The 72089-nt window shown below is 38.2% G+C and overlaps 1 long non-coding RNA gene across 1 annotated transcript; it reads right to left on the bottom strand.

The window, feature by feature from the left end:
* Nucleotides 1-24054: 24054 nt before the first annotated feature.
* Nucleotides 24055-31736, bottom strand: LOC135309414 (uncharacterized). Its single transcript, XR_010369684.1, has 3 exons — nucleotides 29945-31736; nucleotides 24801-24907; nucleotides 24055-24696 (listed from the first exon to the last, which is right to left on the bottom strand). It is a non-coding gene; the product is annotated as an uncharacterized LOC135309414 (long non-coding RNA).
* Between the last annotated feature and the right edge of the window lie 40353 nt (nucleotides 31737-72089).

Here is a 72089-nt window from a genome sequence, read left to right as displayed (position 1 = left end):
GCTGATCTGGCTGGCAAGGTGGGTGTCCCATTCTCTAGGAGAATGTAGGGCACTGTCCCACCGTCCCCAGCCTATAGCACTGCAGAGTGTTGTTGTGACAAAATAGGAAAAGTAAAAAAATCCCAGAAAAGTGGCCCATGGAGCTCCTCACTTGGCTGTGTCTGCGGTCTTGCAAGCTTGACTGCCCTATATTCTCCTAGAAAGAGACCTTGAGCTTGTTTGGAATTTGTGGCAGGGGGAGCGCAGCTGCCGTGTACCCCTGAGCGATGAACAGTGCCGTCCTCTGTGACCAAGTGAGCAGCTTCAGGAGGGACACCCATGGAGCCTTGGGACACCCACCTTGCCAGCCAGATCAGCAGAATCAACTCTTGAGAGCACTGGGGTGACAGATGTCATGGCCAGATCGCCCTCATGTCTAACTTGTAATGGTGCCCCCAAGTCCCTTTCTGCCTGGCATTGTCCCACTGTCCCCAGCCTATAGCACTGCAGAGTGTTGTTGTGACAAAATAAGAAAAGTAAAAAAATCCCAGAAAAGTGGCCCATGGAGCTCCTCACTTGGCTGTGTCTGCGGTCTTGCAAGCTTGACTGCCCTACATTCTCCTAGAAAAAGACCTTGAGCTTGTTTGGAATTTGTGTCAGGGGGAGCGCAGCTGCCGTGTACCCCTGAGCGATGAACAGTGCTGTCCTCTGTGACCAAGTGAGCAGCTTCAGGAGGGACACACATGGAGCCTTGGGACACCCACCTTGCAGGCCTTTTCTTATTTTGTCACAACAACACTCTGCAGTGCTATAGGCTGGGGACAGTGGGACAGGGCCAGGCAGAAAGGGACTTGGGGGCACCATTACAAGTTAGACATGAGGGCGATCTGGCCATGACATCTGTCACCCCAGTGCTCTCAAGTGTTGATTCTGCTGATCTGGCTGGCAAGGTGGGTGTCCCATTCTCTAGGAGAATGTAGGGCACTGTCCCACCGTCCCCAGCCTATAGCACTGCAGAGTGTTGTTGTGACAAAATAAGAAAAGTAAAAAAATCCCAGAAAAGTGGCCCATGGAGCTCCTCACTTGGCTGTGTCTGCGGTCTTGCAAGCTTTACTGCCCTACATTCTCCTAGAAAGGGACCATGAGCTTGTTTGGAATTTGTGTCAGGGGTAGCGCAGCTGCCGTGTACCCTTGAGTGATGAACAGTGCTGTCCTCTGTGACCAAGTGAGCAGCTTCAGGAGGGACACACATGGAGCCTTGGGACACCCACCTTGCCAGCCAGATCAGCAGAATCAACTCTTGAGAGCACTGGGGTGACAGATGTCATGGCCAGATCGCCCTCATGTCTAACTTGTAATGGTGCCCCCAAGTCCCTTTCTGCCTGGCCCTGTCCCACCGTCCCCAGCCTATAGCACTGCAGAGTGTTGTTGTGACAAAATAAGAAAAGTAAAAAAATCCCAGAAAAGTGGCCCATGGAGCTCCTCACTTGGCTGTGTCTGCGGTCTTGCAAGCTTGACTGCCCTACATTCTCCTAGAAAAAGACCTTGAGCTTGTTTGGAATTTGTGTCAGGGGGAGCGCAGCTGCCGTGTAGCCTTGGGACACCCACCTTGCAGGCCTTTTCTTATTTTGTCACAACAACACTCTGCAGTGCTATAGGCTGGGGACAGTGGGACAGGGCCAGGCAGAAAGGGACTTGGGGGCACCATTACAAGTTAGACATGAGGGCGATCTGGCCATGACATCTGTCACCCCAGTGCTCTCAAGAGTTGATTCTGCTGATCTGGCTGGCAAGGTGGGTGTCCCATTCTCTAGGAGAATGTAGGGCACTGTCCCACCGTCCCCAGCCTATAGCACTGCAGAGTGTTGTTGTGACAAAATAAGAAAAGTAAAAAAATCCCAGAAAAGTGGCCCATGGAGCTCCTCACTTGGCTGTGTCTGCGGTCTTGCAAGCTTGACTGCCCTACATTCTCCTAGAAAAAGACCTTGAGCTTGTTTGGACTTTGTGGCAGGGGGAGCGCAGCTGCCGTGTACCCCTGAGCGATGAACAGTGCTGTCCTCTGTGACCAAGTGAGCAGCTTCAGGAGGGACACACATGGAGCCTTGGGACACCCACCTTGCCAGCCAGATCAGCAGAATCAACTCTTGAGAGCACTGGGGTGACAGATGTCATGGCCAGATCGCCCTCATGTCTAACTTTTAATGGTGCCCTTTGTTTCCATAACATAGAAAACAAGGAGATGTTTTTTATGGCTGTCCTTGTTTCAGCACATAAAATTAATCCTTTACAAATCTTGTATTGCACAAACATTTATTCTTGGCTACTGGAAAAAGCCCTTAAATTTTATGTGGAAGGGATTTTTTCAGTTATTTGGATTCTTACAATTTATTGGGATTTTTACATTTCATGCCCTGTGTATTGGTGTCATTCAAGAGGATGCAGAATAAGGTTTGAAATTGTCCATAATTCTGATGCTTTTGTACATGTACAGTATGTTTCTGCTGATTGTCAGTGATGTGCTGTGGAAAATTTTATACTCTTGCTGTGCTTGTAGTAGAGAACTTGATTTCTCCTGAAGAAAAAATGTTGACACCTTCATATCTTAGACCTATAAAGAGTGGGATGAGGTGTTAAAACCATCAAACCTATCACATGTATATTTAAAAATCATGATCTTTGATTTCACTCACATTTTCCTGTTGGAATAAATTAGCTACACCTAATGACAAATGGGTTTTCTGGAGGTGCTGAAAAGTGGTGACAGGAAGATTCTCTGAGTTAAACCTTAGGCATAAAGGGAGGGAGGAAGCAGCCAGAGCCTGACAATGTGGTAGGAAAAGGAGTGGGTAGACCTGACACCAAACCAAATAAGAGTTTAGCAGTGTCATACAACTAAATAGGAGCAGAGAGTGAAAGATGGACAGTAATTGGGGGACCAGAAAAGTGATGGTTTCCCACAGTGAGGTACCAGGTACTTGTGGCCTTAGAGGATGAAGCTGTGTAGGACTTGTGGGGAAGTTGTAGGTGTGGGACTGATGATGCAGGATTTTGTAGAATGATGTTTGCTTTCAAAGGAATAGTCTGAATAAGTTTGGGAAAAGGCGGGCAGACAAAGCCCTACTTGTACTTTAATCCAATATTTCTCTGACATCAAACATACGTCAAGATAAAAATAATTTTAGGCAGAAATGGAAATTAAAAGTTTTCAGACATCAGTACAGTGGAAGAGCTACAAATAGTCCCCATATGTAGGAGGGTGTGAACATTGTGTTTAGGTAAAAGTTCCTTTTTTGACTTAAAGATCGCTAATGTCAGTGACTTGTCAAGTAGATAGATCTTGTTCTAGTTTGAGGGAACTCTTTTTTGCCCTTTGCATTTTAAATTTTCTTTGGGCAAAAAGTGATTTGTGGTAAAGTCAGTGGAGAACAAGTTAGCTTAGTCTCAATTTTTTTGTCCCAGAGAACACTTTTTTTTTTTAACACTGGTGTGCTATTTTCATACCTTGATACACTAAATGAGAACAGGCAAGTGTTAGTGCATGTAGTATTCTTTGTATTAGAGATTAATTTGAAATGTTTGTCACTTTGGAGAGGATAAAGTGAAGGAAACTGGCTGCAGACTCTATTAAAAATAGAGAATTGCACATCTGGTAAATCAGGATAAAAACCTGGCATTTTGTAACACTGAACAAAATCCTGTCTCTTATGCAGTTGGCAGTTCTTCACTGGGTTGGCTTAAATAGAGCTCTCTTTAATGTTATGCTTTGAGTTTTGTTAGTTGAGTTAACTTCCCTGTGTCTGCTTTTCCTTTTCCATTTCATGCTGAGTTGGATTGACATAGTTCTGTGTTTTCCTGCAGTTGTTTGTGAGTGTAATGTTTAGACACTCATCTTAAACAAAAAACCAAAAACAAGCAAAAACCCCTCCTGTAGTGGTGGATGCTTATGGAGGAGTTCTATGACAAACTTGTGTTTTAACATGGAAATGTCAAATTTAAGCAAAATAGTTTCCACTTTATGTGAGGCTACCTAGAGAGGTTTTATTTGCCACTTTTATGGGGTGAAGATTTTCTCTTTTCTCTACCTTTGTGTTGATACCCTCTGAAACTCAGATGTGATCCTGCAGATAGGCTGTAACAGGATACTTTAATGCCCTCTGGACTGGACAGTCCTGATGTGATACTGATCACTGCAGCTTTGAATAATCATTACAGGAGTGGCCTAAACATGAAGCTAAATTTGATGCTAGATGATAACGCCTGCTGTCAGGTTAGAGCAATCTCCTTTGGTTATACCAGGAAATTAGAAAAGACAGTGAGTTCTACTATTGTGCTTTCAAAAAAAACAATGCTTGGTTGTTTGTTTTCTTTTTTGTTTGTTTTCCTTAGGTTGTTCTTATGCTTTTGGGAACTCTGGGATGAAGCAAGATACTATCATAGAAGTGACAAACTTTTCATACTAGAAGTAGTTTTAGAACTAAAACAATTTACAGGGGAACTCTTCTTACAGTCTTTGCAGTGTTCTTTTAATCTTGTTAGCTTTCCCTGTTAGTATGCAGAGGTTTGTATATAATGAGTTTTTCTTAATGTAGGGTCTCTATACCACTGCATTTGGGAGGTGAGAGGGGAGGTGTTTTATTTCTATGTCTCAAAGTAATTCAAATCTTCCAACAGTAGGCTGTGTCAGCAAAAGCACTATATTTCTCACCTCTGCCAAGCTGCAGCTAAAAATGGTTGGAGGCCTGTTTATTTGGGAGCAGAGGACACTGCAGCAATACTGCAGAACAGCTGAGAAAACTTGTGATCATTTGGAAGTTTTGTGAGTTTGTCTTGTGACAATTTGCAGTCCCGGTATTTTCCTTAAAGAGAACAATCTGAGGTTGTATGGACTGCTCTTGTGTTTTCAGGGTTGCCCTAATAGTCTTCAAATCATTGTGCTTTCCTGTTATTTCAAAAGTCCAAACTGTGGATGAATCCTTTGAAGGAGTATCCTTAAAAAAATTATATTTTCCAGGCCTGTAGAGACTTAGCTACCAGATGTAACTGATGCCCTGTAGGAAATAGTACTTTATGGACTTCAACTTGTAACTGGATTTAATATCAGAGCTGTCAATAGATTGAAAATAATTTTCCGGTTCTGTTTATACATTCTGTTTCAGAGGTTTTCTCTCATTGTTCTGCCTAGCTTTGTTCTGAAGAAATGAATTGTTAATAGGAGCTGAGAAGTTGCATTTTTGAATCCTATTTCAAGAAGGCATCTCCAGGGATAAAGTTGAAGTGCATTACATTGGTTTGTTTTCATATCTGGATTAGTAATTGGACAAATAGGAAGACAATTTGAAACATAAAAATAGTGGTTTTTTTCTTTTTGCATTGCTCCAAATTTAATTATTTCAAGGAACAAGATTTTGTTATAAGTTCAGTTATTCCTGACTCCTATCTATTTTTTCTAATAAGTGTTTTAAACTTTTTTTTTAGGGCAGCTGTTTCTTAATGTTTAATTGTAGTGTGTCCCTTACTTGGGAATATTTTGCTCAGGGGTGATTTGCAGACTAAAGTAGCTTGCTCATGAAATTTAATTTTTTATCAGGTCTGTACAGCCATGTGCTTCTGTGTGGGGGTGAGAAGAGGGCAGAGGAAGGGCAGGAGACAAGGGTTATGTGAGTCTCCATATGCATGCAGGAGGTGACTTGAACTGCAGAGAGATTAAACAAACCAAGTAGGGGATCTGCCTGAAAGAGGAAATTAAATATATTTGTGACAAATGTTAATATCTATCTCTAATTTTTGTTTATTTAAGAACTAGATTCTTAGGGACTTGTGAAATCTATTGGCAAACATCATGATTACATTTTGAGAGACACAAAATGTGTAAAAGGAAGGAGGAAAAAAGGGGAGGGGCAAGAGAATTAGTCTGGCATGAAAAGGACGGATGACTTTGAAGATCTTATTTTTTAAAAGTATTGACAGATTCAATAGCAAATGGATGAGAGATGTTTTTCCAATGTAATTGGTGCCAGTTGTAGGCTGTCTTTTAACTTGATAAAATAATAGTTTAGGTGTTAATAAACATGTCTGTGTGGAGCTCTATGGGAAATGGCGCAATAAGGTGTTAAAATGGTGCATGATAAACTGGGCAGGGAATGACTTAAGGGGAGAGCAAGAAGCTGTGCTTGGAAGGAAAATATTGGTTTGTTAAGATCCTCAGGGGTTGTCTTGAGACTGTTCTCCAGGATGGATGAAATGCTACGACACAGGATTAAGAGATTTTGGTAGGGTGGAGGAGTAGATAATTATTGGAAGAGCTGGATGGCCTCAACAGCCTGGAATGTAAGGGAGGGCACAATTCAGTAGCATGGAGTGGAGCTCATGTGCTAATGAGAGTTGTTGTGAAGGAGAAGCTCTTAAGAAACACCCCAAACCAACAAGCAGATGTGAAGGTTTTGGGTCACAACAGGCTGGCCACAAGAAAGGAATGTGTTGAGGCTGTGGAAAAGGTTTGGTTTCAGTGGAAAGGAAAACCAAGCTGTTTTAGGATGGAGAGCTGACAACACTGCAGGCCATAAATTACGTGTTGAATTGGCAGGAAAATACCAGGTTTGACTTATTCCTATTGATTTTCTTACTAACTGAAACTATATTATTTACCACCAATTTTATAGCTTCTAGAAGGTTCTGGAAAAGACGTCCAATACTACTGTGTTTAAAAACTTGTTAGTTTTTGTTCAAGAAAATAATATTTGTAGTAGTTCTGAAAAGAAGTAGCTTTCTTTTATTCTGGTCATAAGTTTTAGTGTCACAAACATGACAAGTACAAGAAAATGGATCGAAGTTGAGAAGCAGCATAGAGTCTTATTCTGAAGCAAGGATGTCATGATGAAGGAAGTTGAGCTCATCAGCAATGTGTCACTTAGAACATCATGGAGGCATAAATCCACTCGGTGGAGGCATTTACTCTGAATTATTTCATTTCTAGGAAATTCCATTTAAATATGTTATGTGGAAGCCTTTCTTAAATGAGTGTTAGAAAACACTCTACATAGTTTTAGACTCTAGTGTAGGAGTCTTTCCAAGAAAAGTGAATTATTAATGTAATTGAGGAAACTGGCAGCCATTTAATAAAGATGCTCTGAGGCTTTCCTGAAATGTGTCAGAAGTTAGGCTGTTTACCTGCTTTTTCTTTTTTGTATTTGTCTGGAGTTTCCCTTTGGGATGGGGAAAACCTTGGTCTGGCACCTGGATCACCTGTTTGCACAAATGTTGTAAAAGAGACAAGAATTTTTAATTCTGGTCCTGGTATGTATAAAATGGGCTAAGAGGCTGTACTTTTCTTATATAGGTGCTTTCCTTTTTCCTGTGCACTTTTCATTTTGGAATCTGGATAGTTCAAACTTATTTTCTTCTGTTTCATTGCATTTACTTCATTAGCGATCTTCATCTAAAGAAAAAACGCAGAAAAAAGTGTTGTAAAATCAAGATGATGTGTAAAGAAAAATTATTCTCCTCCGAGTATATTTGTCATTTCTCTGGATAGAAGACTGAAAGGATAAGAAAGAGTTAAAATTGGTTGTCCCGAAGATGTGTTGTGTTTATCTCCATAGCAGGCAGGTTTTCTAGAGAATCCTAGTTAATCTAGTAGTGGATCATTGGTGAAAAATCTCCAAACCAAATAATAAAATAGGTAAAAAGCTTTAAAATCCTTATCATAGTGTGTGTGCACAGTGGAGGGTTGGTGTCTTTCTTAAAAATAGAGTTTAGGAATCAGAAGAATATGTTGGACTCAATGTTTCATGTAGAAGCAATAACACAATGGTTTGAAGAGTGGGGATACTTTAAAGGGATCTCTTAATCTTTCATGTGAAGTATAATCCTGAAGGAATTTATTTTCTTTTATGCTTTGATGTAAATTTGACTTATGTGTTTCTCTCAGATAAACATGGGTGATCTCTGTGGCAACTGGATATCAGTTCTTGGATTCTGCAGGCAGTGTCATTCTCATTCCTTGGGGGAGAGAAGGGAAAGGGACAAGGCATAGGGCTTACATGGGCCTTCTTAGAATACTAAAAAAATCAAACCCAAATCTTCTACATTTCCAGTTGTGTTTTTCTCTGACTTCTATCACTTTGTGTGATTCAGTGCTACGTTATTAGCCTAAATCCCTCTGCATGAAGTATGCAACGCTGCCCTAATAACAGAAAAATGCCTGGGGAGTTGTTCCCTTGGGGAGACCTTGTCCTGGAGGTGAGCTCCCAGCCCCTGACAGGGATCTGATGATCCAAGTGCTGCCTCCCCGAGGTGCTGGGCTGTCTCAGGTTCTCCTCCCCAGCTCCATGGTGATAGCTCTGTTTGCATCCCGTGCCTTTTCCTGCATCCTCGCTGTGACAGGCATCAGGGGAATCACAAAGGCAGCAGATGGTCTGTGCACAGCTCCCTCAAGCATAAAACAACATTTCTGTACGTGTTGTCAGGACCTTAAATTGCACACTGTTCTGTTTGATTATTTTCAAACCCTGCATTGGCCATAGGGGCTCAGATGAGAAATATTTGCATATCACAAAGTGGGAGCAAGGGCTGAATTAAAGTGGCAAGCAACTGGATTGAAGCTAAATTCTAAGTGGAAGTTGTATGCGCTCATTTTTAACAAAGGTTTATTTTGTTATTTTTAATGAAAGCAATGACCTCTACTAGAATTGAACAAGACACAGGTTGTGTACAGTCAGTTTATGGGGTTTTTGCTTTTTTCCTCTCACTCCCAAATATACTGGAATTGTTAATTTCTGAACAAAACCTAGACTGAGAAAAACCTGTACTATTCTAACATGCACACCTAAAATGTATTTTCAAATGTAGGCTAAAGAATATAAATTCCAAATGAGTTTATTATTCTTAATGTTATTCAGCTGCAGTTCAAGTAAATATAATGTATTAGCTGCTCATTGAATGTGGTACCACTTTTAAAAATTCAATTTGCTGTGCAGGATTTTTCCCAAGATACATTAGATAATGTCAAGTTTAAATCTGTGTGTGAGTCTGTAGAGATCACCATGCAGATGGAGCTGTGGAAAGCCAAAGGAAAGATTTTCATAAGCACACTGGGCTTAAACAAATCTGTTTAATTTGTTTTCCTCCCAGCCCCTGTTTTCAACAACTTGAATTCCTCAGATATTCAAGGTTGTTTTGGAAGTGTTTAACATAGAGAAAGTGGAAATGCAGCCTGAAGAAAAGGATTGTTATTTTCAGGGAAGAATATTTTGCAGTGTTGGGAACAAACAAAGGTACAAGTTCATTATCACATGAATTTAATCTCAGAAAACTAAATGGTTTTCTTCTGTGTCCACAGCAGGACAAAGAGATTGCTTCCCCCAGTTTGTCCTCCCCTTGCTGCATGAGGAAACTGCAGTAACAAAATACAGAATCTTGTGTACCTTCGTATGTTTTAGTACACAATGGCAGTTTAAACACTTTGTATGATTTTGTCAGCAGATGGGATAGTGGAAAAATCATATCCAGATGATTCCTGGGTGTTTTCATTAGGTCAGGGCTCTAATATCAGGCACTGGTGAATGGTAATTGGTCTTAGAGGAAATTTCTTGTGTCTATTATTTCCCCTAGATTAATGTACTGAGGACATTGAGAAAATGCTTGTGCTGAGGCTGGCCAGGGTCTCATGGTCAGTCATTAGCTAATTTCTAAGAGCTTTCTGAGCTCCTGTTGCTATCTGTACTTTGTCCTGTTGCCACAATGAAAGGAATTAATTGATAACTAGTCAGGATAATAAACTGCAAAGACTATCAATGCTTTGGTAGATATACAGCATGCATTTTTAGCTGTCCAGGCACTGATGAAAACCAAGACCTGAGCTGATATTTTGCTAGTGTAAACCAATTCCTGTGTTTGTTAAAGATATTTTCTTCAGGCATTAAAAAAAAGCTCAGATTTCTCTCTTCAAAGGGCTTTAGTACGCTTACATGGTAGTAAATGCATCAAAAATATTGGCATTGTTTTATTTATTTTAATAGCTCTTAAAATCACCCCAAATCTTGCTAGTTCATTAGATCCTTCCTTAATTATTTGGCATTTCAGTGTGTAGGCAGTGGAGTATGTGAGCAGTTGTATCCATCTTCATGCAGTCAGATTTGCAGACACATGGATGAACTTGTTTATTGGGAGAGTCACACCCCACTTGTGTTTACAACCTGAGACTGGTACAGAGAGTAAAAACAAACTGAAATACTTGTAGGAACAACAAAAATGAAGCAAACATTGAGAAATATTTGAAATTAAAATTGTGTGTTTATGGCCAGTGCAGTGCTAACAGTGCCAGGACATGTGGGATGCTAATGTTTGGGTTTGGCTTTTTAATGTCATCTTAAAATTAGTGACACAGCTCAGATTTTTCAGGATGTGTCTCTTAGGTCCTGGAGGTAGTTAACTGAGTCATACTAAACACTCTTGGAGTTGAAAATGCTGTTTTATGTGAGTATTTGTAGATTCTGAAACTCAGCTGTGCATGCTTTCTGTTCGCTGTTGAAATACTGTAACTACAGTATTCAATTTCAAATTGAGTTGAAATGGGTTAGTTCAAAGGAACTGATACAATTTTGTCTGTTTACTCAGCTGTAACTCACAGCAAGTAGAAGGCTGGACTCGGGGATGTTCCACTAATATGCATGAAAATTTGTGTTTGATAATTGAAGTTAGGAATTATGAGAGAACCTCATAAAAGGAGATGAAACTCAATTTGTAAATGACTCATTATGTTTTCTTTTTCATCCTTTTATGAACTGTCTTGCAGGTCAAACTTCTAAATCCTTGTATGTGAGTTGATTAGCATTAGGAATGAATGGAAAAGTCCATACTGTTGTTAGAAATTTGGTTGCTGTGCAGGGCAAATCCACCTTTTCACCCTTTGGTTGTCTTCTCTTCTTACCATTTCTGTAATCATCAAAGATTGAGGAAATTGCAGTATATCCCTAAGAGCATTTTGTGGTTGTCATGCAACCACACTTAGCATTTTGTATGGTGTGTGTGTGTGTACATAAATATGTATTAAATGGCACCAAATGAGCTTAGTAGAGATTATAGCTTGTGTGCTTTTCTCTGGAGAGGGAGGAAGAGCAGGTGTGGCCTGGTGTTAGGATTGTGGATCATGGAAATCAGTCCATGACCTCAGTTATAAAACACCTGTCTGGTTGCGTTTAGTCTGTTCTGCTCTACTCTGAAATCTCTGCTGTACAAGCAAATACAGAATCATGGTTTATAAATTCACTTAAAATATGGCAACTCTCATATTGATGTAAGGCTGCTCCTCCAAGGAAAGGTTTATTAAACAAACAAATCTTACGTGAGAAGACTGCAGAGAAGAGATGCATTTTGCCATCCTTGTATGACAGAACCTGTGGGGATGATAGAAACTCTGAATCTTTCCTTCCAACCCCTGTGCTGGAGGAATGGTAAGGCTGGAATCCTGCAATTTTCTGAAGTAGTGTCTTGGAAGAGAGAGGAATGAGTGCCAGACTGAGCCTTCCTTTAGGAGAGGAACCCCAGGCCTTGAGGTGGATATCTGCAATGAGTTTTAGTAGTGATACTAAGCAAAATGTGTATTTTAAAACAAATATAACTGTGTTCCAATGGATTCCCTGTATAATGCTTCCCAGATGTTAATGGTATAGTTCAAAATCTGGACATGTGCAGCTGTGGTTGCTTTTCTTGACAGTCTGAGTTCCAGTTCTGTATTGCTGGCTTTTACTGGCTTTTATAGCAACTGGAGAGAGCCAAGTGGCAGAGCAGTTAACTGTGGATGGATGCTGAAAATGTCTGAGAATAGATTACTTGTGTTTGAGTTCTGTGGGTTTTTTTGTTTTGTTTTGTAGAAACTATCTCCTTTGAAAAATGCAGCTGGAGGAAGGGAATTGCTCCAGAGTGAGCTGGCTTGGGCTTTGCCTGTGGGTCACTGCTTATACCTGCTCAGAGCACAGAGGATGGTTTAGGGTTCAGGCTGGCAGCACACAAGTCTTGCAGGGAGAGCTGGAGTAAGATTTCTGGTATTTTCTGATCTTCTGCCTGATAGCTGGTGTGTTGAGTTTTCAGGCCTGTCCTGCTCGGAAGATTAACTTGGAGTATAAAATATTGCTAAGCACAGGGCACTCCACACCACAGCCATCACACTTGTCTGCTTCTCTGCTTTATTGCAGTGAGCAAATACAGCTGTTATTTACAGATGGCTTTGCCACCACCCTTCCTCTTGGGCCATGAGGTGTTCATTCATTGGTGTTGGTAGAGGTTTGGTTGTGGGTGAGGTTTTTTTCAGAACAACTGCTATCCCCAATTACAGATGAAAAACAAAATAATAAATTCTCCCATAATTTTTTTTTTTTGTGGCTAATAAGATCATATGTGTCTCTAACATAACTATAAAATGCATTGATTACTTTTAGTGCTGCTCACTCAATGACTTTTGTGTGAAAGCTGGCTGCTGGCTCATGGGGCAGAGTCTTATTCAAAGTGTGTTGGGAGTTATGGGAAAGTTCGAGGGGGTTAGATGTGGGGTTTTTTGTTGGTTTTCCAGAAATAGTGATTTTAGTCTTCAGGATCTGGGAAACTTAAGTTGTCAGATGCTTTTAACTGTGTTAATCCTCTCTGGCTGGAACAATTAGGCTCTGAGAATCCCAAATGGTGAATGGTATTGGTTACTGTACTTCTAAAGTTCTCATAACACTGCTTCAGGTCCACAGTCAGGAAATGCAAAGTTAAAAGTGTTCATTCTTCTCTGTCCATTGCTGGTGGTTTTGCAGATGTGACAGTGCTTTGAAAAGGCCAGAAAGGTGGACATGCACACCCTCCTCACTGTCTTTGGTTGTGTTTTGTTATAAAATTAGATATTGAAGTCAGTGTTTGTACAAATATTTGTTTAGCCAGGAGCAGAACCCTTAAATATACCAATTCTATTCTTTGTATAAATGTTTTTCTGAAGATGTTTGCTGGATAAATATTGCTTGTGCTTTATTTTAGTTAAGATGAAATTATGGAATCAAATATAGAAGAAGGGAAGATCATTTGCTCAAGGTAGCCCCATTTTCTTCTTACAGTGATACTTGGGTATTAATTGCAATGGTATTTGGAAATTGTAGTTATCAAGTACTTTCTGGATAAAACGTGGTGCTAAGGAAGCAGCATGGCACTGTCTGTAGCAGTGTCTCAAACTCATGAAAAATCTACACTTGAGGAAAACTGGTCAAGTGAATAAAAAAAGTTATCTTGGCTTTAAAGAAGAGGGCTTGTGGTCAGAGAGTAACAAAATAACCTTCACTTTTTCCTTTTGAAAAGTGCCTTTTTCATAACTAGTGCAAGTGCTTTACCTTTGAGATATGACCTTTGCGGTGAGCAGTTTTCTGAAATATCTTTCATGTGATGTGCCCAGTGGCACTGGCAATGAAAATACAGTGTATTTTTAAATACTCTTAAGCTAGGAATTGCTAAACTGCTTCTTTGAAAGCATCTTACCTTCAGTTCACCAAAAATTACCAATTTGAACAGTCAGTTGTACTATATTTCTCTTTCTGCTTAGTATTTTTATTTCTCAAAACTGAAATTCCATTTGAAGGGATTTGTGGTTGTTTGAACATTGTAATCTCTGTGTAGAAAGGAAGAAATGTCTGCACTGTTGATTACTTGTCTGATACACAGCAGAAGATCGACCTCCCCAGCTCAGTATGTGCCTTTCACATTTTTGGCTTATTTTTGTTCCTATTGTGCAGTCACTGCATTAAGTTGTGCCAGGCTGCAGTGGTCAAGCTCCTTTTTGTTTAGGGTTCACCTGGTTACCTGACATAAAGAAGTTTTATTCTAGGATGTTGGCTGTCTTTTTTTTAGGGGTGTGGAACACCAAGCTCTGCATGAGCTGCAGAAGCAGAGCCTTGAATCCCAATCATGGAGACATTCAGGTGCATTCAATTTCAGCTCCTTTGCTTCAGAAGCATTGATTCTGTGGGAAGTTCTGTCCAGTATTCTGATACTTAGAGTATCTATGTGGAAAACTCTAAGGAGCCCTGGTTTTGGGTTATTCAGTTTTCCTTTAGGTATTGCCAGAGTGGTGCTTGAAGAATGGGCAGTGTCAAAAATGACCCTCTGTAAAAGTACAGAAGAGATCCATAACACAAGTAACCCTTTGAGACAATGTGATAAAGGAAAATACTGAATTCATGTGCTCAAAGATCATTTGATTTTAGAGCTTAGTAGAGCTCTCACATCTGCAGTGCTGATTTATAGACATCATCTATGGCAAAAGGCAAAGTCATCACGGACATTAAGTGCAGCATATGGTTCTGTATAATAAAATTCATCTTGTGCTCTACCCTTTAGCCTCTACCATATGGTTTTGACTTCATTTGTAGCCATTTGTTATGCCAGATAAGTTTAAGAAAAAGTTATTCAGTGATTTATTATTCAAAGTGCAAAAAAACCTCTGTTTTCCTACACTGTCATTGATGAACTTTCATCAGTTCTTTCTGATTCAGTCTACAGAACAAATTTGTTTGGGTTTACCTACTAGCTATTAAACAGTTCTGTTAAAGGTGATAATAGTGCAAATAAGCACATAGTTTAGCTATTAAGACGGAATCTCCTATAGAAAACTTGGTATGTGATTCTCGTTGTGACAGGATGAAAGGGTAACGTAGAGTTTGTTTGGTAGTAAAAGTATTTAATATTTTTTAGAATAACTGTATGGGAGTTGAGTGTGTGTGTGTAAATACTTATACACTTCTACACTAAGAAATGAAGGGTCACATCAGTCTCTCCAGGGCTTTGAACATAATTCAGGTAATAGTTCCATGTTTTACCCCATCTTAATTTGAATGCATAGGTCAAAGGGAATCTTTCAGTTCTGTAATGTAAACAGTGACATTTAAGTATTTTTATTAACTATCAAACACGAAAATATAATACTCAAGAAGTAAGAGTTGCCTAGTCATGCGGGCTGAAATATGGGAGTCCATTGGTCTAGCAACGTTTTTGTGCTTATGAAATATAGGAATTGTGTTTTATTTTTCTCCTATTGGCAAGAGGTTCTGTTAGTGATTCCTTCATGGAGTTTTAGGGGAGTACATACAGTCCTGACTGCTCTGCTTTCTGACAAATTAATTTGGTGTTCTTTATCTTTAGTGGAAGATTAAAGTGGAAGATATCCTGGTATGCTGGATTTTCCTTGGAGACAACTTGTGACTAAGTAATTTGGAACAAATGCTTTCCATGTGGAATAGTCAGTAAATAGCTCCTCCTGTAACTGTGAGTGATAGTGAAGGAGTGCTTGTCACCTGATGCTTTGTTGCTTTAAGTATTGTGCATTTAGGGTATTTTCATGTTATGTGTGTGGGTGTTTACAGAAATGCTTTTAGACAAACAAGTTTGTGTTTTTATGAGCCTAAAAGACAAGTCCTTATCTGGTGTAAATGTGATCTTTGTTAGTGGCTCTGTTAGGTAACACAGCTAGCTGCAGTGCAATACAGGACAAACACGCTTTGGTTAGATTCTACTTATTTATTTTAGAGTCTTCCTGACTGACAAGACAGGGTTTAGTCACTGTGGCTTTTTATTTAGCATTTAATTACATATTGACTGTCACTTTTCACTTAAAACAGCAGTGTTAACTGGCCCTGTGTAACTGTATGAGCGTGACAAATGTGAAAGTTTGAACCCAGTGCTTTGAACAGATAGCCAGAGCTCTGAGGACCAGAGGTTGTGCTAATGTGGGCAGTGACTTCCCACATGTGTGAAGCCACGTTTTATCTTTATAAATTGTATTAGGATTTATAAGCTGTGATTGAGCAGTGTTTTGCTGGATTTGATACATTTGGAAGGCACTTTTTCTTCTGGGCACATCCAGGTGTGTTATTTTTGGAATTTTAAGACATCTGTCCTGGTGGGAAGTCAGTAATAAGCATAATAAAAATCCCCAAATCCTGTTCTTCAAATTAATTTACAAGCCCATTGGAGCTCCTTGAGTTTGATGGAAAAGTGACATTAGTCAACAAAATGACATTCCAGTCTCACAGCTCATGTATTTTTTGGCACACTGCCATGTGCATCCTGCCTGCTGCACAGCAATATTGGGAACATCTGGAAATAAATTTGTGGGTAAAAGTGAGAATTAATTATGTGCCTCACTCATCTCCACATGCAGTAAATGATGATATGGAAATTCACTCTGTTAAATGCTAGGCAGGTATTGGATTAGGTGAAGACAAAATTCAGGGAAATTAAATGTTTAGGTACACCAAGGAGCTTGAGCTCCAAGACTTGCCAGTCCTGAGGAAGTGTAAACATCAGCAGTGGGGCTGCTCCTGTACATAAATGCTTACCAGGGGCAGAAATACTGAAAACTGTACTTGGATCCTTGAAAGGGAATATCAAGCTGATGTGAATTCTCTTTTCTGTTTGTAGCTAAATATGCCTGAGTAGCCCAAGGGGTGATGAAAATTGGATGATTGAAGGATGGGCTTGCATGGGGGGCTGTTGAAATAATGTTCACATGCTGTGGTAAACTGTGCCTTGTGTTTAGCTATATTTGCTTCCTCCACTACCTTGAACTACCAAATATTCCCTGTGGTCTAATGAAATGCTTCTGTCCTAACTTCCCTGTGTTTGCTGTTGGATGATATTTTCATTCTCATCATTTCAACAACAAAAGACGTGGAGGCAAAGAAAGGCCTTGAAAACGAACAGTATGAGCTTTCTTTATATGAAGTTCATGTTGTGCAGTTAATATTGCTCATTCTGGATGCTCCAGCTGTGCTTGTAATATTGTATGATAGTGAAGTATTACACATGAGACTATTGCAATGAGCTCTCCTGGGACCAAGTCAGAGTGTGGTGTTTCTGATGACATTTTTTTCAGGGTTTCTTTGGTATATAGAATTTCAGGGAAGTTTTTGTTGACTTTTTTTGACCCCTGACTGAAGAGGGAATATCTGGCTTTACTTCCAGGACAAGCAATAAACTCAAAATGCATACGTGTTCTTTGTTAGCAATACCACTGAAATTTCCCCAAGTGCCTTGATTGAACATCAGATGTAGCAAACCACAGAAACAGAATGATTAATTACTTTGATTGCTTTTGACTAAAAAGGGGAGATAGCAAAGGTTATATTTTATTCATTAATCATTGAGAATTATATTGGCATGGGTAGAACAATTTTTTATCTTTTGTCTCTGTTCCTTTATTTGGCAACAGCTGCAGTCATTGGAAGTAAATTGTCCATTAAAGCACTCTTTTGGCTTTTGACAAATTGTATCAAACTGCCTCCTTCAGGGAAACACAGCCCTGAGTAGCTGTGCAAGTTTATTCTTCCTGTCAGAGGCATAAATTGCCTGAATTTCAGGACTTGCATGCACAGAGGGCAGCAGAAATAAGCAAAGGGAAGCTGTATTTCTGGTCAAGTACAAGTGGAGACGTAAAAAACTTGTCTTTCTTTTGTTTGATGGCACAGAATTGCATTTTCACTCACATTTGCTTCAAACACTTGTCAATTTGTAATAATTTGAATAACTGTTAGAACTATGGACATGTTCTTGGATGAGTATCAATCCTATGCTTGTGTGTCTCACCCCTGGAATAGTCCCTCTTACCCTGAAAATGAGGGGCTCAAAAAGGGGCAGCACTGGGAGGGAATTTGAGATGAGGTGGCTGAGAAAGTTAGAGGCAGAACAGAGGCAGTCAGTTCTTTAAGCTTACAGTTATCAAAAGTCACTTTAAAGTCTGGGTTTTGGGCACCTACCATGTAGTACATGGAAAATATTCACATTTTTTAAGCAATTAATTTACTGTAAAAGTAATATATCTATAAGCTCAGACTGTAACCTTAATTAGCACAGGCAATTTAGTCATAATGCTCTATTCTTATGAAAATTTCATTGCCTGATCTGCTTAGTCTGTTTTGTCTCATTTATATGCTCATTTAATATATCAGAAATCTGTGTTTTCCATAAATATGCTTTTAAGAGAAGCCATATCAGTTCTGCTCCTGTTCTTCCTACAGTTTATGCTTGGACAGGGACATTGACCAGGGCATCTCAGCTTTGCAGAATGATTGAGGAGAAATTTTGTGGCTGTTGGTAGGTAGTCAATGTACAAGAGGTCATCTGTGATTAGGGCTGGGAGGAAAAAATGCAGAGGGGTGGAATGACAGCTTGAAAATGTGGCACAGGTAGAGTTTGAGCTGAGAACAGACTGCCAAATGGATGAGTCAGAATGAGTAAAATTGTAGGTCTTGGAGGACAACAGATTCATGTCTGTACCTTGTGCGCTTGCCAGTCAATGGGTATTCCTTCAAGAAAAATATCTTTCTTTGATATTTAAACTTTTCTCTGCTTGGAGAAAAAGGTTGCTCCACCTTTCACCTTTTTGCAGATGGTATCTTCTGTGCAGGTGGCTTACCAAAGCAATAAGAAGAAGCTGAGGAACCCTTTCAGGAGGTAGAGATGCAAAAAGAGTTTGACAAATTTATGTGCCTCAGGCTTTCTTAGCAAAGAAAAACCCCCTGAGGGGGCCCTCGGGGAAAGTAACAGGAAAAAACCCCTAACACAATAATATAAAAAAAACCCCACCCAGGTGTAATTCATTCTCATAACCAACATTTCCAAAATACTTAGCCTTGAAAAAGTGTTTAGACAGTGGAATGCTTTCTTCTTTATGTTTGCTAAATTGAATGCAGAAGAGAAAAAGCCTTACTGGCCCTTAATATCCTTAAGAAATATTTGATCTTGTTGTTCAGTTTGAAGATCTGCTGTGTGAGACAAGATGTGACAGTCTGGTTTTTATCAAACTTCTGTGAAAAACAGAAAATCCATGGGTTTTTTCAGTCAACTGTAAAGAAAAAGTGTACAATTGTCCACAGTGTCTGTCCAAAAGCTGAAGGCAGCTGCATCATTGGGGTGCTTGTGGTTGGAAGGCACTTCTGGAGGTGGTTTGGTCCGGCTGTTCTGCTTGGAGCAAGTTAACTGCAGCAGGTTCCTCAGTGCTATGTCCACTTGGGTTTTGAATATATCCAAGTTTTGGGACTTAAGAATCATCCTGATGCTTAAGGAAGTTCTTTCTCTGGTACAATCTGTCTGACCACTTCTCCAGCCTGGAAAGGAGTCTTTGAAAGGCAGCCTTGCTAGTTTGGTGTCTCCAAAGTGGTGAAGGTCTATGTGATCCCATCATCAAGGTCTTTAATGAATGACAGCAATATTTGCCCCAGTGCTGGTCCCTTGGCTGTGCCACTGCTGGTCTGTGGTGCTGACAGCAGCCCTGTGAACCCAGCAGTTCAGCCAGTTTTCAATCAGACTTACCCAGCCTGAACTTCAGCAATTTGTTTGTCATCTTTGCCCATTTTACCTTGGCAGTAGAGATTTTTGTTGTGTAACTTCACTGTCAGCATCAAATTATAGAGGTTGAAATGCATCCTCTACTTTTAGCAAGTTAGGGGTAGGTGCCATTGTATAACAGGATTTCTTCTACCCCTCTGGAAAGGAATTTTAATTAATGCTTTAGGTGATATTTAAGGAGTGTGAACTTTGGCAACTTTTTGAACGTTTTCAAGTGGTTTAAACACATCCATACTGACTTGTGTTTTCAAAACTCGCACTTGAAATGTACTAAAATATAACAATCTGAGAAGCACAAGTTGAGGATCAATAGTGATGAAGTAATTTTAATAGGCAGGAGTATTTATTTAGCAGCAAACCTAGGGGCTTAGCAGTTACACTAATGTGTAGTGAAAAACCTCCCTTCTTTAAATATCAGATGATGCTCAGAAGTTGACTGTCCCAAAATAGTTTCTTGAATGCAGAAGCACAGAGCTGTTGAATACTCTCTTGTTCATATAGAAGATAGTCCTTAAATTTTTAGTCACAAATTATGTGTTTAAGTACTTTTCCTCATACTTTTCAATGAATATTATGTTAAATAAAACTGCAACTGAAGAGCAAAAGGCTTGTCGTGGAAAATTAGGAGGCTGAGAAATAGATGAAGAACTTTTCAAGTCTTTATTTTTTTGTTTCTTTAAGTCACTTTTTAAGTTTTGTCGATAGCTCCATAAGCATTTTACACAATGAAAGGCACAATTTTCCCATTTATTGTAGCAGCAGTACTTTTTAGGCCAAGGAACAATTTAAATAAAGATCAAGTTCTCAACTAGAGGGCTTGATTTGGGCAGCTAAAAGCTGTTGGAAATAATAGTTGGTTGTTTGTTTTGTGGGATAGAAAATAGGTTAAGGAATGCTGGATGATGCAGTGCATTGAATTTCCATGAAAGAGAAAAGATCTGAAACAGAGACAGTTATGCTCAGGAAGGAAGGGGATAAATCAAAGTAGTTTAATTGCTACTTCAGTGTTGGTTTTTCCCTGTCTGTCAGCAGAAGCATGGGTGGATTTTCCAGCTGACTTGCTTTGATTGACTGCAAGCCAGTCACACTGTGGCTTAGTGACTCTGCTGATTGAAGATGGGTCTGTAGCTCTTGAGGAGTGAGGAGGGTTGCACTTAAGTCACTGTTGTCACTTCCCTATAACTCATTTTTACATGTTCTTGCTGGTAGTAAAAAGCAAAAATGGTGAACAGAAGGCTGGTGAAGTATTTTCAAGACATTCAAGTGCTCAGTCAAACACAGAATAGCATTGATTTGGTGTCTGTCCTTTTACTTTGAGCTGGTGTTTTTGGGTTTTGTTTTAATTCTCCTCTGCTCAAGTGAAAAAATTCGGTCTCTGCTAGTAAACACTTCCACATCTCCATTAGACATCATGTTATGTGATTTCCAAGCTGCAGTGCTGTATTTCAGTCTCCACACTTAAAAGTTAAGATTGTTATTATAGAAATATTTTATTCCTGACAAGTTCTGGAGTTGAGAGGTTTTTTGCAAAAAAACTCTTCTTGGTAAGCATTGATAATGACGGTATGTAAAACTAGCCAGATACTGTTTCATGTGGGCCCAGGAGTATTTTTGTAACCCTTACCTGTTGTGATTGGCATAAAAGCACCTTCACCCTTCTCAGGTTAGGGTTCATACACTGGATGCACACAGCCCTGCTGTGGGAGTTGCTGTGCATGATAAATCTATACATTATACCTGGGTGGGGAGAAATTCTTTCTTCCAAGTCCACTCTGGCAAAGATTTATTACTGGAGAGTCTGCAGTGTTTAAGGACACAAGGAAAAACTTAAGATTTCTAGAAGAAATAGCTTATCAGCAATCTAAATTTTTGAACAAGTTGAGGTAAATATGAAGATCAGCTTTTGTAGCCTTTCAAATTATAAGGATTAGTTGGATAACATCTTTTCTCTGTTCTTTAATATATTCTTGCACTGAGTAGAATTCAAATCATATTCTTAATTAGACAAAGGCAGGCATGGCCAAGACAGTAACTGGCTGCTGGCATAGTGCAGAGAATACATACAGTAGAAGTATTGTCTCTCTAACTACAGGGTTGCTTTATTAATCCTTTCTCAAATATCTCCTTTAATTAAAATTGTTATAGCAGAGTGTTTACTTAGATTTGCTATCTAATTGTGCTGTAATTGCTCATTTATGTGAAAATTTTGAAAATGTATGTTTAAATCTGACCAAACAAAACACTTGCAATTATTCTTCTGTAACCCATCAGCTAATGATGATCTTAACTTCCAAAGATGGGATCATAAGCCTAATTTGTTGCACTTTGTTTGCTTAGATCTTTGTCTCTTTTTGTATATAACACTAGGGCACAGGAAAAGGTCAGATTAAAGACATGGAAATAACTGCATGAAGCTCTGCTTTGCTGAATGTGGTGATGTGCTGCTTATTCATAGAATGGAAGGTCAAGGCAGATGTGGATATCCCATGTGTCTGGGTTATTTGTACAAATAACTAGAATGGAATTTGTTCAAGTGCCACCATGAAGGTTTGGAGAAATTCTGTACTTGAAGTAAGCCATTTATTTGGTCTCCTAATACCTGGTTAAAAAAACACATTGAAATATTTAATATAAAATCTTAAAGTTCTCTATGCAATAACTTGAAAACCATCTGTATATCTAGGACAAGAAGCTTCAATGCTTCTTTTTCATGATCATAGTTACAAACCAGGCAGAGAATGCACAGTCACCACCCTTTTTGGTGTAAGAATGCAAACCTTAGGCTTATTAATGTATTCTGTGACAGCTTCAAGAAAATTACCTTTAGAAAGGCAGTTACTACCAAGTTAAATGTAAATATTCAGGAACCAGTATGCTCCTTTATTGATACTCCTTTTATTAGGCACCATGGTCAAAATTTATTCACTTATTTTCTTCCTCAGTTTGGGAGATGATTCAATTGCCTGAACTTCTGGGGGGCTGAAATATATGTTGCAATGAAAGGTACTCTCTAAAAGTTGCAAAATTTATAAGAAGCTGTATATTTTGGACATGGGGGTATGAAAACTTTTAGACATCTGCCTTCCCCTTTATTTGCTATTGTTAAGGCTTTTGTGGGGTGTTAGTCTCTGGGTAAGGAGGCTGCAGCTGACCTGGAATAGCACAAAAGGGGCAAAAAAGCTTCTCAATCAACTGTAGCAGGAGAGCAGTGTTGCAGCTGAGAATGTCTGTTGGGTATCCACAGAAATAACAAGGCATGCCTGTATATTATTAGAAAAACAGGTTACTGTAAAGATTGTTTAGTAGACTGATAAATCATACTAGTTTTAAATCTGAGCTTTTACGAGATTAAATCATTAATTTCTATCCTCTATGAGTATCCTGGGGTCATAGAGTCAGCACAGATGGCTTTCGTCCTCATTAGTCCTTAGCCTGTGAGGTTGAAGCAATGAAGTTTGGTAGCAATTTTCCAACAGAAATTTGAGATGAAAAAATTGTTTTCAGCTTTGTGTGTGAAGAGTTGGTCCTGTGCTCTTGCAGGACCAACTGATGCTCACTGTGAAAGTAAACATGGTGCAGTGGAAGACCACTTTTCCAGAGTGCTTCTTGCAGTTGGAAATACTTCTGAAAGATGCTTTCTAAGCTAAGTGCTCAGTTGTATCATCCTGAAATATGGAGTGATGCTGCCATGCAGGTCAGAGCCCTTCCAGCCTGTGCTGTGTCTGTGCTGCAGGTGCCTGGGCTTGGGCTACTTGGAAAGGAGTAGTATTTAGCAGGAAATGTGTTGTGAATTTCTGAATATGAAAATCTGTTTCATATGACTTGATTTTACTATTTACAGGTGCAAGTACTGAATCTGAAACAAACACAATATCCAAATGAACCCCAAAAATCAACCAAACAAAATTCCTTAAACAACCAACCAACAAAAAATCCCCCCAACCAACCAAAAAATCAACTAAAAAAAAAAGAAACCCAAACCATCCAGCCAAAAACTCAACCAACCAACCAGAATCCTCAAAGCAACCAAACAACCCCAATCCTCAAACCAACCAAAAATAGTTCCCCAAGTCACCCAGCCATAAAACCAAGAATCGAAAAACCTACCCAATAAAATCCCCAAATCAAGACATAGAAAAAAAACCAAAAAAACCCCCAAACAAACCAAACCCAACCCAAATACCCAAAACAACCAAATGAAAAACCAACCAAAGAAAATTCCTAACTGGCTGAACAAAATCCCACCCAAACAAAAAAAGCCCCAAAAAATCCCTGCCAAAAAAGCCAACAAGATGAATAATTCCAGTTAAGAAATTACCTTAAGGGAAGAAGATGTTTCTGTTAGCTCACCTTCCTTAATGTAATATTCCTCAAATAGATAATTTGTAATGAATTTGATGGTGGTGCTTCACCCTCTCTTATTTGACTCAGTTGACAATATTCAAGCATTTAAGTTTTTATTTGCTAGAACTAAACCAGAAATAAGGCACATCACTCCTTGATAAGAAATTCATGTTAAGAGTCAGCACTTGGATGACACACAAGTGGTGAAGCTGAATGTTTTCAGGTGTTTGTGCTTTCAACCTGGATATGTGGAGATGGAATTCAGTGTTTTTTTCTAGTTTGCAAAGGCTGGTACCATGCAAAGGCTTTCAAGAAAGGAGAAGTTATACTTATAAAATATCTAATCAATTATAGCCTCAAAAGCCTTGTGGCACTTTACACATAGGAAGAAATTTTACTTTCATAAAACTGGTAGTGCTAATGAACAGTAACTATAAATACAGCAAAGATCAGTCCCTTTTGTAGAACTGGATAAACACTGGAGTTGGGCAGTCTCAGACTCGGTTGAAAGATGAGTGGCTCTCATAAATCTTGCTGTCATGTCATTTAAATAAGGCATTTTGTAGCTTGCAGGGAAGATGGATTTGAGGACATCATAAGGAGCTGATAGGAAATTCATGAATATTGTTTATTGCAAATATAATCTGTATGCATGTATCACCCGTTGTACTTAATGCTGGTGCATGATGCCCTGTGGTTATTCCCTAGTGGATTCCTCTGCCGAGACTAAGGTTTAAAGGGAATATTCCAGCAATTCTGTGGTCCCCTGCCAGCTTATTAATTTAAGGAGTGAGCTTCCTGAACTTGCTGCAGGAGAGGAGTTGTCTTATTCCTTCCAAAACTAACCAAATATCCACCTGCCTATTGGCCTGTTTGTATCTCTGGCAGTTCAGTTTTTTAAAATGCAAGCATTTGTTCAGCTCTCATTTAAGATGATCTTCAAGAGTGAGGTGATCACGTTTCGTTAACTTCATATTGTGGATGGAGACTTTGCAACACAGTTGTCTCAGTCTGAGAACAGATAAAAGCTTCTCAATAATGAGGAGTAATAACAAGACTCAATATGCTGCAGTGCCTCATATCAACAGCAGCTGATAAATTATTAAACAATTTACCTTCTGTAATGTCTCTGGAGGGCCATGTTGTACTGTGACTGACAACTGGGAAGCCCTCTTGGTAAAGCTTTCAAAGAATGTGCTGGATAGTGTAGGACTTCTGTCTCCTGTGGAGAGAAACCCAGTAAGAGAAATGATTTATTTATTCCAGTGGAAGTATCATCTTCCCTCTGACCTCAGTGCATTTTGCATTGAACAGAAAGATTTTTCTGGGGGATCTGGAGCTGATTGCTTTATGTGAGGTTTGGAATAAACCTTTGCCAGTACTATGTAGCTTGTTGCAGCTGCATCTGTGACCTTGGAAATGCTGGGGAAGAAGGGAAAGGGAGAGAAGTGGTTTTGAGTACATAAAATGCATATTTTATTGTTTTTTCTAAGAGAGAGGCATGAACTTGTTAGTGAATCATTATTAAAGCACTTGCACAGTGTGGTTCCCTGATATGCCATGTTGTTTGTAGCAGAATAACAATAGTCCTAAATATACTCAATGACAAAATTACATTTATTATCAAGAAAACACTGTAAATTATATTCTGCAGCCCAGGAGTATAAAATACTTTATACAGAGTATAAAAAACAAGCATGAACAAGAGTGTTATTAAAAAAGGCTGCTGAATAGAGAGATGAGAATAATTCCATAGTTTAGTATTAAACATACAGGTATTTAAATAAATACATAGCTGTTTTACTTAGAGGGGGGAAAAACAAATGGGAGGAACTTTAAAACTGAGGTAGAGGCAGCATCTAAGACACAAAGATCCTTCAAAATTTGGAACAGAATTTGGTAAATAGCACAAGTTATGCACACTGAACAGTAAGAGGAAAATTAAGTGGACACGTCTAGCCATGACTTTCAAATTCATTCATGGTTAATTTGGACTAATTTTATGTACTTTGTAATAGTAGATGTTGAATGACAGACTGCAGAAATAGCCTGGGGGGGATGAGGATGGACAGCCTCCCCATATTGATATTGTGTGGAATGAAACACCTGGACTTTCTGTTTAGATCAGTCACAAACAATTCTGTTTCGTGTCAATGTTGATGGAGGAGGTGAAGAATTTGATTCTGGTCCTCTGGAGTGACACTAAATGAATTTTTGATTTACTTTTCCTAGCATAAATGTAAATGTAAGGCTTTTAAATATTTATGAGCTACTTATGAAGTTTGTGTTATGGAAGATGCTCTAGAAACTCTATTATTGTTTTATCAAATAATTAAACTATTTTCAGGTGATGTTGAGGATTAACTGGGTGATTAACTTATCCCTGTTTCACAGACATAGCACCTAATATTTACTTCATTTTTTTTCTTAAATTGTGAAACAAAATACAAGGGGAGGGAGAAGAAAAATAATCTCTGCTTGATCCTTTGCAGTCAGTAATTACTTGTTCCTTTTTCAGCTCTGTTTTCTTCCCCCCACCCCGTTATTTGGTTCATTGTTTCAGTGTATCCTATTTCCTTATATTTCCTCCTCAATGCAAACTGACAGGCTGAAATAATAACTAGGCAAGTCGATTAAATTGAAAAAATATTCTCATTACAAGATCTGTGTTAACTCCTAACCCAGTTCACATCACGGAAGCATCACCAATAACAGGAATTAATTCAGTTTGCCTCTAGAACAAACTATCATATAAAATGCCTGGGGCTTTTCTCAGCCCAAAAATAAAAGCAGAAAGAATGCAAAGGCAGAAAATATTTGTCTGGAGTGTTTAGAATGATGGAAACAGTCCAAACAGGCCAAAGAGCTGTTAGGGTGTGGTTGCTTTCCAATTTACTAGTCACCTTTTCGTCACACTTACAATGTGTAATTTTGGTTCTAGTCCACTAATGCAGTGTATGTTTCGTGTTTTGAGTGCTGGGATATGTCTATGGACTAACATTAAGTCTTCTGAGGCTTGCCTGCCTTTGCTCTTTCTGGGGTTCACCTGGGGAATAGTTTATATTGCCTTTCTAGTCAAATCGTCTGTTTCTGCAATATTTTATTTTGCTGATGGTTTGTTAATAATACTTGACCATAAGTATTTGACCAAGGTGGCACTATCAGGGCTGGCAAAAGTAGATTGGATTCAGGGCACAAATAACCTGAGTTTCATTTGGATACTCTCAGTGTAAATGTAGTTCTCGTGTCCCCAGCTTCCTCTTTTCATGTTGTGTTCAAAGCACTTTGTGGACCAAAGGGATACAAACACAAATGGGTGTTGTACCAGCACCTTCCCCATCAGTGCTCTTGTGCTTCAACTCCTGTGCGAGTGTAAATATGTATTTTAATGTGTAATAACTAGATAAATACATTTTGGTGAGGCAAGGGAAGAGGAATTTGTAGCAAAAGCTGGTGTCCTCCTCGTGTCTGTTCTTGGTTTGAGGAGGAAATTGGGGAATAATGTGTTTCAATAGAGCTTGGACATAAAATATTTGGTAATTCACGTGTAAAGGGCCTCAGGTGTTGTCATGCTGTTCACTTTTCCCTGTGGCTTTTTCAAAGTTTGACTTAGCTAAACTGAATTCAGGATTGGGAAAAAACCACCCCCATCCCCAAAAAAATCCACACTTTCCCAGCTGAGATCTAGGCTGTAAAGGTTCTTTGTAAGTACAATAGAATTGCATTTATTGTCATACATGACAGAATTTATAATCGTGTCTCATCCTGTGAGGATAGAGGAGTTTTCACCTTTCAGGGATGCATTGGTCTATGTGCAGGTGGGGAAAGGAATACCTGGAAATATCAGAAGAAATATATGATAACTTGACCCTCTAAGCTTAGAGAATTTTAGGACTCATTTATTTGCTTGCAGATGAAAAGGAAAAAAAAACAAAAAACAAGGCTTTTATATCCAGTTCAGTGGAAACATTGAGTTTTGTGCAGTTTGGGACTCAGAGAAGTGCTTGCTTCACTTAATATTTTTGTTACATTTGGTATTCATGTTAGCAGCTACACTTGTGATGTTAGGAATAAGACATAATTTTTATTATGCACTGGAAATGTTCTTTGAAATATAAATATCTGTAGTGAAAATTGTTGCTGAAATCAAGACTGAATAAGCAACTTATTGCATCTGTCTGGAATTAATTCTTGCCTGTTGTAATTATGCAGATTAATAGATATGTTTGAGAGTATTATGAGAACATAATGAACCTAAGATCCCAGTAGTAATAAAACAGTAGTTCTGTTTAAAGAATAATTTTATAGTTTATAGAGATAGCCTGTTAATTTGAAAGATTGCATTTAGCTGTGTTCATTTCCCTGCTGGCTGAATCCAAACTGTGAGCATTAATTAGTCATCAATGTTTTGAAAGGGAAGAGTAATACTTAGTTTATTACTAAATGCTTTTGAATATAGAATTAAATCTTCAAGCAGAGTGCCAAATTTTCAATCTAATGTGAAGTTAGAGCTTGTAAAATCATACTTTGAAATAAGCTTGAGGAGCTTTTTAAACTGTCAGAGGCTTCACCTGAGCACAGTGAGGTTTTCCTGACTGTACCTGACTACAGATCCAAGGACTGATCTAGGATTTAGAGTTCTTATCAGTTTTTCCACGTCCATCCTAATATGTCTGAGAACCTTTCTCTTACTGCACTGGTTTGGAAAACTGGAGAACATAGGCATTAGTAGGGTATTGAAGGTAAATGACGTGAAATTTTAATAGCTGCACTAAAAATCCCTTCCTTTTGGGTAACAAATGTGTTTGACTGGCTCTGCACAGCGATAAAACATTTTAATTTTTATGCTCATAGATATTTTGTCATGTCCCTAAGTACCCTGCCCACAAGCATCTAGACTAATATTCAATTACTGCTGTACTTATCTGGTGCTAGAATATTTAGTGTTCTGTAGCCTACAGAAAAATGTCATAGAGAACTGGAAAAATACAGAATTAACTTAAAAATAGCATGATGACTCATTAAATAGATTAAAGCTGTTTATATTCACAATTATGGTGTTTCAAAATAAAGTAAGAAGGGTTGAGATAAAAACTAAAGAGTGTAAAAGGGCCAAATTAGGATGAAAAAACTTTTTATTGTATCAAAAAAGTAGAGTTTTGTAGCTGAAAACTGGAAGCAGTTTAAAAACTTGTGATTTCAGCATAATAAGCAATAGTCTACAATAATCTTGTTCTGTGTTTACTTGAGTGCTGGGACTGGGTGGTCATGGAATTAATGGTAGTGTGAGTAATTATATACTTAGTACATGTAATTTTAACTCAGTTTTTTTAATCAGTTTGTCACTTAAAGTATGTGAAATGACTGCCATGTGATAGAACTTTATTTTCTAGAGTATAGTAACATTTCCAGTGTATAAAGCAGGAAAAGATTCAACAGAACCTCATTTCTCTTCTCTTTTCCATACAAAACCAGTGTATAAGGATTTTCAGGCTGTGTTGGTCCTGCTCAGTGCAGCTTTGAGTCACTTGGATGTGGTGAGCAATTGGACAGATGCTCTTTGCTGCTGTGCCCATCTCTGCTTTGGTGCATTAGACTGAGGATGACAGAATTAATTGAGTGCCAGAAGTTTATTTTGCGTTTCTGATAACAAGGTTTTTTGAAATTTAGGGAAATCACCTGGGCTTGAATGGTATCAGTGATTTTAGATTTAAGTGTAGGTGACTTGTAGCTACTGGAACCAAGTGCTGTTTCCTGTCTGCAGCAATTTTCCTTTAATTACACTTTCATACACTGTCTATATAGAACCCATCTTCTTTCTAATCCATATTTGGTTTAGGGCTTATATGATGTGAAAGAGTGTTTGACATAAAATAGTGATGTGAAAATACCAACACACAATTAATGCACCCCTTCCTGTGCCAAAAAAAAAAATTTAGCAAGTTAAATTCAAAAGCGTATTAGAGTCTTAGTTAATAATATGTTAGTAACTATTGTATTTATATATATTTCATAAAAGATAGTGCTGGATATGTCATGTGTGGGCTTTCCCATGGGACTTTTCCAAATGTTTAGGTCTTGCAATGACTTTTCAAAACTTTATTCCTATTGCAATATCATTAATTACACACTATTGGTGCTGAAAAACAGTGAGGATCCAAATACAGAGGGGAAAATATGAAAGCTGCAGCTACGAAAGGATTTCTGCATCCAACAGTTAATGTGATTGTAGTGTGTAGTAGACTTGTGCTCCACTTACCACATAGAGCTGTCTGCCTTTGAAAGGGAAATGTTCTGTCAGGTTTTCCCTTTATATTGAGTTAAGCTTCTCTGTGATCTTCTGCACAAAACAATTTTCTTATGAAGCTTACTGAAAAGTCCAGTCAATCAGACCTGTAACTTGATATCTTTTTTATCTCGTTCCTTTAATTCCCCCTGTGAGCCATTACAGGACTCTTAATGCCTATGAAACAATTTCTTATTTAATGGTGGCTATCATCCTGAAACTGGCACTGGAACCCTTTTAACTTGATCTGACTTTGATGTTTTCACTGTTCAAGCATTTTGCTTCAGCTCTGCAGTGCCTGTTGCTTGGAGCCTGGGATGTGGCCTGTGATGGTGGGGCCAGTGGGAGTGACATCCAGATGCTTCTATAAAGAAGAGACAGTATTCTGCATGTGTTGGAGTAACTGAGACTTTTCTAGTTTGTAATGAGCTGTTAATCAGTTTTCTGCAATGACAAAAATCAAGGTCCTTGTCTTGATAACCCTCATGCTCCAAGCCATGTCAGTCAGGCATTAATGCAAATACAGCAGTATGAGACCCTGCACCAGTTTGGTTAATCTATGTCTTCAGCTAAAATCTGCCAGAAACGTCATCTGCATAATATAACTGGAGTCAAATATTGGAAATAGCAGTAGTGGCACCTGGGCTCTGAATCCAGCTCTGATGTTGTGCAAAGCACTGTGTGAGGAGCTACTCTGAATGCAGCTGTGTCCCTTGGTGTGCTGCAGACTGCAATTCCATCAGCTCTTCTGAAAAGTCTTTTCCCCCTCTGTAACAGGAGACATCTCTGGCCAGGGTTTATAGCAGTCTGATTTCTGGTAGCCAACAGGAGTGTTGGGATTCTCCTGATGTGGGTGTCTACTTCTGTCTTTAGCTAGATTATAAATTACATTGGCTCCCAATTTTATTCAGGCTGAATGATGCCTAAATTAATAAACCAGCTTGGGAGTCTGGGGGCAGTGGCATGTAACATGTTAATAAAGTTGCCAATTATTTTTCTCCTAAAGTCCATCAAAAACACGGCAGAAGCACACCCTGTTTCTGTCAGATGTGTTGGCTCTCAGTTGTCTGGGATGATGGACTGGAGGATGATACCCATGGAACAGAGGAAAAGCGTGGGCAATGAAGGTGCTAGGAGAATGGCTCTGGAGATTTAGGAATGACTTGTGGCTGCATTTGTCCATCTTGTAGATCCATCTTGTAGATCCATCTTGCTGTGATCCCAGGGGTCTGCTGGCCTAATTTGGAAGGGTTTGTTCTTTTTTGAGAAAGAACCAACTGATATAACGACCAAAGAGTCACAGTTAAATAAACACGTTAGCTGTTGGGAAATTCTTGCTTTCTGTGTCATTTAGACTTAAATACATTTTTGAAGGACTTTAAATACATTTCTTTTAGTTAGTGAAATGCTGAAAAACTATTTTCGTAGTGATGTGTTGGAACTAAAAAAGGATTGACTTGTTTGTACAGTCCAAATGAATTCAGTGCTGAAGGCCCTTGTAAACAGAAGGCTGAAAAAGGCCCTCAGTGATAAGAACATGTGACAGAACACAAGTCAAGATGCTCACCAGGTCTGCAACCAGGCAGTAGGATGGCTTTTCAAGTTAGCTGTGTGAAACCAGTTCTAGCTCTGCAAAAATCCTGGGTTTTTTACTCTCAATTAGTACTTTTTCAACAGCAAATTCAGTTCCCTGATTGATATGGTTTGTGTCTTGCCACTCATGCTCCTCTAGCTGACAAATCCAGTGCCATAATATTGCTGCCATCCCTGCAGTGTGTGCTCCAGCCCCATCTCTGGGTGTGTGATGTACCCAGCTGGCAGTGCTGCCTGCCAGCTGTAGTCAACAGGAGCATGGCTTAGTTACTTTTGATTCAATTGCAAGGAATTCCTCTGCTACAGTCAGGTGTCAGAGGCAATAACTGTCCTGTACTGCTGATGCACTGCCTTCTCCAGGTTATTTAGTGATCTGTCAAAAAAAATTATCATAGTCTGATTTGAAAAGCAACACGCCGAGCAGATCGTTCAAGGTATGAGGCTATTTCACATTTGGGGGAATAAATGTGCTTTCAATGTTGCAGTTTTGAGGAAACTAAATATAAACATGTTTTCTCCTAGCTAGAAGGAATGTCACTCTCTATTTTCATATAGTTGATAATAGGTTGGAAAATAATTTAGTTTCCTAGCGTTCAAGGAATGCCAGAAATTTGGCAGGATTTTCTTTTCATGCTCATTTCTAGTAACTTGAATGCATTCTAAAATTACATGTTGATGGTATATTCAGGCCAACATTGGTGTTACTGGACTGTGTTGGTGGGTCTGTATATAGGTTTTCCACATGTTTACATACACCTTTTTAAGGAAAGGAGTTGTATTTTCTGTGACTGAGCATAAATTCATAAATTTGGAGATTTTGTAGGGCTTAAATGACAGCCTGGGGGGAAAAGCTCTCTGAACCTTGTGGATTAGACTTATTGTCCATTAATTCCTCTGGTGTCCATGTCTTAAAGCCATTTCCTCTGCTTGCTGCAGGTTTGTCACAGCTGCTCATGGTCATGAAGGCCTTCATGAGATGGATAATTCTGTACTGCTCGTACCCTGCTTCCCTCTGCTCAGAGAGCTTCAGTATCTATTGGTTCAACTATTAGGCAGAAATTTATTAGAAAGCAGTGTTTTCATTTTCTGATGGGGTTAAATGGAATTATGACCTGATGGTACACTTAGATTCTTAATGAAAACTAATACCTGTTATCAATATATTAAATATTAGTATTGTTTCTTGCCTATTGGGTATTGGTTTTTCAGGTTTTCTGTTGTTTAAATGACTTCTGCCTTTCAACGTTATCAAGATTAAGGTATTTTCAAAATTAATCTCCCCCATTCTTGTTTCTGTATCTTTGAGGTATACACACATATACATATATTATTAAAACCTTACACAGTTCCTTAAAAATGCTTGAATTTCCCATTTCCCCTTAGCCACTGTTATGATTTCCCAAATACTTTATTGAAATCTGCTTTACGTTAATATTTCCAATTATTCTTTTTCTTGCTGTGTTTTCATTTTGATTTGTTTGCTGTGTCACCCAATTTACAAGAGCATTCACTTTCAATGTCTATAATTTTCTTACCAGTTTTGTGTTTATTAAATTGCATAGTTAACCTAAGAGAGAGAGAGACAAATATTGCATATATGCCTGGCAGGATAAATTTTTGTTGTACATTTGTATCCTTGTGTTTGCTATAGTTTTTGCAGTTAAAAATTCTTGTAATGTGAGTTTAAATGGACTAAATAGGACTAAACTGATATCACTACACAATTTTGATGTTGAAAGTAGTCCTTTTTAGTCTTAATAATATAAGTGTGTAATGTAAATCATGCTTTCTTAGGGAGTTGTGGAAAATAGCAGATAAATTATTCCTTTTAATGATGGAGTTCTTAAAAGCAGAATCTGAAATACTGCTTACTGTGTGCTTTCCTTAAGAGGTCTTTACATGAGGTAGCAGGAATAGACATCACGAATCCAAGCTTCTGGAATGTAAATTTATTTGAATGCGTTTTGAAATATTTTATGAAAAAGGTTTCCATTGTCATGCATGTATTTGGGAGCGTATAAAAACTTGTACACACTTGCTAATAGAAGGTAAAAAATCAAGGGTCTTTTTTTAGTGGTCCATCTCCATGGTATTGTCACAAGGTGCTGCAATCTGTACCTTAGAAATGTGCTGAGGATAAAAAACATTATATTTGAGTGTATATAGTCATTTAAATGCTCTTCTCTCTGGATTAGCTTCTCAACTAGTTAAGGTCTTGTTGGACATTGTTGAAAGATGTTATTTTCTTTGTTATACTCAAACAATAGATTACTTATAATTTATTATTATTATTATACTTACTTATAATTTACTATACTTATACATTTATCCCAAAACCATGTCTAACTGAAGTTATATGTACCTATATTCTCCAGCTAGCAGAAAAAATTGGGCATTTCCTTTTCTCTTGCAACTGCTGTGCAAAAAGAGAATGTGAAAAGGACCATAAAGGGTGGCATTTATTTGGCTCAGGTTTCTTCAGTATGACATTAGGGGACACTTGCCAGCCTTGGGATCTATCTATGAAATTTATTGCACTTCATTAGTTTTGTCCAAGAGAAGGGTCAGCTTCAATTGAAAAGTTTTACACCTGAATACCTGTAGCTTTGCAGCTGATCTGATCCTAACATTAACTCTGGGGAGAAATTCAGTCTAGGAGAAAAGCATTTCTGTATTTTGGATATTGTGTTTGGAGAGTTTTTGGACATGTAATCTAAAAAAATAATAGAGAAAGGACATCAGAAAGTCTGTACTGCAAAGCCATTTAAATGTACCCTTAAATGTCAGTTTGGTGCTGAAATTCTCTGCTCTGTTTGTATCAATCCATGCTTTATGTCCTGTGCTACCAGGTTGGACTGAAGGGGCTGCCTCACAAGTATTTTGAGCAATCTTTGAATATTCAAATCCATATTCATATCCATTACGGGAATGGCTGATGTGTTTTCTAGATCAGCCACTGGAAGGTGTGAAAATTGCAAACTGACAAAGAGAAAGGGTCTGACAGCTTCTCCTGCAGAAGGCAGTGATACATCTGTCCTCAAGCAAATGTTGCATAATCCATACAACTCATTAGTGAGCCGTGCCCTGAGCCCCAGGATTTCATGGAAGCTGAGATGTTCAGGGGTCTGACATGTCCCTGCAGTGCTTGTAGAGTCTCTCTGCACCCTCAGCAACCCCAGCTGTACCCACCCAGCCTCCTCTTCCTCCAGAGCAGGGCAGAGAGCTCTGACCCCTTTTCTGCAGGAATTTACCCTGTGTTAGATTTCTGACTGAAGCAAGCTCAGGTCTGTCAAAAGATATGCTTAACTACCTAGAACGTGGGAGTGAGGGAGTTGTGATTAGGAACATTACCTGCCCTCAGGCAAAACTAATTGTGTCTAATGTTTGCTAATGCTTAATGGCAGTGCTCAGCAGTCAGACTTGAACAAGTTGGTGATTGCTTAATGTACTTTGTGTTGGAAAGCTGTCAGTGGCCAGTGCAGAGAGGGAAATTACATGGTCAAGGACTTGTGCAGCTGGAATAGAACAGACTTTCCAATTCTTAAATTCTGCTGAGTAGGAGGTGTGATGCTGTGCTTTGGCTAAATTGTGGTCATCAATTGTTACTCCTAATAGCTGACATCTTCAGATTCTACTGACTGCGGTGGGAATATCTTTTCAAGAGTCTTTTCTTTCCTTTTAAGGATCCTGATTTTCCAATGTGAAACTTGTATATCAGTCAATGTGTAAACAGAGGACATGCATAAAAACTATTATTGGCAACTGCTTAGAAAATAAACAAATTATCAAACATGTAGGGTAGTTCTGTCAACAAGGAGGATAACAGTAACTTTTCCAAAGAACAAATGTCAGTGTCACTTTCAATTACATGAGAGGGAAAATGGTAAAAGAAATGGGTGTGACCCAGAATTCCCACAGCCAAGAGGATATGCAAGTCCCAGTTTAGCTGAAATGACTGTTGCTTGTGATTCCCCAGTGAGAGTTTTGAGAAGTCATCACAGGCTTTTTTATGAATAGCAGCGTGTATAAATCAGGTGTAGGCATATGTATTTTCACATACTTCTACTTTTTCCATTGTACAGAAAGTAATATCAGAGCAGAAATGGCTGTGCTGAAGCAATATAAATATTAATCTCTGGGTTTTTTTCCAAAAGATGTTTGCCAGCTGATATCCTCAGAATTAGCCAAGTTATTCAGGCCTTCTCAGTCCTACTCCTTGTAGCTGCTGAGCACTGAAGGCCTAACTGGCTCTGACAGAAGTCATTTTCATTGCCTTCAGTGACTTTTAAATTAGAGTGAAAATGCTGGTTGGTCTCAAAAGGGGTTAATATTTTGTGAGCTTCAATCTAATGAGTGGAGACCAGTGGTAAGTCAAAATGGAAGGAAGAGCTTTGTGGGCAAAATGCAGTAAAGCTTCATTTGCTTTTTCAAATTCCAATTTATTTACATTTTACATTAGAACTTGTGGAGATATAAATCCCTAATACAGCCTTAAGATATATTTCCCTAGTCATTGCTTAAGACACTGACTAAATACACATAGTTTAATTTAAAGTTGATTGCATTTAGCAGCAGAATTTTTAAAGCCTTTAGTAATGGCATAATGATAGATAGCACTTAATTTAGTCAAGAATGACCCAATACAGTTACCTATAATTTACATTAGCAATGTTGAATGGACAGTAAATTCAATTCATTCTTCAATTTTATGCTCTTAACATTTGGAAACCTAACCTCACTTTAAAATCAGTTTGCATTATTTTAAGGATGGGATTCTTAATGTTTAACCCCTATTAAGTTTTCTCTCCTGTAAGGTTAAGGTTGCTTTGAACTTTTTTGTGATATTTTTGTGGAATGTTAGCCAATAAGCAGCTTTTATGGCTGTGTCTGTGACTTAAGGATCACCCCATTGGATATTTATCTATGCTGTTGAATAGAAGATTGGAACAAGTGTTCTCATGGTGCAGACTAGGAGGTTGGGTTGATATTTACTCTTCCATGTTCACTGCTATCAAGGAACATCCATGGCTGTAGGCAGTAATTTATAACGACAGTGTTGCATTGACTGGTTTTAGTTACTCTGGTTTTTTTTTCCTAGGACTTAGAGTATTTTATTCCATCTTTAAAGAAATACATAGCACATGTGATTATTTGGATTATTTAATTAGCATGGTTTTAAATCACACTTGGTAGAAAGCTGGAAGAAAAGGCCAAGAATAAAGGTTAAGGGAGGCAAACCACATAACTGAGGGTGGTGACTGAGGTTAAAGTCCCTTCTGAGCTCTGACTGCTCCAGCACAGGTTTTCCGTGATTCACTTTGTGAAGCTGCATTATCACGTTGCTGTATTTATTCCAATAGATGCCAGCCCTCTCAGACCCTATGGAGAACACTTCCAATGAGTAACTTCAGGCCTGACTGCCACAACCAGTCTGCTGAGAAAACTGGCTCAGCCCTTTTTTTGGTGTTTCTGATGGTTTGAGCTGCTTTGTGCTTACAGCTCCGTTTCTTTAGTGATGCTGCACTACCTGCTGCTTGCCAACTCAACTGGAAAACAAAGAAATTGATGGTGCAAACAGAAGGTCTGTTCCCAAAGCTGGGTGAAACTGGTGGAAGGCCTTCTGCTGCTTGAATTTTAAACACTGTGTTGCTGAACCTCTCACATCGTCTGTGTGTTAGTGGTTGTACCAACCAGCTGGGATGGTCCATCCAGGCCCTGTTGACACCAACATGTTTTTAATGGGTGCTGTTTTGGAGGATTTGAAAATAAGTTGTGAGCAGGTATTGAAAATTTCAATTTTTACTTATATTCACCCCTCTTGCCTGCTATTTTAATTTTAAAGTAGGGCATCACATAGAATCTGTCTAATGGCTTCGGTGTAAAAAACATGCCTTCAGTTGTAAACTGAAACCTGCTGCAATCAGCAGATGCCCCACTTCAAGGAAAATGGGTTGCAAGTCCAAAACACTGGCTTTCACTGTCTCACCACGTGTGATCTTAGCAAGGAAAGAGAGAGATTTGGGTTCTGTTTGCTCTTTGCTATGAAGCAGTTGTTAATGCTGCATTTTCACACTCTTCTCATTGTTGTACTCCAAATGTCTGTTGTGTGGAATCACTGTCAGAATGCTTTGCTATTTCAGCAGGATTAGGCTGTTTGACACAAGACCACTCTGTATTTACAATGCCTGTGAGATCCATAGTGAGAACCCTAAATAGAAATATAGTTTTCAAGATGCCTTCTATTTCAAAAGCAGCCAAACAGAAAATGAAACCCTGGGTTGGATTCTAGTCCTTGCAAAGGAAGTGTCAGACCCTCTCAAGGGAGCTTGACCCAGCTTTGTACCTATTATTCATGTGTCAGTGGCATCAACTTTAATTGTGATTGGATCCAAATACTGAATTTAAATATCTATGCATGAACAAGGAGGGGGGAAAGCCCGTAACTACTGGGAAATGCACAGATTTTCAGCTGCTGTAACTCAGTGTAGCTCCACAGAACAGAGAAGGGCACTTCGCTTAACAGCATTTAAGAATTAAGCCAGGGAAATGGCATAAAAATCGAAAAGTATTTTAGAATTATAATCTAAATCTAATATAAGAAATAGTAAAGAAAAACATTGCTTCTGTGAAAGGAGAAGTTGTACCTCCATATTCAAGTTGAATATGTAATGGAAAAACTAGTTTATTTTTTTCAGCATGCAAAACTCTCAGTTGAAAGGGGGTAAGCTCAGCATATTAATGTATTTCCCTTCTTACCTGTTGTTTTGTGAAGTGGTTAAGATTGCTGGCCTTTGCCATCTGGAATTTTATGTCAGTGGCAACCCCTGAGTGTGATGGTATCAGTTGGAATAGTGTTTCACTGTGAAACTGCCAAGTCTTTCAGACAGGTGCCTAATAATGCAATAGTTTGTTGTAATTGTGTGTAAAGTGTAATTTATCTAATATAATTACTTTATTAGATGTTTAGAGCCACTAATTTGAAATAGAATCCACTCTGTTAACTTTTGGCATAGGAAAGACTGTAATCATCTTGCAGACTATCAGCTCTTGGATTAAATTTTAAACCTACAGTGAGCTTCAAACTGCTTTGCATTTACCCTTAGAAGAAAAGGGAGGCTGAGTAATTTTGTCATGTTAATTTATCTTAGGGAACTGGATTGCCAGGTTCTGAATTACAGTCATTATGTAAGCATGTGAAGTATTATCGACTCCAAGATTCATCTGGTGTGGTGTGGATGGATTAGTGCATGAGCAAAGACCATTTGAGAGCATTTCAATTTTTGCCACATTTGCTAGGGCTTGTTATGTCCAGTTATAAAAGAGATTGACTCTAAAATGGCAGTGGTTTGCATGTCCTAAATGTTAAGACCTTGGTTAAAACAAAAGGAACAAAATAATTATTTTTATTTTAGCTTGTCATGCAGTTTCTACTAAGACTTTCAGTAGTACTTTATCAGGACAGCTCATTTTCCTTTTCATTTGATGCCCTCATATACACCTTATTGCTCTATTAAACTAGAAAGATTGAGTTTCTTAAAGAACCTTCAATGAAACTGTTATAAAGCCTTTTCTCAGAATAAGTAAAAAATGGAGCCTGAACACATGAGATTACATTGAGTTTTAGTATGTTGCTTTTTTGAGGAAATAAAGATAGGAGGGAGCAAGAGTTTATTGCTTAATAAGTATCAGCTATTATCATAAAAAAGATCATAATTTTGAGTTTCATTTTTATTTCGACCAAAACACTTTTAGATAGTAAATGTTGCAATTGAATCTTGTCTTTTATAGAAAGCTGTTAAAACAAGCTAAATGTTTTCCATTTGTGGATAAAAAAACTGATGCTCTAAGTTTAAGAATTACTGTGCCAAAAATTTAGTATTTCTTTGATTTATTTGTAGTCTATAAAATGGACTGTTTCTCTTTATTTCTGACACCTGTGAATTAAGGGAATTACCTCAGGTAGAATGCCAAAAAATATATGTAGACTGTGATGCTGTGTTGTCTCCATTACTAAGAACAGATTTTGGTCTGGGCAAGTTCTGATTCAGATAATGCCAGTAGATTTCTACTTGAAAATCTGCCTTTTGTGGGCTGTTTTATGGGTATTTTCACCTTTTTTACTGCATGTTTTTTCATATTTTCTGAGCATGTGCTTATGAAAAAGAAGCACCCAAATTAATTGTGTCTTATATGTACACAAGAACTACTTTATAGTATTTTAAACTGCAAAAGCAATGATAGGGTGTGTGGAAATGGAATTTAACTCACTTGGTGGACTTGAAATATATCCCTAAGCAGTTATTGCAATATCTTATCAAATTCTCGAGCAAGAAACAAAGCTTTTTCTAAATGGAATTTTTATGAACTGTTTTAAGGACTGTTTACTGGAAAGCTGCCTAATCACTGCATTCCCTGGGTAATGGCTGGGCTATGTGTGCTGAATTAGTAGCAGGAATATGCTCAACTACAGTGGCAGGGGAACAGTTGATACTGCTTTTGCTAATGCATGTAAATCACAGAACAAACTCTGAATATGGAGAAATTTTTTAAAAATAGCCCCATTTAATTGTATCAGCCTGGAAATATGACAGATGCATGCAATGAGGTGAAACAATCCTCTGAATCAATCAGTTCCTGTGCCAGGCATTCAGCAGAGTCATAGTGCTGGGCTTGGCTTTGGGGGCAGGTGAACTCTCTGTGAAGAAAACCAGAAGTTTTTCAGAGCCCCTTTTCCATCAGGGCTGTGTGTTGCAGATGGTGTAGCCCTTGCCTAGTCTGCGCAGAGCACCAATACTTAGTGAGCAGAGTAACCAGCACAGCCTGATTTCTGAGATAAATAATGCATAAATATACCAGTGGTCATTACAGTCGTGATGAAATCAACTTGCACAGGCTTCTCCTTCATTTGAGCAGTGCCTTGCTTCAGTGATTTTTAAGGAAATTGTTGAAACTTTTTTTTAAAGTGGTAGAAGTAATAATTAAAACCTGGCAGTTAAAAGGATTTGGGAATACATTTAATGTATAGAAAGATTAGGTATATGAGGGAAAAATCCACTTTGCTGGCATTCTTCTCTTTGGGTCATTGCAAAAGAGCTAAAATGGGTTAAGAGGAAAGTACTTGTTCCACAGTGTGCTGTGTGGGGCTTCCTGGGGATTTTACCTTTATGCTGAGCGTGTCTCTGAACACAATGAAGCTGCAAGCATGTGCTAAATCCAGTTAAGGAGATTTCCAGTCTAGTCTTTTGGCTCTGGAACAGTCCCTAACTGTGCACCTGGGATATAAGATTGTCCAAAAACGTCCCCATTGCACATTGTGAGGCGTCTTCATTCTGCTGGTTTAGTCTGATGTTTCCATATTCTTCTATAAAAGAATAATTGCTTTTCATTCACCTTCTCAGTGCAGTGCCTGCATTCACAGCTGTCTGATTTTTACCTTTCCTTCAGCTGCCTCTTCTCCACACTGAAGTGCCCTTGTCTGCTTAACCCTTTCTTTTATGGAAGCTGTTCAATAGCTGGAGTTAAACTTCTTGCCCTACTCTGAATTTCCAATTTCCTGTTTGAGGATGCGGCAATCACCCCTGAGTTCCCAGAGTGCACTGAAGGAGGGCACTCCCATGCTCAGTTATACAGCACTTAGCAGGTTTGAAAGAGACAGAGAAATGCAAGGGAATAGATTTTGTTCATAAATATTTTTGCATTAATAATAGTTGAAGTTTAGATCAGTGACAGTAGCATAGCAGACAACCCATACTGCTTTATAGTTACTTTGGAAAGTAAGGTTATGTTAAATAATTCAAAACAGCCTCCCTAGAATGGTTATTCTGTGAGAAGCAGCAGTTCTGTTTTGAGACTGTCATGGTGTCAGGAGGTCTCTGGGCATGTGCAAAAATTATAGAAAAGTGAGCGACCTGAAACTTCTTCCATCTCCAAGTGCTTGCACTCTGCATTCAGTCTTCCTGAAATATTTGTGTCTTCCTTCGTTTGGACATTGCAAAGTGTGATTGGTTTTGTGGGAGGCTTTTCACCCCTTCCCAGTTTTGTGCCTTTGTTTCTTCTGGATGTAAATCCAAGCCAGTTGCAAATCTTTTATTTCTTACTGGAATTTAGCAGTAGTGTTACCAAGTACTAAAAATAATTCAGCATGTTTTATTGTTATCAAAAACATTTCCAGGAGTGTGAATGAGGGGTAGGAATCCAGGACACAGGGAAGGAGGGTCCCTGTCTAACTCTGCAGAATTTCAGAGAGTCTATCAGTGTGTCCCTGAATCTCCTGTGCAAACATGTTAAAAAGGCAGTGCTCCCCAGAGCAAGAAATAAAGGCATGAAAAAAGAATATCACAATCTTATCACAGCATGTTTTTTTCTTAAAAAAACCCACAAAACTTCTATGCGGTAAATAAAAGACTTCTTTTAATTTTTAGAATTTATAAATGCCAAAGCTGTCTTGATCACAGCTGAAAGAGGTTTGTAGCTATGCATGGCATGCTTGTGAATTCCTTAGCAAACCAATTCTTTTCTTTTTTATGCAATATGTCTGTGAAATGTTTAGGAGTTTTCTATTGGGAAATATTTTTCTGCAAAACATAGTTTAGTGCAAGTAAAAATCATTGGCTGGTATGAAGATGGAATCATGTCTTTAGGAATTTATACTAGAATAATCTTGACTCCAGAAGAAACTTAAATGTGGGGAGGAGAGTGCAGGTTTTGAAAATCTGAGAGAGCTTCTGCTCCCACCAGTTATGTTTTCATGCTGTTTACCTGGGGTAATATAGTTCATGCTTCACTGTAAAACTTCAAAGTGCCTTCAGCAAGTTGAATAAGAAGCTGTAGTTTTCTAAAACAGTTTTATTTTGTTGTGGATGTGCTGCTTTGTCACCTATGTACAAGGACTTGCAATTCCATACGTTCTATCTCATGTGAAACAAGAGCTTTAGAGAACTCTATGGAGTTCAGTGAGCCCATTTCTTGCTGTGCACACAGCAGATTTCTACCCAGAATCAGAGTAAGCATATTTGGTATTTTTAAAGGCTTTTCCAGACTCCAGCTCTTCTGAGGAAGGTACTCAATGAGTTTCTGTGTATTTAGCAACCTTCATCAGATGCCTTTATAAAAACGTCTGCAGGCTGCCTTTTGGGCTCATGCAAAAAATCAGGTATAGATTATAAAATGTGGGAATACTTTGTGAATGCTTGAGAAATCTCATGCTCTTTTAACACAGTTTAGTGCTTCAAGCCTGAGCAGCTCTGGTCCCAGGGAAAATCGACCGGATTTTGTCGTTACAGCCGTGTCTGTCAATTACAGCCAGATTCATGTGGTCATGTAAGATTATGAATTTGTGCCAACCTCTCAGTCACAGATGTTCCAGCTGTGAAGACATGTGGCACTATTTATTCTGCTCTCTTTTCATGAAGACCACGGGGGGAAAACATTGTCCCTACCCAGAGACTGTAACCGTTATTCTGAAAGCACCTTTCAATCTTCCTCTCCATGCTGAGATGATGGCATTAGGTCTTTTTAGCCCTCACATGTTTGTTTCAGACTCCCACAGCTCACAAAATTAATTTCTGTTGGGAACACAATGTCGTGATGAGGCAGGTTATTCTGGCTGGGCTTTTTCTTTATCTGCTGCACAAAGCAACTGATTCACTTTCTATTAATTACTACCAGCTATGGGGACTGCCTGGTGTTTTTCCTTTTGGAGCTTTCAGCCATTTGAGCTCATTCTCAGGTTTGCTGTTTGGAAAAACAGAGATGACAGGAGGGGGAAGGAAGGATGTAGTAGAAAGAGGCTAAAAGCACATCCCAGCTGTAGGGTGGCAGGGAATGGTTATTGTGTGTGGAGCACTATATTTTACTTAAATACAGCACGATATTACTTGTCTCGACTTTTTGGGTTTTTTTCCAAACCCTATGAGCAAAGGAAATTTCAAAAAATTGCTTTTTAACTAATTATAAGAAATCCAATAACACTAGCAGCTTATTTCTTTCTGACTAAATATAATGAGATTGGAGCATTGCTTCATCAGGAGAATGACCTAATACAATAGCTTATTGAACCATGAAAGATTCATTAAAACTACCTTGCAAAGGTTTTTTGGGCCATATTTTATGTAGTGGACTTTTTTCTTTTAAAAACAACTCCAAAGTCTAGAGCAGTTACTGCATGTACTTGAAATCCATTTTATAAATGCTAGGAAACATAACTTGTTTTTAATTACCTATTATGTTATAAAGGTGCTACAGAAAAAAATGCTCGTAGCTGAGCTGCATTGCTGCATTTAATTTGTTGGAGGCTGAGGTTTGCAAACCAGATGGCTTTGTGAAATACCTGGATGTTACACACTGGGATTTTGCACAAAAATTCAGGAGTTGGCGATAATTTTCAAATTTTCAGAGAATTTCCATTTCCTGCTGACCTAAATGAAAAAGCAGTGCCTTTCCTGAGCTGTGAGTGGCAGTGTGTCTGTACAGCTTTTACATTGCAGTGTCTCAAAAGGACTTAAGGTCACCAACTTGTGTCAGCTTCATTCTAACCCTTTCAAAGTTCCCAAAACCAGGTTTTTTTACCCTTTGTGAACCAGAGTATTCTGTTCCCTGCAAGTCAAATACTGCTCTTTCCAGCAGTCAGTTTTTTGTTCAAGAAGCTTCCTTTTCCTAAATCTGACCATCACAACAAAATTCAACCAAGACAGAATAAACTAGTGAGTTTCATTCTTTCCTCTTGTATCTGTAGGATAGAGATGAGGATTACCTTGACTTACAGTTGAATTCTGTCCTTGAAAACAACTCTGAGTGCTCAAGGCACAACTTTTTAAGCCAGTCAAGTTTTCCCCTTTAAGACCTGTCTTATCCTGGCAGCTGGATGAGAAATCACTCCCAGCGAGGAGGAGTCGGGGAGGGTGAAGAAATGCTGCCTCCCATGTGAACTCTGTTCTGTGCCTCCCGTGTACATTCCTTCTGTTCTGAGGGCATGGAATGTTTTTTTCTCAGATGTATCTCAGGAGGAAAGAGGATTTACCTCTCACCTGTGAATGCAGCCTGGGTTTGTGCACGTTGCCAGGACTAGTCAAACATGCACACAGGCTGTAGTGCCTGCTGCTTAAACACATGCTCTGGACATTTTCCTAGCTGGCAGCAGAAAGGATGATGAGGACAGTTACATCAATTGAGCTGAATTGTAGGATTTCATATCTAGTTTTTTAAAGTAATCTTTTATGCATTTGCAAACCATCATCTTACCTTGTTTTTCTGTGTGCCTTCTCTTACTGTTATGCAATTGCTGTATGTAATGTTTTAGGACAGCTCAAAAAATGTAACAGCTTGAGATTTCCTTATGCCTTAATTATAGAGGTTATAAATCAGTCCTTTTTTTTCTGAAAAACAGATGCCTTATTTTTATACATCAAGCTCAGTGTTTTAAAGTATCTACTGTTTCAGAATCCAGTTATCAAGGGTACAAAAGACAGTTTAAAATGCATAATTGTAGTTGAAGATTAATGGATACAAAGCTGAAGGGTAAATGACCATCATGTGCTCTTTAGGATCATACTTGCTTTTGATAAGTAAACTTGTTTAGAATTGTTAAAAAAAACCAAACAGATAAAGCTCTTGTCTAATAATAACTGCAAGTTCATGCTTTCTACATTAGTAGAAAATGCTCTATTTTTATTGAGCCAGAAGCATCTCTCTGTTGGTGGCACTTGGCCTGAGTGCAGACATTATTTGATGTAGTACTTGTGCTATACAATATTTATCTACCATAGTGCTGGACAGGTGTGATATTACACATTTTTATGTTTAGGTATTCAATAAACATTTTAATTGGAGAATATTCTCAGCTCCCTCAGATAGCTAGATTGACAGCAGTAATGGGAAAGCTGAATATGAGAGTATGGCTGAAGATGTTAGACTAAGAACAAAAAAGAAATAGAAGTGAGTTTATCATTTGCTGCTAGTGAGTAATCTAAGAGATGGAATAATCACATAGGAACTGCACAGGAAAGTATTTAGCTAAAATTAAAATCCACTCCTATTGCGGTTTTTTGTTTTTTATTAGTTAGAGCAGTGACTTTCTCTGTGCTTTGTATCTGAGCCCTGAAAATGAGCTGGGGGTTGGAAGTGGTGCATTTGTCTGTTCTTCATGCCAGTGTCAGTTTTCCTGGATTCAGGGCTTTTCTCCATTGATTCCCATCCTTTGTACAATGCCTACAAGTATTAGGAGGAAAATACCCGGTTTGGATAAGCAATTATTCTGCAGCCATAGATAAGATGCTTTGGTACAGCTCTTTATTTTAATAATCGCTTCAGCCACTATTGTGCTTTACAGCTCAGTTCTGCCAGATTGTTTCTTGGTTTGCAAATACTCTTTAAGCCAGAGGTTTAATTTGAAATAGTTTCAGCTGAAGTAATCATAATAAACAAACCCCCCTTTTGTTGTTTTTATATGGTTTTACTGTTTGCATATTCAAAATTATGAGAAACAGACATAAAATGGTAAAGTTTAAATGAATGGAATTTCAAAATGAGGTTGAACACAACTTGTTGTGTTGTAGCTGGCACTTGGATGTCATCTCAGTCTTCTGAACTGACTTCATTAAAAAAAAAAACATTTAGAAAAACTCCAAGTAAACACCCTGACCCCCCCCCAAAAAAAAAAAAAAGCCCACCCTGTAAAACCTCTCCTTAGAATCTGCTTACATGCTGTTGGCTTTGTTCTTACTTTACTCCAAAACCTGAACATGTTGCAGAATAATTAAGTTTTCAAGCTTCAAGAAATATTTCACCTATTTTTTTAGCTTTTTTCTGATTTCAAAAAAGCTTAAGCCCCCCTCTTTTTTTTATTTAATTTTAACAAAAATTGCTAACTAGTTACTTGTTTATGCCATCGAAGATGGAAATACCTGCTTTAAATTGTAAATTAATTCTGTTCTTATAGTCTTTATGAGTTTCACATTCCACTGCTGATTACTTTGCCTGACAAATATAATTTTCAATCTGCTTTTTTGTTACTTGAAGCATTGAGACATTATTTAATTCTACTTCAATTTTATGGCACTCTAAGTTGTAATACACAGGAATTCTTTGTGAAATGTGCTGGCTAGCCTAGTGTAAAATTGATATGTTTTTGTGCGATTTTTGTTTTGTTCCAAATTGTATTATAGCACCTTTTGTTATAACTGTCTTATATTGATGCTATGTCTGTCCAAAATTTTAACACTTGGGTAAGAGAAGCTTAGGAACTTTGCCAAAAGGCCTGTGGGATGGTTGGATTTTTTTCTTAAGCTCAAGATCTCCTTGAGTTGTCATTCTGGATGGAATTCTGAAGAGAATTAATTACAAATACTAAACTAGGTCAGATTAATCTAATAACAACTTGGTCAGTACTCTGCTTTGCAAGGAATCCTGGTGAAAGGAGAGTTGGAAACATGAGAGAGCTCAAAATACACCAAGCCCACTCTGATTTAAGGAGGTTCAAAACTTTGTGAAATAATTGTAGCATGTTTAGTGACAGGAATTGCTAATTTTTCTGCTACATTTTTGTTTCCCCTCTTTTGCTTCATCTGTATTCAGAATTATGTTTGCTTCTGATGTGGACCTAAGACAAATTTCCAAACAGCAGCTTCTGTGTCTAGCTGAAACTACTAGAGCCTGAACATGGCTGTTTAGGACTGAGCAAGAATAGGGGATGTTTTATCACCATGGAAGTATCATTTTAGAAAATCCAGAGTCATGGTGTCCCTCAAGTGCATAGCTGTCATAAATATATATATATATACACCTATAGATATAATATAAAGAAATCTATATCTCTATAAATTATGGTAATAAATGATAAAGAAAAAATGTTCTTTATATTTTATGCATGTGTATGTTGACAAGTGTTAAAGGAAAACATTGACAGCTAGAAAACTTGAAATGCTTTTAATTGATTTGGAAGTGACATTGAGTTGTGTGCTCTTCCCGACTTCTGATACTGCTGGCAATTTATTTCCTTCCATGCCAAAAATCAGACCATGTCCATGACATCCTATTAAAAAGAAATTTCATAATCTTTTTTAAAAAAATCCTGATGAATGTAAGCTCACAAACATCTTGCAGGGATTTCCAGGGGCCTGCTGTGCTGTGGTCCATATTCAGTATTTTTTGTTTGCTGCCTGAGCAGGCAAAAGCAGAAAGTCATGATTGAGATAATCACAACTCGGTTGTTGCCAAATATACTTCCTGCAACTAGCCCACTAACATTTGGTGGATTAAATACATGAGAGAAATCCATCAAAAGGAAATCTCATAGCTGTCCTCAGTGTGAGCCTGACTTAGGGAAGAGAAGAGTTTCTCCTGCTTAGGCTAGAAAAATGGTATTTACTTCTAAGAGTTCTGGAAACAATTCCCAGTATAAATGGGATGGGCTAGAATTAAATATGAGAGTGTGAGAGTTTGCCTCTCATGGTAACTTCAGCTGTCAGAAATGTCTGCTTTGTAAAAGAGAAGGTAGCTAAAATCTTTTTTTCCACCCTGATTTTTCTGGTTGTAGGAGGCTCTAGACCTATTAGCTTCTGACATTTGCTTTTAGTCTTCTCTACTGAGCCCTCATTAGGGAGTCCTTCTCTCTGCCAGTTATTTTCACAAATTTAGTGTTGATTGTATAGATTTATTATAAGTTTATTGCTAATTAATGTAAACAAATCAGAAGACTGGTGTTTTCTTACAACTGCATTCTCCCGTGGCCTCTCGCTGTGAATTCTTCAGTAGTTAAATTTAGTGGCATCGTTATGTCCTTAAGTTAATAAAAGAGACTGCTGTTAAATAATAAATTATATTGCATCAGTTGAAAGTCTAATACAGTAGTATAAGAGAATGGCTTGAATTGCCTGAATTTTCACAGGGCACATGACTGCAGCAACAGCTTGATTCAAGCTGTGAAAAATGCTACAACTGTTCCATGTAGGAATTATGGCTCCTTGACAGGAACTTGCCTGGCATTTCAGCCTCAGGCCATCTGTAGGTCTTTGAAATTCTTTCTGCAAACCCATCCCTATACATCCCTTTACCCTGATTCGTGTGATTGATAATCCCACTCAGAATCCCATCATTTCATAACCTCAGAGTTCCACCTTTGGCAAATTCCTGCTTTCCTGCTTGTCCCTGGCGGGATTGCTGCAGCAAGGGTGACTTTCCAAACCAGTCCTTTTAATTATGTCAGCTGCAATTCAGCTTCCTGCTTTTCAACTTTCAAACTTTGCTGGTTTCTATTGTACAATAGCTGCCATGCAATGAAGATCTTTGCACACCTGAGAGGTCACTGCTCCATTTAAAAATGTGCCAGTTGATAACTCCCTTTCTCAGAAGGTGGAAGAGCTTTGCAGAGTATCTTAAAGCTACTCTTTTATTTCTTTTAAGTACTGCTTTTAATCTTCCTGGTATGTTGATACTGTCATCTAGGCCAAGAGATCTTTGTTTGGTATTCCTCTGTTCTGATTATGATGTCTGAAGCCTTCTGTTTTCGACAACAAAGTTATATGGTCATATATAGAGACTTGCATCCATGACAATTCTCTGTTCAGTCTGCTTTTCTGCAGTTTCCACTGACTGGGGTCGTTGTCTTTGACTTCTTCAGCAGTGACCAAAATTCAACACCTTTGCATTTGCTGAAGCATCTTGAGGTGCTTATGGGTGAAAGACAGGCCTGATCTTGATTTATTTCTGGCTAAAGCACAGAGTATTGTCTGCAGGGTTGTGTGAAAATGAAAATTATTTTTATTATTTTCTAAGTGTTCCTTATGGTTTCCCAGTAGCAGGCTGAACTCACTATACTATTAAATATTACTGTAATGTCCTTTAGGATCCAGCCAGTTTCCCTAGGCTTCCTTGGCCTTATTTTCCAATTGATTCTTGAGCTCAGGTTTCTAAGGAGGTCTTTGTAGCAAAGTGTAGATCCTTGTTTTGGTCATGTGCAATGCTGAACAGTAGTGAATGAGCACTGGTGATTTAAAGGACTTTATTCCATACACAAAACCAGAACCTGTTAATCCTAGTGAAATAAAGCAGGGAAGGTGGTTTGCATTGCTGTGAGTCTGACTTTGACTGCTAAATCCCTTATATTTTGTTCATCACTTCAGATAAGAACCGAGTAACTGTAGCATTAATTGCTGTAGCTTCGCAAATCTCTTTGCTTAAAATTTGTACATAAGGAGCCTGATTGTTCTTAATGAGGTGACTTATGTGACTGATGAGAAGGAATTGAGCAAATCTAGTGGGTTATTTTATTTTTAAATTTGTGCTTTCAAATCAAGAGAAACACTAGAGAATTTTACATGTTACTTTTTATAAGCTAAGCAAAGAATCAGGCTTTTTTGATGTTAATATCACACTATTTTGACAGGACAAAGATGATCCAAGAGCTTTTCCTCTTGTATCCTATCATGACACGCAGCAAGATGGGGAAACTTCATGCTATGTTAGATGGCTTGAATGCAAATGTAGAGTGGATTATGTCACTCACTCCTGCAAACAGGCACAAAATGAAATTGTAGCTTGCCTAGGCCTAATGCTACTTGTGATTTAGCTCTTTCAAGATCAGTTTTTTTAGAGAAAAGCACAGAGAATAATTTTTCTGAAGATTGCTCTGTTCTGGTTTAGTTTTAGTTCTTTCCAAAGTGGCAAGTTGTTGCAGTGATTAGGAATAAGTCAATATTATTCATGTGTGCTCACTCTTTAGATTATTGGAAACGCAGCTTGCTTGAGGTTTTTTTTGCCATTCTTCTTTAATCTCAATTAACTTTTAAAGCCACATGGTATCTTTATGTGCATTGTAGAAATAGAAAATTCTATTTCTTGCTTTTATAAAGTGAAAAGACTGGCATTTTAAGGCTTGTAGTGATTTGATTCTCTCGTATTAGCAGAACATTTTTAACATCCTGTCAAGTCAAAGGTTTATCAGCTACCAGTGTATTTATCATCAGGCCAAGGCTGGCGTGGATCTTGACAAGTCCCTCGGGACTGAGCCTTTTGTGTGAGCAGTGCAGCCTCAGTGGATCTGCTGAAAAGGATGAGGGGCCTTGGCAGTAAAGGATTTATCCTGCATCTTGAGGGCACCTGGAGCTGCCAAAACAGAGTGCAGGGGTGTAACAGCCCACTGAGCAGCACTCAGCCTTTTTACTGCTTCCACACCCACTCATCCAGGGAGCTTTGGCTCCCTGTATATTAACCTCCCTGTGTGTTTGGCTTTTAAGGACCATCCTAAACTTTTAAGGACTGCCAATAAAAGGCAGTGATGTGGGAAGTCCCTTTCAGGCCAGATATCCCAATCTTTATCAACACAGTGTTTTGCTAGAGCTCATACTCTGAAAGTGTGACTGCTTTTAAGGAAATAGGACCATGCCTTTAACTGATAAAAATTCTATAAAATTGCTACACTACTCCTGAGTAATACCTGGTGACAGCTGAAACTTGTTACACTTATTCAAGACGGGAAGCTAAACTGTGTTTTAAGGTCAAACACGATGAAAGGATGACTTTGTAGGTCTATAGGTGGTGCTCTTGTCACTAGAGAAGCAATTCAGCGGTGGGGAGCTGCTGCTGTTAACGCCGGGTTTTTATTGCTAATGTTTTTGAACCAATCTCTCTCGTCATCAAGATTAGATTGTTACTTCTCATCTATTTTTTCCATGTGAGGAAAATGAGACAATATACACTGTAGTTCTGAAATAGAATGTTTGGCTGCAGCATATTTTCCAATTACTTTAGCAAGTCTGATTTTGGGACAGGTATTAGGTATGCAGAGACTTTAAGTAATAATACACATTGCACATAATGGAAAGCTTTCTGCAACATAAACATCCAGGCTGATGCTTTTGTAGGGTTTAAGGATTACCATGGCAATTTTTAGACAGCCAGCCATGAATAAGGAAGAAAAACTGCTCCTGTATTGTGTGTTTGCAGATCAGTGGGAAGGACTGGCATTCAGATAGGTACAGGTACATCCATTTCACACATTTCTATTTTTTTTTTTTTTTTGCATTTTTGTGAACTTGATACTTCATTGGTGTGTAGTGTATGGACTAGATTTTACAGTGATCATGGAAATGAGCTGGAAACTTTTGTATATGTACACAAGTAATATATACAATACAGAAGCAAAAATGCACAAAAAATGCATTTGAAAGAAAACCTTGTGGTTTGCATTCCTCCTTCCACCAGATCTTATCCCTAAACTTTTGGAGGAGAAATTATGAAGATGAGAAAGATGTGGTGAATATGTAAATATAGGGTCTTTTGGTATATTATGGGTTTTAATTTCCTGATTAGGCAGATTTTCTTCTTTTTTTTTGTGCCCTGATGATGTGTCTGGGGTTTTTTTGGGCTTGTTGCTATTTCCTCGTGTTTTATATAAATTGTTTTGTCTTTGATGACTACAGCAAAAAATATCGGAAACATGGATTTCTAGACAAGTGTGAGCCAGTTTTAGTAAGAAATGAATTCTGTGCTTGGGTTGTGGTAATCCCTGTTACTTTATGTGCAAGTACTACATGAATGGCTGCAACTCTGCAGCTGATGAACAATTCTAGAAAACTGGTGCTGACATAAAGGTGTGCTGACTGTTGGCTAAAGGTGTTCTGTGCATTTTGTGATGAATGCAAAAATGTCCATTTGATGCCAAAGCCCAGAGCAACACTGTGTGTGAGATATGACTTGCAACTCCATTGCAATATTCTGCCTTAATTCTGGATATTAATTTGGCTGTGAACCTTAAACAAGAGAAAAACATTATGCTGCTTCTGGGGGTAAAAACAAAATCTTTTAAAAAAGCAAAATTTGTTCCTAAGCTGTTTGTGAATCCGATATTTCTTCCATAACTAGGTCTGTGAAGAGCAGATAGAAATTATTTGTGCACCACTTAGAAACTGCAGTAAATAATGTGGCTTTTATGAGGGTTCTCAAGATCAGTGCTAGGTTGAAGCATGAGATACTCCATCCTTAAATAACATTAAAACAGGCTGGCTTTAAGAAATTTAAGTGATTATACCCAGTAACTACTGCTTTACAAGTAAAAGGAAACCAAATATTCAAAGCAATATCAATCTTTTTGGATGGTTATATGATTTAGGTGTTGATTATTTTATATAAAAGTATATACATTTAGTTTTCTCATACTTGTGTTGTTAGAGGCTTAAGCTTTGAATTTTAATCACTGGTAATTTGACTAAAATCAACTTGGTCTTAAACCTGTGAACACAGGATAAGAATTTTACAATAATATTCATGGTTCCTATTTTTGTTAATTGCTTGTCAAGTAAATGAAAAAAAAAAACAACCCAAACAAACAAAAAAACCAAAAAAAACCAAAAAAAACCCATACCAAAAAGCCCAACCACCCCTGAAAAAACAAGCCAAAAAAAACCCCCCAAAAAACCCAATCCCCTCAAAACAAAATAAACAAAAAACCCTAAGAATCCCAAACAAAAAATCCCAGAAACATAAACAACAACAAAAAACAAGCCCAAAGGAAATAAAAACTAACCAGAACCTCCCCAGAATTCTCCCCCCAAAAAAACCCCATGAAAACAACCAAAACACTCTCTGAAAAAACCCCTAAAAACCAAAAGAAACACTTACAAAACAAAAAAGGCGAAAAAACCCAAAAGAAACAAAACCAACACAATAAAATAAAAGTTAAAAAAGAAAAAAATAAAAATTGCAAAAAATCCAAAAGAAACAAAACCAACACAACAAAATAAATATTAAAAACGAAAAAAAAATGGCAAAAAAAATCCAAAAGAAGCAAAAAAATTAAACACAGAAAAAAGCCCCAAAAGAAACAAAACCAAAACACCAAAATAAAATTTTAAAAATAAAAAAGGCAAAAAAAAAAAACCAAAAAAAACCAAAGGAAACAAAACAAAGAAAAATTACCCAAATAAACAAAAACAAAACCAAAAAAAAACCAGAGAAACTCCAAAAAACAGACCGAAAACCACGCAGTAAAATAAACAAAAAACCCCAAAAATCCACACCCACAAAAGCCCTCCAATCGACAAAAAAGAAAAAAAATCAAAGCTGAAAAAAGAGTTTAAATGCAACTGAGGATTAGTTGGAAAAAGATAATCCAAAATTATATTTAAGCACAATTTCATAATTATAAAGGACTTGTAATGGCACTTTTAACTTGAACTGCTCCTTTAATATTGTCTTGGACACATACTGCAATTTCACACCGGTGTCTGAAAAATGTTGCTGGGTCTGTGCACTAAGAGATGGTGCAGGTTTAAAAGGGTTTTGGAAAGAAATCAATACAGATGAAAATAGTAGTGTCTGCTGTTACTCCATCAGTGGAATGAGTCCTTGCTCCTTGTTAAGGGACCTCAAGATTGGCTTTTGTGCCTTCCACTGTTCCAGGGACAAAAGAAACAAAAGGAACCTAAACATGAAAACCTTGAACTTATCAAGATTTTGCTGTATGAGACTGACCGATACTTAGCAAAAAGCTGATGGTGAGCAGGAGTTGGTAAAGCAAAGGGAAGCACGACACAAATATGTTTCCTTTTGTTTATTTCTTGTGGAGTTTGGTTTCTTCCATTCCATTCCTTGTTCTTGTGCAGTCCCGTCGTGCTGAGCAGTGACCACTGGTTCCTCCTTGGTGTTTGGTGCAGCCAGTTGGAAATGGCCCTTGGTGGAGCATCAGTGGAGCTCAGAGATGGGGCTTTAGGCCAGATGAGTTTCTCCTGTACAGCAACAATGTCCAATTCATATGGAATTTTTAGTGATAAAGTTTAACCCAACTTTTCCACAGGAAGTTGGAATTTTCCATTGCGTAGGAATTGAGAAATGTGTGGATTATCATCTTACAAAAAATATGGGAAGAGAAGGGCAGAGGGAGAACATAGAGCTATTCTGCCTGTTTCAGGTACTACCTCAACTTCCAAGATTTCCCAGGTTAGAGTAGTTGCCCCCAGGACTGAAACAGACCTCTCCAAGCTGAGCTTTCAAACTCAGTAAACCTCCTGTGTTGTGGGCTTCAAAATTCGTGGTTCTAAAAGATTGAGCCAATCAGGCTCCTCTGGAGCAATTTCATAGCTCTCAAACCACAGGATGCTCTCTCTCCAATAATGCATTGCCCTGAGGTAAAAGGGTTTTGGTTCAGATATATGGATAGGCAGGAACAAAAGAGAGGAACACATCCCTGCAGAGAAAACTTAGTTGAGTTTGGTTTTCATTTCTATCTGTGGCTTGGAAGGTTTCTGGATGAATAACATCCATTATCTGTTTAACCCTTTTGGCAGCCAGCCATCTGGGGCTCTGTGCTACCCTGCAGACCAATCCATCACACACCAAAGGATGGAAAACTTACACAAAAGCTGGTGACTTCAGGGGCTTCTTCTAATGTGTTTCAAAGCTGGTTTGGTGGCTTCTGTATGCCAGTGTAATGAGTGGGGTAGGAGGGAGGGGGGTGCCTTAATTTAAAGCTTTTTCTTTTATTGGTGGATTTTAACTTGCACTGAAGCATGAGCTTGGCTCGTTGTGTTATTGGCATTTTAGCTAGTACTTAATTCCAATTTCCATAATTGAAATAACCTAAATTTTCTAACTTATCTTGGCTAGAATTCTGAAGCAAAATTACAGAAGAATAGTGTAGTGAATAATTTTAGTTTTTATGCTTCAAAGTAATCAATAATTAATTCAACAAACTAATTTCTAAAGTACCTTAATATAGCATAAATTTTAACTTTTCAATTGTCTGTCCTGGAGTAGCTGTTGTGTACTTTTTAACTTTAAGCCGATTGCAAAAGTCTAATTTGAAAGGAAAATGCAGGATTGTACTTCTGTCTGTGATATTTATACAGGGTGGCAAAGAGTCAGCTCAGACATGCACATGTTTTATACTTTCAAATTATAAAAAGACCTGACCCAGAAAATGATTAGGCAGAAAGGCAGTCAAATGTCCAGAGAAGCAAAGTGTCAAACTTGGGTATCTTCTTTTGGGAAAGCAAAAGACAAACTATTGCTACTCAAGCTTCTGTGTGTTGCCTGGAAGAAGCCACCAAGTGTCAGGCTTAGTAAGCAAAAACCTGTGGTTGTGGAGGAGCTGTAGTCAAATGGAACCAGAAGGATATTGCCTAAATCTTCATTAGGACTTTTAGAAAATGAAGATCACGAGGGGCCATCTGATTCAATGATTTAGAACACTTACTAAGTGATAAACTTGATAAATGTGACATCTTGCTATGTCTGTAAGAATGGCCTGAATCAGAGGGGTGGCCTATCCACAGAACTTGTAAAGAATGCTTCTCCCCATTTGCAACGTTTCTTGATTAAGCTCTACCATAGATCATATCAAATCACTGCAAGCTAAGAGAAAAATTATACCTCCAGAACCTTTTGCCCTTAGTAACCTACTTTCTAATTAACCTTCAAGTTGAATATAACATAATAACTCTTTGTGTAGAGGTATCTCTGATGATTAGGAAATGAAATTGGTTATTCTCTGTGTTCAGTGTTTGAAATTATTCCTTGACGTCTCCTTGGGGACTTCTCATTTGTTCTCTAATAAGTTACATAAGTAGTTCCAATACATTTTCAGCAGAAATTTGGAAACTTAACATTTTTGACTTTAATGTATGCTGAATATCAGCATTGGAAAAAACAGTTCTCTTGCAGGTGAGATGGTTCTAGGGGTAAATTGGATAATTCCATACCTAAGGTGCATTAATTTAGGTCATATAACAATAACAAATTGAAGATCTTTTATGAAGTTGCATTAATTTATTGGGAAAGAAAGCTGCTCAAAGGCATGCCAAATTTCTTTATATAAGGCAGGTTGAGGAAAGACTAGATTGTGCACCATGTTTTGGTTCTGGTTTTTGTTACCCTATTTTGTGTCTTTATGCAATACAAGATGTGGAAATCCACGATCCTGATGTATCAGAATCTGTTACTCATGACTGAATAGCTTGTGTTTATGAAAGATTGGGTTATACCTCCTCTTGAAACTGCAGAAGCTTCTTTCTGGGCTGTATTTGCATTTACTGATCATTTTGAAGGAGTGATAATACTTTACAGCTCAAACAGACCCAAGTAATGAGGAATTTATGCAAGTAAGATCCAGAGGCTTGTTTGGCTTAAATAGAGAATATAAGCAAATGATTCCTGGGTAATTTTCTTTTTTTTTTCTGTTGGTTTTTTGGGATAGATCTACACAGCTGTTGTGTCATGGCACTGTATTAGCAACCCTGAGCATTCTGGGGATGGGGAGTTGAGTATTTGTGCTCCGAATTGAACACACAGCTTCATGGAGCACTGGGATGTGAAAGGTGTTGTCACCCCTGTGTCTACAACAAACATTTGCTTTAGCAGCTTCTTCAGACTGCCCCACCCTGATCTGGATGCATTTACAGTAAATTTTGTCACCACGGTGCTCCTGAAGGGCTCTTGATGTAAAATGTGAAGAAGTTAATTCATGCATTTTTACTGAGTTCTGGCATATCTAATTCCAAACTTCAGCATCACAGGCTTTCATTTCATTATTGTTAATTGCTCAGAATTAATGAATATTTAGATTCTCGTGAGCAAGAGAGAATATTGCTAGTAATTAAGATGCAGTAGGTTATCTCATTTGATTTTATTTCTACATTTACTTGATAACTTGCCTAAAAGTAATTGGCTTGTATATTTTAGCTGTATTTGCTGATTTCAATTTGAGGCGTCAGCTGTCACACCCAGCTTGGAAAGAGAGTGCATCCAAGCTGCCACTCACTGTTGGTTGGTTAAAATGTAAAAATTACAGAAACCACGTTTGAAACAGGTGCTCACAAACATTGTTTTATAGAAAGAAATAATTTAAAATTTTGAAAAAATCGAGGGCAAAACCAAACAAAAGCAAACCCCCACTAAAACAATAAGCAAGCCCCCCAAAATACCCCAACAAAACAAAAACAAACTAAAAACTCCAACCTAAACAAAAACCAAAATGACAACAAAAAAACTCCAAAAACAAACAAACAAAAAACCCAAAGCAAACAAACAAAACAAAAAAAAAAAAAAAAACCAAACAAAAAAACCCAACCAAACAAAAAAAACCCAACAACAAAAAAATCAACAGCAAAAAAACCACAAAAAACCAAAATGAAAAAAATCCCAACAAAAAAACCAACAAAAAACTAAAAAATAAATGAAAAAAACCTGAAAATAAACCAAAATAAAAAAACTAAAAAATAAATGAAAAAAACTAAAAATAAACCAAAACCAAAACAAACCACAACACCTGCTTTTGCAAAGTGAAAAAATTTTGGGAAAACAGAAAAACCCCTCTGTTAGTGAATGACACGGGAATAGACATTCCCAGATCTATTTCTAAGTGCTGTATGTATTCTCTAGCTTTACCTGGTCACTGAGGATGGTGTTAGGATGCCTAGAATTTTATTCTGTTTGCCAATGGGGAACAATGTGAGATGTTTGTGCTGACCTCCCTTTAAAGCTGTTTAATATATGATTTCTAAAAGGAACTTATATCATGCCGCCTTTTTCCAGGCTAGGTCTGCTTGTATGTTTACAGCAAGATGGGTAATGTGGAACTTTAGTGATCTGTGAAGATGCAGATAAAGGTTCAAACTTGTGATTTAATACAAGCACAGATATCACCCTGAGGAAACTAAGCTTCATAATTAAACCACATATAAAAGTAAATAAAATGTGAGCTGTGTCTCACACATGCAACCAATATCTTCTGGCTTTGTTGTGGTTTTTTTTCTGTGTTTTTTTGTTTTTCAATGTGGTACATTTGTTTTAGGGATTTCCATACAGGTGCTTAGGCCTGTATGTGAATTAATAAGGTGATTGAAATTGAGGGTTTGTGAAGCATTATAGTATTTTGGAAACCTTTTTACAGCTCTCTGACTTAACTAATGTGTTGTTGCTAATGGATTTTCACAGTGCCAAGTCCAGAATGATTCTTCTGCACTGGGTACTTTCTGATCCTGCTGGGAAAATATCTTCAAAATTAGCCCAAGAAGCAAGCGGAATGTGTGTGGACTCCTTCATCATCCATTTACCAAATAAATATAAAAAAACCATAATTTATGGATTTTCAAATTATTATTTTTTTTCTGCTGTACTGTATAATTCTTGTAGGGAATTAATCATGCTTGGGCATTGATATCCTTGAGAACAGAAGAAAATGGGGGGTCAGGGTGGGACAACAGCAAAATAACACCCCAGCCTTCATCAGCAAAAAAAAAGTCTGACTTCTGTTAGTAAGTTGGAGTTCTTGGAAGAGTTTGTTTTTGGTTTTTTTTTTTTTTTCCCTCAGACAAAAATTTCTGAGCTTCAGAGGAAGATCCAGCACTTGTACCCATTGTGAGTGCATGGAATTAAGTTTGTTTATCTGAGCATCTGGAAACATCTTGTCTATACTAGACACGTATAGACATTTAATATGGCTCATTTCATCCTTGAAGCTGCATATTAGGAATTACTGAAGAGAATCAATTCAGAGCAAAAAACGTGAATGTGTATTCTGTAATGTAATGATTTTCTCCATATTAGATGATATTAGACTAGAAAATACAACATGAAGTATCAGAAGTTCTGCTGGTTGTTGAAGCCAAACTTTTGTGTATTTCTAAATGATTAGTAATTTGTTTTATGTAATGGAGTACAGCAGATCCCAGTTTGATTTGGGAAGTAGGATGATGGATTTCTGCTGTGGACACCCTCACTCCATTTCCCCTGATGTTGTTTATGGCCCTCACAGAGAGCTTTGCCTTTCTCTCATCCAAAAAAGCAGCAAAAGAACACAACCCCAGAGAAGGCAATATTGACTTGTGGGTGGCCAAAGAGAGAAAAAAATATCTTTACATGGTTGCTTCTCTGTCACTATTGCTCCACTGCTTCTCAAGCTCCACTCCCTTTTTCCATGAATTTGGGTTAATTGAATGCGGTCATTCTAACAAAGCTTCCTTAGCAAAGCTATAGACCCTTGCAATGAGATATATAATGAAATTTATAGGTTTAGATTTGCTTCCCGTTGGTAGCATGTAGAAAAGGAACTCTAATTTGTCATAGGGAAATATCACATGTGGTGAATCTCTACTGCTCAAGCTTTTTTAAAAAACATTTCCTAGCAATCACTGTTGAAGTGTGAAAAATGGGTTGATTTTGAGCCTTGTAATAGTAGTAGATTAGAGTTCTGTCATGAAATGTAAATAGATGGGGTGTGTCTCCTTTTCATTCCCGTGCAGTTATTGTCTGTATTATTATGTATTAAGACACATAATTAATTAGACATATAATTAAAATCATTCAACTACAGACATTTCCTCAGTCAGTAGAGACCTGTTCCCACCACATTTGTGTTTTCAGTAGTTCTCATGTGCATAACATTTTATGGAAACTTGGAGAGCATCCATCAACATAAAAGGTTTACATCAAGCAATTGTAGTAGAGCTACCTTTTTTATATTATCACATGGCAAATGTTTGGCATTTTTAAATGCTGATACTTGCTGAACTCAAGGGAAATAGTCAAGTTATATAACCACTTAGCTTGCTGGCAACTCCCATCAACCATATCCTAAACTACATTTTGGGAGAGGTTAGGGATTGAAGTTTTTAATTGAGTCAAATATTCAACATGATTTTTAGAAGTAATCAGATGTTACACATTAAACACAACAAGAATGTGCCAAACTTTATCTTCCATTGCTAAACAGTGCTTCTATGTGTCTTCAAGTCAAATCCTCTGAAATACACTTTTCCCTACATAATTTTTTTTCTGTGCTTTGCATAGTTTGTTATGCTTTGGTCAAATGCTCGTTTCCTTGTTTCATTTGCCACAGGTCTCTTAGCAGTCAATATTTCTTCTGACTTCTGACGTTTTTCCTTCAGACTGATTCCTGGTGTTCAGCACATGCTCCCACATGACTCCTTTAATTCTCTCTGCTTGAGGCATCTCTGCTTTGAGTTCCTAAAAAAAGCTGGGGAGTGACAAGCACTGAGGACAGGTGAAGATCTGTGAGAAATTACCTGCATTTGCCAATTGAGTCAGAAGCTGGTGTGAGTACTTAAGAGGGAGCTTTGTTGACAAATGAGAAATTTTCCCTCTTGTTTGGAAAACTCAGCAAGCCTGTGCTAATATGCAGCAATTTATCTTGAAGGAGAACCAGCCAAGACCTAAAAGGCCTGGTGAAGTGCTTACTATTAATTTGTTTGAGGAGTAAGTAAATATGCATTATGCCTCTGTAGTGTGTATGCAGCAGGTGCTTTTCCAATAAAAGGAAACATACAAATCACAGTAATGTTCCTTAGACACATGGGCCAAACAATTGGCTGTGTCTGTGGCTTTTTCCCTCTTTAGAGGGTCAATCAGTAGTGGTAGCATATCACTGTGTTAATTGTAGAAAATTAAGATGCATGACAATGCATCATGTATCATCTCTCCTGTTATGATTTGGATCTCTTAAGAGCTGGAAGACAGGTAACAGCAGACAACTCTGGAAGGTTCAAAACTCCCATAAGCAAGTTATATTTCCTACCTGCTCAGCTTCTCCCTGTGTGTTGTTAATTCTTTTGAAGGATTAATCAATGATCAGTCACTGTTGGCTGCTTCACTGGGTCCCAAAGAGAACCAAGTGACTGGAGCTGAGGTTTCCTTTTGGTTGGTTTTATTAATTTCCATGCAGGATAGGATGGATTGGATATACATAGCTATTGACCTTGTGATTTTTGATTGCTGCTCATTAAATGGTTGGCTGGATCTGTCTTACATCAGGTGTGTCCATTCAGTAGCTTTTATGGCAAAACAGTGAAAACAGGTGAGACATCATCATCACCTGGGAACAGGTAGTAAATGACTAGCTGGGATTTCCCTCTGCACCAGAGGGGTGTCCTTTGCCTCTTGGGGCATTTCTGTCTGCCTCCATCCCATTCAGGGGTTACCATCCTGCTCAGTCACTCCATCTCAGTGGAAGCCTTGGGCTCCATCTGAGGACTTGTGTTAAAGTGAAATTCCTTCCATAGGGAGTGTAACTTGAATTGTGTCTTTTTTTAAAACTGTGTTTTAAAAAAGACCAGCTTAACCCTAGATTTTAGGTGACTGAAACCCATCTTTTCAGCTAATTCTAGGTTTCTCTGTGGATGATTTTGTGCAAGTTTCTGCAAGTGTTGTATTGAAGGCTGTGGGCGTCTTATTAGAAAACTATAAATTAATCTCAAAAATCCAGAAAAATATTATGGATTTGACTCTAAGTGTACCACATATAAATTAAATGTTCTATTTTCCCTGGTATTTCGCTTTTCTTCCTAATGCATTTCTTTAGTTTTAATATAAAGTTGTCAAGTCTGGTTTATATTCCACACTACTATTTGCTCTTATCTGAATGATTTTGCTGCTGGGAAGGCACTAGCATACTAAAAAGCACAGGATGCTCACAGTAAATTGGCATTGCTGGCACCACCTGCTTCTTTCCTCTTAAAATGATTTCTTAAAACATGGTACATTCTTTTATTAAGTCACCTAAATTTGCTAGTGCATCACTTCCTGGATGACACCTTTTGTTTCCCAAGTTGTCAAACCTACTTTCTCCTCTCACAATATCATATCACTTTGCTCCTTTCCGTCCATCAAGTTTGATTTTGGAGAGAGTTTCAGTGCATTTCTTTGAAAAGATGTAATTTTTGAGAGAGAATAAAACAAAGGCAAAAATAAACAGTTGAAAGCAAAATAAGGCTGTATGGAACCAAGACATATCAGTAATGTAACAAATGTACATCAATGAGGATATTGTTTGGGTTATTTTTATACTAATATTGTACTCCTACCTGTTACCTTCATTGCTTCTTTTGCTCTTCTATTTTTTTTTCACTTTTGCCTGTTCTGTTTCCCAGCTCTGTGCCTGATTTCAAGGTTGGTTTGAACATGAGGTTGTTTGATATGTAATTACAGGAAGACTCTATTAAAAATACTCAGAAATGTGGGGTTTTAGATATGATTTCTATGTGTATGAAATTAGATACCGTGTTAGCACTGAGGGGGTTTTTAGTCAGTATTTATATGGTTTAGAGGAGGAGTTTGTGCGTATCTTTGTTATTGTTGAGATGGATATATGATATATACACACACATTGTATAGAGATAGTAATGGAATTTATTTTATTATTTAAATAACAATCAAAAGAGATAATAGAGTTTATCATAAGTGGTTTTCAAGTTTTTATTATTTTAATGATGTGTGATCTTAATTAGTTACATCAAAACAGTTCATTGTATTTATTGGACAAAGCAATAGCTTATTGTATTTTATTGGTACAAAACAATTAATGTCAATAGTTAATTGACAAGAGTTTGCAACAAATTATTAAGGCACGTACGCTGTTCACTAAGGCATGTGTCCTCTAACTGCAAATATCCCTTATGTGTCTCTTTTATCAGTTTCCATGCTAGAGGCCTTGCTTTCTTCCTTTCTATGGATAAACTTGCATTTTATCAAGTCCTCCTTCTGCTAACTCAGTTGTTTGGCCTGCAGACCAGCTGCTAAGCCCAGCTACCTATCTTACCTATGTGTTTTATTGCAATGCTCTTGGATTTTGTATGTCTAAAGTAAGTAGGAAACTATTAGTAAAGTATGATTTAAAAAAAGACATCTGGAGGTTCTGTCAATCTAAATCACCTTGTCAGAGAGAGCTTCCACCAGACACTTCTCATTTACTTGGTGGGTGCTCTCTGGAAACATAGGGGCCTTTGTTCTTTGTAACTTTTTTTTTTGCCTGTGTTTTTCTCTGAAGTTACCTTGTTTATGTGGTTCTGAGAGGCTTTGCCTTGCTCAGCACAGTGTAGCAGAACTAAGTTCAGAGACGGCTCACTGCCCTGTTTTGATTTCTTCTGGGGTTTCAGCGAGCACATCTATTGCCTGTGTCAAGGGGTTTCTGCTGGGCTGCAGAAAGCTGCAGTGAATTAGAAGAAGAAAAATAATCTGCCAGCAGTCTTGCGGTTTTCCCACTGACCTGAATTCATGAGGAAAGAAATTATTTTTCCCTGTCTAAGCTCTGTACTTGTCTGCAGAGATAACTGAGAATCTGACTTGGACTTTCACTGCAAGTCTGTTGATGTAAACAGAAAGAGCTCCATTGACTTATGTGGGATTTGGAGCAGGTGCTTAAAACCGGTGTTAGGAGAAAAAAGACAATCACCAGACATTTTCTGAGCTCGTGGAAAAGGCTGCGGTGAATTTATTTTACACAGAATTTAGTTATCTGAAGCTGAGGAGCCAGAGTTAAGACTGTGTTCTCTTTGTTGTGCATCTCTGTTATTGCAATGACTCTGCTCCAGAGGAGTTGAGTAGGGAAGCAAACCTTGTATGATTTCACAAGTATTGATCTTCACAATGCTATTAATGATCTGGGTAAGTCCCTGGAATACAAAACAGCCTCTACTTGCTCTTGGGGATGCTTTTAAGTTCTACGAGATGGAAACAGAAAATACATCCCTCCTAGTTTCTGCACTTGCCAATTAAATTTAAGTTTTGAGGTGTTCATTACTTCATATTATTATTTTTTTAAACCTTGATATCATATTTAGTTTAACACTGTTTCTTTAAAAATATTGGTATGGTCCTTCTTCTGCTGAAAGTGAATACTCTGTAGGTCCCTACCACAGAATTTACTACAAAGACTTTGCATCTTTGTGAAAGGAGCAAGTTCCTCAAACTCTAACAGAAAAATAGGAGGTGAGTTGAAAAAAAAATCCCAAAAAAGGGAAGTCCAAAAAAGACTAAGACAAACAGTTTTATAATATATTACCTTTAATTTTTCTAAAATACTTCCTATTTATATCCAAGAGCTTTTTGGATAGGGATTTTTCTTTTGATATATTGTTATGGCTCCTTTGGATATAATTGAAAAAATAACTTCTGCACTTCAATCCTTGAGCTTCTTGGCTGGAAAACAGGCCAAAATTCTGAATTTATTAATTTGCATTATACAATGTGGCTACCTAACACGATTTTTGTTATTGACATGGCAAGGTGCTTCTTTTCTGTGCCAGATCCCAGATTACTCTTGGGACAGGGGCTGTACCCACCTCAGTCAGTGGCCAGGTACAAGCTGTACCTTAGGCTTCCAAGGAGAAGGAAGAAGCAAAATCTCTTGCCATATCTAGAACTCTGATGTTACATGTTCCAGTCTAGAGAAAATAAAGTTTGTCTCATCACTGCAGCAGATTTCACCAGACCTCCATAGCTGCTGTGGTTCAAAATGTTATTCTGCTTGAAAACTCCTTCTGCACCCACTGCATTCCATTTTTGTGTTCTGAGGTGAGAAGTTGGTACCTTGAGAGGCATGGCCAGGGCCTCTGGCAGTGTAGAGTGATTAGCTGCTCATTTGGGACATTTCTGCCTTGCCATGGAGATGATGGAATGGTGAAAATAGTGAAGCTGGCTTTTGCAAATAGCTTACTCATTGATAGTAGGTTAAAGGAAGAGAGTTTTTCCCTCAGAAATTTTCTTTTTGGCATTTTTGGAAGCTTGACCTTAAATCCATAAATGTGGAAAAAAAAAAACCCAACAACAAAAACCCCCCAAACCAACCTACAACAACAAAAAGAACCCCCAACCCCCAAAACTGCTATTTGTAGAGAACCCTGTTCACATCTGTGTATTTTGGATTCTCTACTTGTCTTTGGTACCTAGGTGGGAGATGTTGAAAGCTCTGCACAAATCAGTGAAGTTCCAACTGCTGTCTGAGTTTTTTCCCTGGTCAGGTTGTTGCTGATGTTGTTCAGGAAGGCACACTAAGCTGAAATATTTCCCATCCAGCTCTAGTACCAAGCAGTACCTCTGTTTTGGCCATACTTACTCATGCCGGAAGCTTCCCAAGTTTCTGTCTTATATGCAGAAGGAATTTTACTTCTTCTTTTTTTTTTTTTCACAAGCAATGAAAAATTAGAGCAGAAGCATATTAAAAAAGTAATATTTAACTAAAATATATTTATTTTTAAAGTTAGAATAAAGTTTTAAACTCTACTGCATGAGGCAGTGTGAAGTACTGGTCCTGAACTGGGGAAAGGGAGGAACTCTTTTTATTTTGCTGGCTGGCTGGGACAGGGACCCTTGAGCTTTGGTGTCCATTAGCAGGATGCTGTGGGTAGCAGGAGAGCAGTCACTGGCTGCTTTGGGACTCAACATGCTCGGCTTAAACACGAGACACAAATTTTCCCTCCTGAGAAGAGGTTTCCCCAGAAGTGCTCCTGTGCAGCAGGGAGCTGTGGCACAGCAGAATGCTGAGTAGGGAAAGAGGCACAGCAGTAATGAAGACTTTAATTTTATATTAGATTCATTTGCTCATCAGCCAAGAACGAGTGAACACGCACAATCAAAATCCCTCCTATAAACATGTTTGAATTCATTAATAAGCACTCAATTTTTTAGAAGATAAAATTTTAATTAAAAATATTAATTTACTTGGCAGCATGCTTGGGTGATTTCTTCTCTCTTTGCCTGATAAAATGGTTGCAGAGAGAAGACTAAGCTTAAGGTTTTCACAATTAAATTGTTGTTAGTTTAAAAAATATAAATTCCAATTTTTCCAACAAAATATATCCTTTTTCTAGGCTAGGATGTTTTAGGGTAGAATTTATACGAATAAGTTTTTGCAAAATTGAGTAGAAAGAGGAGTGGTTTTCAAATAAAATATGCATGTGGGAGATTTAATGAGGAGCCTGTTTTTATTAGAATGTTTGTTTGCCAAGAAGCTTAATATTTAAAGCTAGGCAAAAATTAAAGAAACAAACCCCAGATGTTTGCAAGCCCTGTTCTCTCTGCTGTATTGTTTATTCTCTGTATTCAGTCCAGATAACTTTCAAATTCCAAATTGTGTCTGTAGGGAATGGTCACAACAGAACTGGGGTAAATTTCTGATAGTTTGGTTTTGCCTGGGATTTGTTGCTGCTATTTGTAAACATTTCTGGGGTGGCTGAAGGCATCACTCTACACCTGTCTTTGTTGTTTGTACAAAGACCTCCATTAAGCAGAACACTTGTTACTAAACGTAGTAATTGCTTACATAACTCTAATATTCTTTTTTTTTTGTGATGAGTGTTGAGTTTGACAAGCTCCCAGCTGTATCCTTTCTCACTTCCATGACACATGGATTGTTCTGGAATGCCTGAATGTTGGTTAGTTTGGGGTTGTGATGTGTGGGTGTTCTGTTTAGGTCTGATTTTGATTTAGTTTTCATGGTGTTTTTTGTTTGCTTTGGTTTTTTTTTTTTTTTTTTTTTTTTTTTTCTCATTGCTGTTTGTGCTTTTTGTTGTCTTTACTTTTTGACAGTCTATTAGAGACTAGAATACAAAAGAGAAAACAAACCCTGGAAAGAACAGCAGAAAGAAAAGCAAATAGGTTCATGACTCTGCTTAGACAAAATAGGAAATTGGGATTTCCTTTTCTCTTCCTCATTCCAGTCTTCATAGACCTCTTTTAGTCACACAGCTTTTGTTCAACACATTGTGGAGCTGCTCAATTGCCAAAACTCGGTTCTGCTCTAAGGCAAAGCTTTGAGCTACTGCTGAGGTACTCATCAGGACCAGAACCTTAGTGTTTTAGGGTCTGCATACCAAACCATTTCTCAATAATCCATTAATGTCTTTGTGCCTGCTGAAGCTTTTCCCTTCAGTCTAGAGAGAACTGCATCTGAGCATCTACAGCAGAATGCCTATGTTGATATATTTCTGTGACTACAGAATATATGAATTTTTAGATGTTCTTTTATTTATAAGCATTTTGGCTTAGAAGTTTGAGTTCTGGACACAGAGCCACTTCATCACACCTATTAGCAGCTCAGTGAGAGCAATATATCCTTATTTAATGCCAGCACTGTTTTCTTCAGGCACCCCGGCACTTGGGTGATGAAGAAACCTGTCATGTAAACTGTGCACTGTTGTCTCAGGTTCACTGTGCTATTATTTTGGGTTTATGCAGTCAGGATGCATACTGTGTGCTCACTTTACAAATGCATTTTCCTCTCCTTGAGTAGAAGCCAAATCTGGGCATCTGTGCCTGTGCTGATTCATGCCCTAACAGACAGTTTAAATTCCTTAACCAGCCCAGGAGATAGAAGTTGAGATTCTTTTTTTCCCCTGACCTCTGGATACTAATCTTTTAGTGGATTGTGGCCTCCTGTTAAGTGATTGACTCAGTCTTATGTGGCCATAAATCCAATTGTCATGAATTCCATTGCAAAAAGGTGAATCAATGTTAGGTTGATTTAATGGTTGTTGTTCCCAAAGTTGCTTTGCAATCTCTTCCCTTTGGCTGGCTGGATGTGAGTTCTGCATTAGAAGTTAGACTGCTACATGTAATTTTCTGCCGCTTTTTTAATGAGAGAGGATATGCATGTCTTCAGAGGGTAATGAGAAAGCTGGAGTGGATAGAGTAAGGAGCAAAGAGAGTGTGCCCCTTGATGAATTCATGGTGTCTCACTGCATCTGCCTTGAGGCAAGATGCTCTTGTCTTTATATATAAATTAATTTTACAACTTCTAAGTTGCTAGTTTCATCAAAGTATATTTTATATTCTAGGAAAGAAAAGCTGAGCTGCAAATCCATGCCTGATCAACAGGATATTTTTAGTCAGTGCCTCAGTGAAGAATAAAGCTGTGTCCTAAAGAGTAAAACTTATTTTCCATTGATGATAAAGATCAGAGACTATATTTAGTTACAGTAGTGTGTGACACTAAAAGAAAAAAATCCCTAAAACATCTTTATTAATTGCATATTTATGTTTCAAAGTTTTCACTTTTGCTCCATTTAAAAAATAGATATTCTTCCTCGCAAAGCTTAACACTGTAAGATGGAATTTTAACCTTATTTGCTGATGTATCATCCCCTGTAGTGAAGGTGTTATAGGCCAAAATATACCAACAGCTTTCAGTCTTATTTTTTCTAGCCCTCAGTTGGAAGCTGTCCTTGCACATCCTTCCTCTCTCTGACAATTCAGTTTCCTATTGTTTTGTGTATGCTGCTTATAAGCTGTTTGAGAACATTATTTTTACAGCTATGTTCAAGGTGTATTTTAAAAAGAGATCTAAGAAAATTGCAGAGAATAGAATTTGGGTTGAGGTTCTACTGTGCCACTGTTAGACTAGAAAACCATCAGTATTCCTGCTGTTCACCTCATTTTCCAATAGTGCCCCATTACTGCTCTAACAAATTCAGCTTCTGCATGTGGATGTTTAATTGGCATGATTGGTTTTGAAACCCATTTTTGCTGGAAGCATGTGCACCCTTTCTGTAAGAACCTGCCAGTGAATTCTCTGCAACTGTGTGAACCTGGGGTATTAAATGTGCAAAAATCTTGGCATCCAGGACCATCAGTTCCATGAAGCCATGGATACACATGGAAGCAGAATGTGCTACTGCTCTGAGCAGAAGCTTCCCTGTCCTCTTGGTGACCACCAACTAACTGTAAGGAAATCCCCAACCTGAGAAAGCAAATGGTTTCAGTTGTTTTTTAATTGGGTTTTTCAAAGCAGCATGCTTCTTTTGTCAGGAAACCACGAGCTACAGAAATGGCACTTTTCTAGACAGCACAGCTTTAAACAAAGCAAGGTGCAGATCATTTCACTGACATTTCAGCCTTGCTCCATAACTGAAAATGTTAACTACTCTTTTGTGTGCACCATTTCCAAACTGTAACGTGTCCCTCTGCAGCTAAACTCTTTTCAAAAGGCTTTGTTTCTCTTGCTGTCCGTGTGTCGAAGTTCTTGTGCTCCAAACAACTGATATTTTATTTCTCTGTTGGCTGGATTAATTGCTTTCAGAATGGACTATGCTCCTCTGATTGCCACAACATCAGTGAGTTCTTGCCAAATTAATTTTCTGTTTGTAGATGGTCCATTAACTACAATAGAAAGCCTCAGTCCCCCAGGCAGAAATGCAAGCAGCACATCAACTCCTGTTTTGCTGTGTTGGAACAAGCAAATAGAGAATAAATACATCTGCTATCAGGTTGAATCCAGGCAGTTCTCCAGTTTTTCTCAAAATGATCAATGGACTGAAAACACTTTTCTTGCTTCTGTTGGCCTTTTGAATTCACCTATTTAAAAGAGATAATGGAAAATGCATTTTACATAACATCAAATAAAACAACATTACTGCTATCCTTGCCCCAAATAAAAAAATCTTTATTCTTAAGACTAAAGAAAGGCCAGGTGAAGGGATATAATTACTAACTAAAGCACCTTCTGTGAAAAAACTGCCACTCCTTGGAGCTGAGCTCTCATTATCATCGAGCAGAGACAGTGGTGTTTGTTGAAATCATGTAAAATGTTTTTAAGGCATAAATAATTTTCACTTTCAGTGGTAGGTAATTTACATGACTTCCTCATCTTATGCCTGCTTGTGGGCCACCACAATAGCTGGTGGTCTATGCTAATCTTCAAATACTTTTTCTGCTCATGAATTTATTCCAGTAATATAACCTCTTCATATCGCTATACCTGTTCTACTATCTACTTTATTTTCTTTTACAATCTTTAATCTCTGCCAAGGTTAGACATGGCAGCATGCTAGAGCAGCTCAGCAGCTGCTGCATGTTTTAAGCCCTGTGAGGTATCTTTATTAGAGACGCTACTGCTGCTGCTTTTTTACATATTAGTGCAATTTATTTGATTTGATCATGTGAAGAAAGGTAGTCACAAACAGCATGGAACAGCGTTTTCTTACAGCCCAGGAAGTGCTGACAGTTTCCTAGAAATGTTTTTGTGTCATGACATAGCTCTAGCTAGAGAGGCTAAAAGAGGGAACCTGTGGCAACTTGGAATATAGGTTTGTTTTTTTTCCCCCCACCCCAGAGTAAAAACCCATTCACCTCCTAAGCAAAATATATGTTATATAGTGTAATAGGACCAGAGGCACTGTGTGGGACAAGCAAGAGAAGAGAGGACAGAATAGAGCTGCACGATTTGTCAGGAAGTTGCCCCACTGCTGAGAAGCAGAGATTTTTCTGGGCTTTATTTTCCTCACCATGCATGAACAAAATCCTGGGAAAGGGACTGTGAAATTGAAAAGGAAATTTTGCAGTTTCCACACCTGCAGGATGTAAAAAAACGACATGAAAATCCCCTGGCATTTCCTCAGCCATGTGGTTTCCTCCAGGCACGTGGAGTGGCGAGGTCAGTGAGTGGAACACACGGCCCAGCTGGTGTCACAGGCACGGGCACTGTGTCTGCAGCACGGCCAGCAGCAGCCAAATGGGACATCCACTCCCCTTGGAGGACATGCCAGACCTCTCCATTTTCATGCTGGCTTCCAACATGCCCATTCCTGCCCGACTGCAGCCATTTCCTTGGTCATCCACATGGGCTGCTTCTCCTATTAGAGCCCAGCTGAAAAGATCACTTGGAAGCAGAGTCGTGGTATTATCAATTACTGTTCTTATATTTAAATTATTTCGACTGTGGAGAGGAGAAACCAAAAATTAGGTAGGGAGGCAAAGCCTTTCCAATACTATGGGTAGTTTTTGATGCTGGCTCCAAGCAAGTTCATAGTTGGGGGATAAATGGAACAGTCAGAGTGGATTATCTGACTGTAACTTGCTGTTTACTTGGCCTGAAGTGCCTGAGCTGGGCAGGACTGGGCTTGTGTGCTGGCACAAGGTTCCCTAGTGCTTCAGACAGGTACATACCCCTGGCCAGCTGTTCCAGGTGTACAAATAGCATCTCTTATTGCAGCTGGGGTTCCAGATGTGTGGAAACTCTTTACAAGAGCCCTCATTTAATGAGGACAAAGTTGGCAATTAGAAAAAGGGCAGTATAAAGGTAATTCTTGGTATAATTCTTTTGTAGCTGCTGTTTATAGTATGGGTTTTGGTTGGTTTTGGAGATAGGGGAAAGGATACATTTCCACTGTCCTGGCCTTGTTTATGGTTAAGACTGTGATGCTATGACTTTTTTAGTGCTTATTGAGGTTGGAGCACCTTCTGGTAAGCCTTCAAATCTGGGGCTGGAAGTGAGTGTGCCTACCAAGTCCACTGGGAACAATGTTCTCTTAGCAGGATGAATATTAATGCTCAAAATCTGCAAGCAGGACAAGATCATAGTTTGTTATTTTGCCTCTTTAAACAGCTACAGTTGCAGGAAAATATTGCTGAAAAAACCCTTAGTGATATAATTTGGTATAAGATTTTAATTCATTAGCTTTATATTAATGAAAGCCTAATTGAACTTCTGTTGAATTGTCCCATGAGGACATAGTGCTCATTATTATTTTTGTGTATGGTAGAGGCTCAAGACATTGAAATCTCTGATTTTACAGTCATTGACAAATTAAAATTTGAACAGAAATTCAGTCTTTTAGTTGTCTGCTCCTGGCCTAGAGGAGAACACGGAGTCATTGCTAGAGGAAGGTGCAGTACAGAAGGGTTGGTGTAGTACAGAAGACTTGTTTAATACAAAATAAAGAAGTGGATGAAGAGCAAGGTAGAATTCTAAAATAGTGCCAGAAAGGAATACAAGAGATAGTGAGAATGTTACTGCTGGATTGCCTCAGTG

Source organism: Passer domesticus, chromosome 10 (genome assembly GCF_036417665.1).
Source record: "Passer domesticus isolate bPasDom1 chromosome 10, bPasDom1.hap1, whole genome shotgun sequence".
Taxonomy (NCBI): Eukaryota; Metazoa; Chordata; class Aves; order Passeriformes; family Passeridae; genus Passer; species Passer domesticus.
Note: the sequence above shows the minus strand (reverse complement) of the source record. Positions and strands in the feature narration are given on the sequence as shown.